Source organism: Pseudophryne corroboree, chromosome 3, assembly GCF_028390025.1.
Source record: "Pseudophryne corroboree isolate aPseCor3 chromosome 3, aPseCor3.hap2, whole genome shotgun sequence".
Lineage (NCBI taxonomy): Eukaryota > Metazoa > Chordata > Amphibia > Anura > Myobatrachidae > Pseudophryne > Pseudophryne corroboree.
The window spans coordinates 548,195,162-548,267,250 of record NC_086446.1 but is presented as its reverse complement, the minus strand read 5'-3'; the positions used below and the strand labels follow the sequence as shown (position 1 = coordinate 548,267,250).

Here is a 72,089-nt window from a genome sequence, read left to right as displayed (position 1 = left end):
GAAATTGAGATAGATGTGCCTTACACCTCTGCTAAAGCACAATTGTAACCAATATTTCAAATTACTACCTTATGTATCCAGCATTCTGAAACTGTTTGGTAGTTATGAATCCAGCATTTTTGAAATTGTTTGGTAACTGCTGAGAAATTGAAAGGCATATGTGCCTCACACCTCTGTTAAAGCACAACGTTATAAATCCAGCATTTTGAAACTGTTTGGTAATTACTGAGAAATTGAGATATATGTGCCTTACACCTCTGTCAAAGAACGATTGTAACCAATATTTCAAATCATTACCTTATGAATCCAGCATTCTGAAACTGTTTGGTAGCTGCTCAGAAATTGAGGTATATGTGCCTCATACCTCTGATAAACAGCGGCGATAATTATTATTTTTCCTGCTTAAATCACTAGAGTGTATGTAGGAAGAGAATATGGCTAAGAGAGTTGGAGGGATACACAATACAAACTAAATTGTCCTACTATTGGCAATAGCTAACATTGTTCACCTCTTCCTCATCTCTCGTAAAAATTCAAGAAATGTAATCATTCAGGAGTGTAGCGCACTAGAGACCTACGTGCAGGTTTAAATCTCTGCACTACCTGTTACAAGGCACCAGAGAGTACTTTCCATAGTCCCTCTGCTTGATACCTACTCTTTCTTCCTTCTGGCCAAGTTGGGTGCACCTACCCTCTCTCATTCCTCGTCCTATACCGGTTGGCAAGACGGGAGAACAGCAGAAGGGGGGTCATACCCGTATCATGGTCACTTTATACATCCTTCTAGCGTTTAAAGATTCAGTATTTTGACAACTGGGCCTCACACTGTTGTATAGGTGACCCAATCAAAAATAACCAATCAGTGACCTATGATTCAAACTGATTGCCCTGAGAAACCTGTATATGGGCTATACAATTGATAAGATGATGGTCACACCACTTAATTTTTAAATATATCCTTATTTAGCCACACACCAGTGTTAAGGGAATTATTACGCAGACAGACTTTAACATATTTAATTGTTCTGACTGAGGTCATTTAGATAAGACACTATATACATATTTTCCAACATATTTTCGCATATGATCACATATTTACTAGTGAATGCACACGGGCTTTGTAGATTTCAATTTTTAAGGCATATCTAATATAATTTGTAATTTTAAGATTGTTTCATTAATATAAAAAAATAATTTCGTTACCTCAGATAAGAGTGCTCCCTACCAGGGTTATCTTGTCTTCTCTGCAGTCTTTTTTGTGATACGTGTTTTTATACCCTTGGGAGCACCACTGACCGTCAAAATCTTTTGTTACCAATAATACCATTCGGTGTAGGTATACATTTGACCAATCAAGGGAGAGAATATCCCAAGAGTGTCAGTTAATTCTGAGGTATCTGTATATTGTTTAGTTAGTTCCAGTGCGGCCTTCCCCAAACCCCTTTTTTTACCACTCCATCATATACAATTCTAAATCATCATGATATCTGACACTTGATACCACCACAATTATGTACTGCATGAAATAAGTGTTGAATCCATCTCTGTGGCATGTCCGTGTAAATGCGTGTGTTACCATATATTGCTGTGCTCGCTGCGCGTATTTGCAAGTATAGCGACTTATATGTGTGTAGTTTGTATGCTCTCTTTATGTAATATTTTTTTTTACTTCGACAGTCCACCCTTTGGCAGTAAACAATAACTGCCATCAATTATTAACATAAGAAAAAATATTTCATACCATAATCGGTGACCTAGACACAAGTATGTATGCATTTCACAAATCAGACACTTGACTATATTTGGGGAAGACAGGGAGGAGGGCGAGACATCCTCTATATGCACTCGGCGGTCATGGGACCACTGGTTGGGTGTGGGACAACATTCAACCTATAGAGTATGCTGGGACAGTGCTTTGGCCTATAATGTCTGATTTGCGACAAACATTTCACACATACATGTACCTACGTCTTTGTACACTGATGTTTGGATTCAATTGAGGTTCTGCTGGGTAGGTGAAGAAGACACAAACAAATCGTGACAGTGACATATAAAATTTTCATGATCTACATATTCCTATCATTTTCTGGACATTGTTTCCATTTCTGGACCATATGCTAGGTCTGTTTAATCATTGAGCAAGGGTTATAAGTAGTGTCCTTCCTAAATAACATAAACCTTCGGAGTTCGGGGAGAGCCACTCATAAACCTTTCTTCCACATATATTAATGAGCTCTTTATCTGCAATGTGTGAATAGCCATTGTCTGATTGTTCCTGATTACCTCTGAACTCCATAACTACTAGAACTTTTTCTCTGACTTTAACAAACTGATCGGCTAATCCTGGGATCCTATAAGGAAATCACTCCTTCCTACAGAACCAGTTCCAGTCCCACACTCGACTCCTCATAAAAAAACCTTGCAAAAATAGAATATCCTGAAAGAAAATGTTTGTCAGTGGGAAAGAGAGAAAAGAGAAATAGAACAAAACAACTCTTGTTCATAACAAATCAATTACAATGACTGGTCTTTCTGCAATCCTTTAGTACGCTCAGGTAGTGTTCAACAGTGCCGCCTCTCAGTCTTCACGGAGTCTCTGGTGATAGTTTTGCGATGTCTTTGCCTTGCTCTTTGAACACACAGTTCACTTGGAACACACAGTTCACTTTGCTCTCCACCTTGCTCTTTGAACACACAGTTCACTTGGAACACATAGTTCACTTCGAACACACAGTTCACAAACTCAATGAATGTGAGCAATAAACTACTTTGTCACGAGTTCTCTCCGGGTCAGCGTCCTTCTTGCAGTGGGACGAGTGGACCCAAATCTCTCTTTCGGCGACCTTTAGTGCTGTCAACAAAACTTGGTATGGTCCTTCCCACCTGTCTATTAGGCAACCTGAGCGTAAGAACAATCACACAGTCTCTTGGTTCACAATCAAGACAATTAGTATTTGGCATACCAGCAATCAACAGTTTCAAGTTCTTTTGTCAAGTTCTCAAATGCTGGCTCATCTCAGTAAAGTACTGTGCTGTCACCTCATTGGTGTATTTCTGATCATTGTGCGGATCAATCATGACATGAGGTTGTCTTCCAAAAAGACACAAATACCAAAACAAAATTTCGAAGAGGTTGATTCGTTAAGTGAAGATCTGGGAGTGGTTCCGAAGCTACATAATACTAGTGGCAGTATCTATGATCACAATAGTACAATTTCAGGCTTTGCTCCTACTTCTAGGGGTACCATTATCTACACACAAATTTCTGCGCAATTTTTCTTTGTGGTAAACACAGCAGCATCCGTGGCGGCAGGAAATGCCTCTACCCAGTTTGAGAAAACATCAGTGCACACCAATACATAACAATAATTCCTAAAGGGTGTTAACTGTACAAAGTCGATTTGTATTTCCTGAAAAGATCCGTCTGCAGGAGGGATATGGTGTCACAACTGAGGGCCTGAGCTGACGGGAGGCAGCCTCAGTTGTAGGGACTGTCACAACTGAGGGACTGAGCTGACGGGAGGCAGCCTCAGTTGTAGGGGCTGAGGTGTAATGGAACCTGGCAGGTTGTATCAGACCCCTAGACATATAGAAGAATTGCCCGAAGGCGTGACCACGACAACCAGGAATAAAAGTCAATGATGTTTATTTATGACAACTCCGCAACACAGCAGCAGTAAAAGAAAACGTAAAAGTCAGCAAAGAATAAATACAGTTCCTGGGTACTACAGGATGGCAGGAGCCACAGGGCACTGGTAGTGTGAGATAGTTCTTATAATCTTCTAGATGGAAAGTCCTTACCAGGCCCGACTGTAGCAATGGAGATAACCCAGGATTGTACCAGCTGGTGTTCCAGGAAAAGCTGGGTTGCTGAAGATAAAACGGCTGCTGTGGATACTGGCTGGAACCAGACTGTTGTTAGCACGGAGTGGATACTGGCTGGAACCAGTTAAATAATAAATGAACTTGGGAGCGATGAAATATGAGCTGAAATGTAGAACTTGAGAGCGGAGAAATAATAATACCGGTGGAGAGTGGTAAAGTGTAGAAAGGACACCGGCCCTTTAAGAGAAGCTGTACTCTGCTGGAAGGTGGGCTGGAAGCAGGTAATGTTGTAGCTGGAAACAGATGAATCCACAATGGATTGGAGAGTCAGGCTACACCGCAGGTGGAATGCTGGTGCAGGTCTCTATGGTGGAAGTCTTGAGACAGGAGCTGGAACCTGGTAGACAATCACAGGAGAGAGACAAACAGGAACTAGGTTTGACAACCAAAGCACTGACGCCTTCCTTGCTCAGGCACAGTGTATTTATACCTGCAGCAAGGAAGGGATTGGCTAGGCAATTATGCAGATTAACAATACTGACAACAGATTGGAGGAAATGATCAGCTGACAGAATCCAAGATGGCTGCGCCCATGCAGACACTTGGAGGGAAGTTTGGTTTGTAATCCATGTGGTAATGAAAACAGTAATGGCGGCGCCGGCCACTGGAGACAGGAGACGCCAGGCTGACAAGTGCACATCCAACCACGCGGACACAGCGGAGGCCGCGGCTGACGTAATCGCCACTCTGACACTCTGCATGCAGAAGCTCAGGGACGGCGGCGGAGGCCGCGGGAGACGCCATGCCAGATGTAATAAGGCGTTACTGTGACAGCGTCTCAGAGAGACAGGAGAGGATGCAGGAATGTGAACATTAGGATAACAGATGGGATCCGGTTCTGGAGCGCTGAGCCAGCCTTAGGAGGCATCTGATGGGTAAGAAATGGCGTCCAGATACCCGGATCGTGACAGCACCCCCCCCTTTAGGAGTGGCCCCAGGACACTTCTTTGGCTTTTGAGGAAACTTGGAATGGAATCTCCGGACCAAGGCAGGAGCATGGACATCAGAAGCATTGGTCCATGAACGTTCCTCAGGGCCGTAACCCTTCCAGTCAATAAGATACTGTAGTTGACCGTAACGGTGACGTGAGTCCAGGATCTTGGCCACTTCATACTCAACGCCTCGTTGAGTTTGGACTTTCGGAGTTGGAGGAAGTGAGGAATGAAACCGATTCAAGATCAGCGGTTTCAACAGGGAAACATGGAATGTCCTGGGTATTTTTAAGAAGGGAGGCAACTGAAGTCTGTAAGCAACAGGATTGATGACTTGTTCAATCTTGAAAGGACCGATATAGCGAGGTGCAAACTTCATACTGGGAACTCTTAACCTCAAATTCTTCGTGGATAACCATACCCGATCACCCACCTTGAGAGCAGGAACTGCTCGACGCTTCTTATCCGCAAACTTCTTGTACCTGAACGATGCCTTGAGCAGAGCTGATCGTACGCTCTTCCAGATATTGGCAAACTGATGCAAGGTGATATCCACTGCGGGAACAGAAGTTGCTGGAAGCGGTTGGAACTCAGGGACTTTAGGGTGGAATCCAAAGTTAGTGAAGAATGGTGTTGAAGCAGATGAAGAATGATACTGGTTGTTATGACAGAACTCGGCCCAGGGAAGTAATTGAACCCAGTCATCTTGAGAGGAGGACACATAGATGCGGAGGAAGGCCTCCAAGTCCTGATTCACCCTCTCGGTTTGACCATTGGTCTGAGGATGGTAAGCCGTGGAAAACTTTAGCTTGACTTGAAGGACTTGACATAAACTTCGCCAGAATTTGGCTGTGAATTGAACTCCTCGATCTGAGATAATTTCTTCAGGAAGACCGTGGAGTCGGAAGATCTCTTGTATGAATACTTGAGCCAACTTGGAAGCTGACGGAAGACCGGTGAGAGGAATGAAGTGTGCCATCTTGGTGAACCGGTCAACTACCACCCAGATGGTATTGAACTTGTTGCACATGGGTAAATCTGTAATAAAATCCATCGACAAATGGGTCCAAGGTCGACGGGGAACAGATAGTGGAACCAGTTGCCCCGCAGGCGACTGGCGGGATACCTTATGTTGAGCACACTTTGGGCAAGATGCAATAAACTCCAAGACGTCCTTTTTCAGAGTTGGCCACCAATAGGACCTAGAGATAAACTCCAGGGTTTTTTGGATACCTGTATGTCCGGCAAAACGGGAAGCATGGGCCCAATGCATGAGCTTCTTCCTTAGCATCGGTTTCACAAAACTTTTCCCTGATGGGGGCGTAGAGTCCATCCCTACCGTGGAGAATGCCAACGGATTTATAATAGGATGCTTGTCTGAAGACTCTGACTCATTTTCTTGCTCCCATGAGCGGGAAAGGGCATCGGCCTTGTGATTCTGAGAGCCCGGACAGAACTGGAGTTTAAAGTCGAACATGGAAAAGAAAAGTGCCCATCTGGCCTGACGAGGGTTGAGACATTGTGCGCCTTTCAGATATAAAAGGTTCTTGTGGTCTGTAAGTATGGTGATTGAATGAGAAGCTCCCTCCAACAGATACCTCCACTCTTCTAGAGCGAGCTTGATGGCTAGCAACTCCTGGTCGCCAATGGCATAGTTGTGCTCAGCTGGGGAGAACTTCCGGGAGAAGAAACTGCAAGGGTGTAAATGGCCATCTTTAGCCCTCTGAGATAACACCGCTCCTACTCCAACGGAGGAGGCATCCACCTCTAAGATGAAAGGAGAGTCGATGTCAGGCTGTTTCAGAACAGGCGCAGAGATGAACCTTTGTTTTAAAAGATGAAATGCTTGCATGGCTTCTTCAGACCACTTGGACGGGTTAGCACCCTTCTTAGTGAAAGCAGTAATAGGCGCCACAATGGTGGAAAAGTCTCGTATAAACTTTCGGTAATAGTTGGCGAATCCTAAGAACCTCTGGACCCCTTTGAGGGTTAAGGGTATCGGCCAATTTTGGATTGCTTGTAGTTTCTCAGGATCCATCTCTAGTCCGGAACCGGACACAATGTACCCTAGAAACGGAATGGACTTGACTTCAAAGACGCATTTCTCTAATTTGCAATAGAGATGATTGACACGGAGACGGGACAGAACCTCTTTAACCCAAAAACGATGTTCCTCTAAATCGTTGGCAAAAATGAGGATATCGTCTAGATAGACCACGACATGACGGTATAGAATGTCTCTGAAGATCTCATTGACAAAATGCTGGAAGACAGCTGGAGCATTGCTCAATCCGAAGGGCATGACGAGGTACTCATAATGTCCGTCACGGGTGTTAAAGGCGGTCTTCCACTCGTCACCCTCACGGATCCGGATGAGATTGTATGCACCTCTCAAGTCCAGCTTTGTAAAGATGGTAGCTCCGCTAACTCTGTCAAAGAGCTCAGTAATCAAGGGTAAAGGATAGCGGTTCTTGATGGTAATGTTGTTCAAACCTCTGTAGTCGATGCACGGCCGCAGACCACCATCTTTCTTCTTTACAAAAAAGAAGCCTGCACCGGCTGGAGAAGAAGAAGGTCGAATGAACCCCTTTGCTAGGTTCTCTTTAATGTATTCCTCCATAGAATGCGTCTCAGGCAGAGACAACGGATAAGTTCGGCCTCGAGGTGGAACCTTCCCTGGAACGAGATCAATCGGGCAGTCCCATTCTCTATGAGGAGGAAGGATATCAGCAGAAGCTTTACTGAACACATCCGTGAAATCTTGATATGGAGGAGGTGGAACATCAGACGACCTGGGGGAGGAAGAACAGACAGGCAATACTTTGAACAAACATGTCTCAGCACAGGAGGAACCCCATGCCAGGATTTGCGTAGTCGTCCAATCAATTGTAGGATTGTGAAGACGGAGCCATGGAAGGCCCAGGACCACAGGATGTGTGGCTCTTGGAATCACTAAAAAAGAAATAAGTTCGGAATGAAGAACTCCCACTCTCAGACGAACTGGTAGAGTCCTTAAAGAAATAACTGCCTCAAAGATCTTGCTGCCATCCACGGCAGTTAAGGAGATGGACGCAGGAAGTCTCTCGGTGGGTAGGGACCACCGTTTAACATAGGCTTTGGTAATAAAGTTCCCAGCTGCTCCGGAATCAAGGAGGGCAATGACGTTCCGATAACGTTGAGCAACTTGAAGCGAGACTGGGAGATTACAATCTTGAGGAGATGGAGAGGAGATCATTACTCCTAGCCGGCCCTCTCCTTGGCGAGCTAGGGTCTGGAGTCCTGGACGTTTGGGACAGGCATTAATGGTGTGAGACGGAGCTGCACAATAAAGACAGAGAGACTTGGAGAGACGTCTTCGGCGCTCAGCAGGAGTTAAACGGGAACGGCCAATTTGCATGGGCTCATCTTTAGTTGGTGACAGTTGGCGAGGAGGAGGAGCAGAAGATTTTGGAGCAGATGATCTTCCACGCTCAGTTGCTCTCTCTCTGAAACGTAAATCAACTTTCGTGCAGAGTGAGATTAGCTCATCTAACTTAGAGGGTAAGTCTCTGGTAGCTAACTCATCTTTAATACGCTCAGATAAGCCATGCCAGAATGCAGCATACAGGGCCTCGTCGTTCCATGCCAGTTCGGATGCCAGGATCTGGAACTGTATCAGATATTGTCCTACAGTACGTGACCCCTGGCGTAAACGGAGAATCTCGGATGAAGCTGAGGTTACCCGGCCTGGCTCGTCGAAGATGCGCCTGAATGTTGACACGAAGGCAGTGTAGGAAGACAGCAGGGTGTCGGACCTCTCCCATAACGGTGATGCCCAATCAAGGGCTGAGCCACTGAGAAGAGAAATAATGTAGGCAATTTTTGTACGGTCACTGGGAAAATTGCCAGGTTGTAGCTCAAACTGAATCTCACACTGGTTGAGAAATCCCCTGCAGAATCTTGGAGATCCGTCAAATTTTGCTGGCGTTGGAAGATGAAAACGTGGAGCAGAAATGGGTAAGGTGGGTGGGGTTATAGCTGGAGTCACTGTGTTTGACGCACCAGACGCGCCTGATCCACGGAGAGTTGTCTGAATCCCATCCAGCCGAGTAGAGAGATCCTGGAGACAGCGGATGATGTGGCCCTGTGCAGCCTCCTGATGTTCTAGTCGGGCTGCCAGTTCTTGCATCGGCCTGGCCGCTTGATCCTGGTCTCCGGCTGGATTCATTTGGTCAGTGCTTACTGTCACAACTGAGGGCCTGAGCTGACGGGAGGCAGCCTCAGTTGTAGGGACTGTCACAACTGAGGGACTGAGCTGACGGGAGGCAGCCTCAGTTGTAGGGGCTGAGGTGTAATGGAACCTGGCAGGTTGTATCAGACCCCTAGACATATAGAAGAATTGCCCGAAGGCGTGACCACGACAACCAGGAATAAAAGTCAATGATGTTTATTTATGACAACTCCGCAACACAGCAGCAGTAAAAGAAAACGTAAAAGTCAGCAAAGAATAAATACAGTTCCTGGGTACTACAGGATGGCAGGAGCCACAGGGCACTGGTAGTGTGAGATAGTTCTTATAATCTTCTAGATGGAAAGTCCTTACCAGGCCCGACTGTAGCAATGGAGATAACCCAGGATTGTACCAGCTGGTGTTCCAGGAAAAGCTGGGTTGCTGAAGATAAAACGGCTGCTGTGGATACTGGCTGGAACCAGACTGTTGTTAGCACGGAGTGGATACTGGCTGGAACCAGTTAAATAATAAATGAACTTGGGAGCGATGAAATATGAGCTGAAATGTAGAACTTGAGAGCGGAGAAATAATAATACCGGTGGAGAGTGGTAAAGTGTAGAAAGGACACCGGCCCTTTAAGAGAAGCTGTACTCTGCTGGAAGGTGGGCTGGAAGCAGGTAATGTTGTAGCTGGAAACAGATGAATCCACAATGGATTGGAGAGTCAGGCTACACCGCAGGTGGAATGCTGGTGCAGGTCTCTATGGTGGAAGTCTTGAGACAGGAGCTGGAACCTGGAAGACAATCACAGGAGAGAGACAAACAGGAACTAGGTTTGACAACCAAAGCACTGACGCCTTCCTTGCTCAGGCACAGTGTATTTATACCTGCAGCAAGGAAGGGATTGGCTAGGCAATTATGCAGATTAACAATACTGACAACAGATTGGAGGAAATGATCAGCTGACAGAATCCAAGATGGCTGCGCCCATGCAGACACTTGGAGGGAAGTTTGGTTTGTAATCCATGTGGTAATGAAAACAGTAATGGCGGCGCCGGCCACTGGAGACAGGAGACGCCAGGCTGACAAGTGCACATCCAACCACGCGGACACAGCGGAGGCCGCGGCTGACGTAATCGCCACTCTGACACTCTGCATGCAGAAGCTCAGGGACGGCGGCGGAGGCCGCGGGAGACGCCATGCCAGATGTAATAAGGCGTTACTGTGACAGCGTCTCAGAGAGACAGGAGAGGATGCAGGAATGTGAACATTAGGATAACAGATGGGATCCGGTTCTGGAGCGCTGAGCCAGCCTTAGGAGGCATCTGATGGGTAAGAAATGGCGTCCAGATACCCGGATCGTGACATATGGGATGGCTCTGTTGGTATTGCTTTACCAATATTCTTCCTCAAGCAAGCAAGACAGGTCATTGCTTTCTTTACCTGCATGAGAATAGAATCCTGGCGCACACCAGTAGGCTCTCATCAGCCTGCCCCTACCCTCTTTGCCTAGATGAGTCAGACCGTGTGCCACCTCAGCTAGACTTGGAAGGTATGCTCTGGTGGCTACTGGCTTACCGTGTCCACCTGCCCACAGTCCTGAGGACTCCTGGCCATACCCCTTTGTCCTCCAGACTGCCTCTTCCTGCAGGGAACACAATTTTTTTTAATTTTAATTTTCTATCGTGTGTTTGCAATGTAGAGTACCATGAGCATAACTCGAAAAAAAAAAAAAAAAAAAGAAACATCTCTAGAGGAGAGAAAGAAGAAGAAAATGAAAAAGAAAATGTCAGGTTTGCCATTCACCAACAGGCATATCAGTGCCTATGCAAAATTTCCCTTCACCAGTATTCCCATTCTCCACCCTTTGTGCATGACAAGGCACACTGCAGTAATACTGGTGTCATCGTGCTGTTGAGATATACTGGGTTCGGGCAGAACTCTGAAGGACCTAGGCCTGTGGAGTTTGAACTGTACTTGGGTCCATGTATTGTACCACCCTGTGTGAACGCAAAAGATGAAGAGGAAAACTGTAGAGAAACAGAATAGAGGTTGGTGACAGATGAGTTTGTAGAGGTGAAGAAGATTTTATAAAAATTTGACAACTGGATTGGGCACTACGGGAAAGTGATTCTCTACTTGGTCTATACCCCTTAAAAAAAATTCTGTGCGTCTTATCTCTACTGGGACTATCCCAGCCATCAATCCAGTGTCCTGTCCATCCTAAGTTCATAGGGAACCCGGTATCTGTGAGATAATTTCCTCTACCTGTGATGGACATGCATCTAGAACAGTAGAATGCGACATTAGTCTTCAAGTTTTGTCAAAGGGTAATGTTGCATTTATTTTGTTCTTCCCATTAGCCGAATATGTGTTTTCTATATGGCTTATGATTCCTTACTATATGTCCCTTGGTCCCGTCTATGTGTTTAATAATGTGGCTTATGTTTTCTGTCTAGCGGATCTATATTGACTATGTGTCCTACTACTCCTACAATCTCTGGCAAAATGCCCTTCCTTCCTACAAGTGTAACATATTATTGACCATTAGGGATCTGGGGTTTGGACTGATGGGTCTTTCCTGTATGTGCCAGTATACTTACCGTCCTCAACCTCTCCACCTGTTGTTCTCTGCGCCTAGCACTATTCTTGTGATGTTCGATAGCACACTATCTAAGATTAGCTACTGTGACCTTTCCAATTTTGCAAAGAAGTCTGCACCCTGACACTCAATGCCTTATTGAGCCCGTCCATTTGCACAGAGACAGCCATCTCCCATTTGTCGAATTAGTGTTTACCAGTGGTCTTATCCAGATGGAGAGTTTTCTATTACTGCAAGAGACAAAAAAAAAAAAGTTTGACAAGCTTCTAGGTCATGCAAAGTATTTCATTCAATCCTTCTCATCCCATATTAAGGGTCTGTACATGGTCCAACAAACATTTCCAAGCTCATCTTTACTAGGGGCATTACTAGGAATGAATACTTCTTATATGGTAACTGAAAGAAATACCCTGGGGTTACCTTGTCTCTGTCCGCTTTCCTACTGGCAAATACTAATGTGCGGACAGGTTTTTCTCCATTTCTGACGTTACTTTCTTGATTTTTTTTATTTTTATTTTTTATTTTTACTATATATGTACACGAATGATACCATACTTACCTGTTCCACTGGTCTCAGCCACTTCCCCCACAGGCTACTGCTCTTCTTTTACCGGTTGGATACTCCTCTGGGTGCATGAGAAATGGCTGAAAATGATCAGGTCACCTTCTCCTCCTAAATAAAACTTCAACATTCATTAGTACATATATAGGTTACAGTCATATTTTTCATATTTTTATTATTTTCTATAGTTTGCATGCTGGCCGTAACTGCTTCCTCATCTACATAAGGCGGTGTACTTGCATTCGCTTTTTTTTTCTTCCTACTTATTTATTGTTGCTACAAGTTCAAACAGTTCTTATATTTCCATTCTTGTCTTATATGACTTTGGTTAGACATACCACCTGCAATACCTAAGGATCAAACTCACCAACCCCTCTTGCTGCCACAGGTTTAAACACTTTGTATGTCTGACCCTTTGTTTTCGGGATTTTATCAGACATATTCTTATCCTTAAGTTCTGCAATACCTCTGGTTCAAAGCTGCCCACCCTAGGGAATGGTACCCTATCTTTGTCAGTCATACGTACCCATTCAGACAAAAAGTATTCCGTGTGTGATCCATATTTACCACACATAACAAACCTCGCTGACCCCTTGGGCCGCGGCTCTTCAACCTGAACCCTGGCTACAAAATGTCCACCGCTTGTGCAATTGGATCCCATCGCGGACTTTTTCCTTTTTACGCAATCCCCAAGGCACAATACGAATAGACGGTGAAAGTTCTTAGAGCGCTTTCACCCACTCCTTCTCCACTGAGTACCACGACTCACTCCAATAGTGACCACCGCGAACCCAGTGAGGCCCCTATCTGGTTTCTATTCACCGGAAGTGTTTAGGAGTGACTAACCTATTCCAGTGAATATACACCGCTGGAGATTTTCTTGAGAGAGACCAGCGAAAACTCCCTATACACTTATACACAAATCACGCTTGCGTATGCTCTACACAGCGCTAATGATACCACGATTTTACGCAAACGTTCGTAAAGTTGTATCAAGTTGCGCTGTATATATCGCACCCACAAACGTGCGGTCCAATTGCACAGCGTATAGGTACTTGTTACCTATCTGCCATACAACCACGGGTCAATGTACAAACTGTGACCCTCAGCCCGGAGCGTAATACAAAAACCTTTTTACTTCAATACTTCGCAATACTTATGCACTATCATGCTCCTTTGCAAATCACCTCACGATTTGCGTATTAAACATTATGCTAACGTGAGTCAGCCGCCTCATGCCACCAAGCCTCCACTTACTTGATGTACCACACGACGGGATCCCGAATTCCCTGGGTTCAAATATCCTACGTTCGCTCACTCAAGTACACTTTGTTTTTTCTGTACAGAAAATTTGGATTCATTCAGGTTGGCAGCTTTACCCCAGAGGCAATTTAAAATTGCCTCTGGGGTAAAAATGTTTTTATACTAATTTTTTTTATTTATATTAATCTGCTTTAGAAACCGGGCAGTTTTGTGCTATTGTAGCGTGGCTACTGTCCCACCTTTAAACTAAACGAACTATTGTGTAGTTTTATTATGCGCACACAACCCTACGCAAGCTTGCGTAATTATGCAACCGTGCGTACCTCTATGCCACGTGTGCGGCCTTGCGCCACGTGCATGTTTTTGTACGCTGTCCTCACGTTCCGTACCATGTGTACCAATGTGCGTACGCAATAAAACAAATCACACAACTTCTGTAAATGTGAGCAATACTAACTATAATCGCTCACTTAACACAACACACAGTTTCTTTCTGTATAAACCTTTACAACCAGGCCAGACTGCGTTTGTGCTTTACACTTACTTCCTTAAACATTTATTTTAGTTTTAAGTATATATATATAGCAACAAAATGTAACCGGTTTCACACAGATCTATAATGACTCTAGCAATAATCAATAATTTAAATAATATGAGTCAGATTGGATAGCTATCATGCAGAACATACACTGATATAAACACACACATAATTATAATAATATTATATATAATATATATTTATATATATATATACCACTTGACTCTCATAGAACCCCAACACAGTACACACCTACTAAATGAATGGATTTCCTTCAAAGTCTTTAATTTGCATATCAACAGAGGTTCATATGCCTGTTCAAGAGGGTAGTGAGTCAGGTTAATTAACATTTCAATGGCTATCCTAAACTAGCAAGCAGATTTAACTAAATCCTGGAGGAAAAAGAAAAAAAACTTTGCTTATATCTGTGTGTAATTCTTACATCAAGTATTCATCTATTAACTCTCACTAGGCCCAGCTGAAACTATTTGTAATTGACTATGGCATGGGTTAAATAAATGCATTGGTAACTCATAAATGGTGTTTGATATGACCAAGGAAAGCTGATTATTCTGAGCAGTGAAAATCAGCCATTTAGAAAATGACCTTCCCAAAATGGCCGCTGCTCCTCCCCCCTCCACATCCATGAGGGTTACACAAAATGGTGGACAGGCCATGTGGTTAGTCCAAAATGGAGGACAGACCATGCGGCTTCCTTTGTCCCAAATAAATCACACACAATACAAGCACCAGAAGTTATTTTAGGCCTGAGTTAAAAAAAAACTATATCAAGGCTATGCAGCAACTTTTAAACCTACTTAACAGATAAACAATCAAATCTGAATCAAACACAATATGACTTATTTGAACCTTGTTTTGGAACAATAAAAATCCATTTTAGCATCTTAAATATTATGAGAAACGCATTGTCCCTTGAAATTTCATATCATTGGCTTACTGATAACACAACAATACATTAACATGGATGTTATTTTCATCAGCTTCGCGATGCGTCCATCGGAGCCGGTCAATTACAGCCGCGTTTGTAATGTACAGTGCATCATTAAGACCCTGATATCCCGGACGAGACCCCATCTGTGAATGCCAAATTGTTTTCTCACAAATATTTAAAATGCCCGCTCTAATATATATTGCAGACGCCAGGCGCATCTTATTACCATATCCCATGAATGTGCGCTATACATCGCAAAACACTGCATCCCATAAGAGAAAACAATACACCCACACATTATCTGAGTTCCATCATTATTCTTTCCCTCTGAAGAAACAACCAGTGCCTTTTGGTTGAGAAACGCGTCAGATTTCAGGCTTCGGGACTCCTGTAGCTGCCACGGATATCATCTGTTACCGCACTGCATCGCACCGCGATCTTGGATTCTAAGCCACCTGCAAGTGGCCTCCTTTGCCAAACGGGGGCCATGGCTGACATCCACCCGCCACGAGTGAGCAGCGTAACCAGCCAGCGCACGGGGACACCCAGTGCCGCCAGTCTCATACTCACTTGGAAACGGTAAGCATTTATCATTACCGCAATACCAACATATGGAGAGCGGCTGACGGAGCTACTGCAGTGCTGAGCATTTTTTCTGCCCCACTGAGCGGATTAACTGTTGCCAATAAACTTGGAAACTAACTGCACAGCTAATGATATAAGAACAAGTTCATACTTATGTGCTTAATGGTCATCTGGAATTCCTTAAGGAACTTTGAGCAACAATAGTTCTAAAGAAGCAGCTATATTTAATAATTGCCGAGTATGGGACTTATTGCAATGCATTGCTAAAAGATAAAGAAATATCCACTTGAGCATATAATCCCATATGTGCCTAGCTTCTTAGGATAATATTATGGAATCAATAAGGAGTGTCCTGTTTTTTTATTTTTTATTTTTATTTTCATGTAATTTGTGGTTCACATGTGTGCATATTTATCTATCTATCATTGGACCTTTTGAGTCCTGGTTTTATTATTAAATATTTTAATCCATTTAGTATGTTTGCGCTCTCTGTGTGTCCTCTTTTTCTTTCCTTTTTTTTTCAATAGTAAACATGACCGGTCTATCTTGTTTCGTTCAAATAATACACATACATGACACCACTCCATCATATACAATTCTAAATCATCATGATGTCTGGCGCTTGATACCACCACAATTATGTACTGCATGAAATAAGTGTCGAATCCATCTCTGTGGCATGTCCGTGTAAATGCGTGTGTTACCATATATTGCTGTGCTCACTGCGCGTATTTGCAAGTATAGCAACTTACATGTGTGTAGTTTGTATGTTCTCTTTATGTAATATTTTTTTTTATTTCGACAGAACAAAGGAAGTGTTCATTGTGGATATTTTTTAATGGGAAATTTATTTCTCTTATGTGTTTCTCAAATCATCCTGTTACTCAGGATAGTGAGGAAAATACAACAAAGATACCGGGATCCTAATAAGCCCTGGCTTGGCCCAGAAGGTGTTGGTACACAGATCCACAGAAAATGTTGAATACCTTTTCTGTTCCCTTTATGCCCAGACTAAGACAGGGACCTTGATTATCACAGATATCTGGATCAACTGTTTTGATGGCGTGGCTTTTGAAATCTATATACTGAGGTCCAGAGGATTCTCACAAAATCTCAGAGCAAGGAAAAAATTTCCTTAACTTGTATTTATCACCAAATGTGACAAGCTTATATGCATTGGTTAAATAAAAGAGGTATGGACCCGAAATCTTGCAGAGTTTCCAGGGTTTTTACCATTCCTTCAAACAGGAATAGATAAAGGTTTAGCGGTGGCTTCCTTGGAAATACAACTGTCAGCATTTGACATTATGGTTCCGAAAGAAAAATGCCAAATGACAGGAGGTGTGCACTTTTTCACAGAGAATGCTGCACATTCAACCTTCCCCTTTTCCTACTACAGGGTCAGGGAATCTAAATCTAGTCCACAAAAGCCTGTCAAGTTGCTCTGTTTAAACTACTAAGTGAAGTGGATTTTAAATGGTTGACAGCTAAAGTTCTCGTTCGGCTGACTATGGCATCAGCTAGAAGAGAGTCAGTTTTAGGAGCACTTTTGCATGCTAATCTCCTTTTCTGATGTTATCCAGATAAAGTAGTTCTCAGAACTAGGTCTGGGTATCTTCCTAAGGGGTGATCTATATTCCACCTTAATGAAGATATTATGGTCCCGGTTTTTCAGAAATCTAGATTTTCTGCGGGAGATGCGCCGCTTGAAGTAGTCCGGGCATGTACATGTACATGTCGTGTACATGTAAGTATGTACATGGATTGTACCAGTGCCATTAGAAAGACAAACTCTCTTTCATCCTCTATGGTTTTTTCACAAGAGGAGATGGCCTGCTACTGAACAGACGCTAGCAAGATGGCTTCGAATGACGATTTCAGAAGCATTTTCTTAAACTGATCTCCCTGTCCCGGCTAATGTCTCTGCTTACTTTACATGTAAGGAAGGTCTTTCATGGGTAGCACAATGTTGTGCTTGAGCAGAACAGATATGTAAGGTAGCCACATGGCTTCCAATAAACACATTAAATCAGACATTATGCCTGGGATATCTTTGCCTCTCATGATGCTCAATTCGGGCGTAAGGTTCTCCTATTAATCAGGAGCGTCCTCACCACTACAAATTGCTTTGGGAAATCCCAATGTTATCCTGTGGCTAACCTGTGGAACCTGCCGGAGAAATATACATTATGGTAAGAACTTACCATTGATAACGGTATTTCTCCTAAGTCTACAGGTATCCACAGGGATCCCACCCTGACGCACCTGATTTGAGAATCTGTATACTCACTAAACTCTTCCCTCTTGCATGGAAGAGTGTGTATGTGGGTTTTTCTCCTGAATAGGGTTCTACATAATGCTCCTGCCTATATGCTTTGGAAACAACTGATTTGACTGAGTCAGTGAGCGGGATTATATGGACGAGCCCGGTGCATTCTGGGAGGCCTGAAAGCTTGTGATCGTTTGGTGCAAATCCGCTGTCGCTCCATTATATCCCAATGTTATCCTGTGGATACCTGTGGACTTAGGAGAAATACCGTTATCAACGGTAAGTTCTTACCATAACTTATATATTGCATTATTTTGCATCTGCTTATATTTCCTAAAAGCCATCTTTTTTGCTTTCACAATTCTTGCTACTCTTTCACAAACCACACTGGCTCCTATTTTCTAGTGCACAGGTTCTCAAACTTGGTCCTCAGGACCCCACACGGTGCATGTTTTGCAGGTGTCCTCACAGAATCGCAACTGAAATAATTAGCTCCACCTGTGTACCTTTTAAAATGTGTTAGTGAGTAATTAATACACCTGTGCCCCTGCTGGGTTACCTGCAAAACATGCACTGTGTGGGGTCCTGAGGACCGAGTTTGAGAACCTGTGTTCTAGTGTTATTCCTAACACTATTGATAAAAAGTTGTTTTGCCATTAATGTTGCACTTTTTAATGTTTCCCACCTCTCCTGCACTCCTTCCAAGTTCCTCCACCCTGCTAAAGAATCACTTACACATTTTTCCATCTCTAGAAAATCAGCCTTCCTAAAATCTAACACCTTTGTTTTTGTATGGGATGACTCAGTCTCTGTCTTTATGCTGAACCGTACTGCTTGATGATCACTGGATCCCAGGTTTTCACCCACTTTTACTTCAGATTTTATGTCTACATGTGTAAGTATTAAGTATAATATTGAGTCCCTCACCAATTGGTGGAGGGATGCTCCCTGCAAGGAATTCAAAATGTCACTACTTCTAGTGGAACTACCAACAGACACCTCCCAGTTTACATCAGGAAGATTAAAGTCTCCCATGATTATTACCTCTCTTTTTAATGCCATTTTAGTGATGTCCTGCAATAGGTTCTTGTCCAGTTTCTCTTCCTTACCTGGTGGCCTGTATGAGTATATCACCCCAATACAAAGAATCAACTTCTTCCCTGTTTCTATGGTCACCCAAAGGGCCTCAGTTTTTTATTCAATACTTTGTATTAAGGTAGTATTTATGCTTGTTTTACATACATTGCTACCCCTCCTCCGATTCTTCCCATTGTTCCAGTTGTAAAAGCACTACAGAATATGCTGCACTATGTAAGAAACTGTACAACGGCAGTTAGCGATCAACTCGGAATGACCCCCATTGTCTCATGTTACATCCATCCAGTGTCATGACCCCCATTGTCTCATGTTACATCCATCCAGTGTCATACTGGGGCATGTAGGAACCACTGAGCAAATGCAGTGATAGGGACCCATGTTTAGTAATGTGTCCAGTCGATTTAGGTATAAAAGAGGTATAATTATAATTCAAGTTCACTGACTGGAACCTGATCCCTAGAGGACAAGAAGGGACCCTCAGGCAGTGGGCCCACCAGGGGATTCCCCTGTGAGCCAGTCCAAACCTGCATACATCTAAAAAAACATATCCAAAATACGACCTTATTTTAAACAAGACACTGCAAAGCTCCATTCACTAATTATCTCCCACATTGAATATTGCAATAGTCTTCTTACGGTATTACAAAAATAGTCTCTCACCACTACATTCCATTCTGAATGCATCTGCGATGCTGATCTACTTTGCCAACTGTATATTGGCGCTCATTCCGAGTTCATCGCACCAAGCAACTTTTTGCTGCTGGTGCGATCAACTAATCTCCGCCTATGGGGGAGTGAATTTTAGCATAGCAGGGCTGCGATCGCTTGTGCAGCTTTGCTATGCTAAAAAAGTTTCACTCAAAAGTAGAGTGAAAATGGCAGCAAATGGTAGGTTGACACCCCGGAACGCTCTCTTGCTGTCCATCACCGCTGTGACCTCTTTCTTCTCTGTAAGCGTCATTGCCCGGCAACCTCTGTTGCCGGGCAACATCGCGTGTGCGCAATGCGCATGCCGTGCATGCGCATTCCAGACCCATTTGCACCACAGTGAAGAACCGCTGCATGCGAACCGGTTGGAATGACCCCCCTTGTCTGCTGACCCACTCTGTCAGTCCCTCCTTTGGTTATTGATATTCTACCATAAACAATATAAAATATGTTTACTTACATATAAGGTTATTAACAGACTACACCAACATATATCTCTTTGCTTTTCTCAAAACATCTCCCAACCCAACCTCTCCGCTCTGCACAAGATCTGCATCTCTCATCCACACACAGTACTCACTATCTCTCAAAATTGCAGGACTCTTTCTTGGCCGCACTTACCCCATGCATAAACGTTCTCTGAAAACTCACCACTTCAGGCAAGCTTATCAGATACTGGAACCACCCACATAACCTTCAATACTTCCCTATCTAGTTAAACCCCTCTGTACAGTCCACACATATCCTCACATATTTTGTCTTTCTTCACTTTCACACCCTCCTGACCCTTGGCCAACATTGCTGGGTGACCATATCATACAGCCCATTAAGAACCTTGCAATTTGGAAGGGCCATTATGAAATAGGTTGCACCTATCTTTGTGTATCAATGCCTATTTGCCTATAGATGGTAAGTTTGCAAGTAGGGCCTTCCTACATCTATGTCTGTCTGTTATTGACTAGTTTTGTTCTATTACTACTGTTCCAGTTGTAAAGTACAACAGAATATGCTGCTCTATATAAGAAACTGTTAAATAATAATAAATAATATATTTCCTACATCCCCCAGTTTAGGTTGGTGCTCCTGTGACCAGCAGGGTTCACTGCAGCACATCTGGTGGTCCTGCCTCACAATTCTGTTATATTGGATGAGCATACTGATCTCATTAAAGCCATCACACCTTAGACATTCAGCTACCGGATTGTAGAAGTTCCATCTCTGAAACCTCTACAAACAAAAGAAGGGCAGAAGAAACAAGGACACAATCCTATAACGCAGGCATTCCCAACCACAGTCCTCAAGGCACACCAACAGTGCAGGTTTTAGTGATATCCAGGCTTCAGCACAGATGGTTAAATCCATATAACTAAAGTACTAATTAAGTCACCTGTGTTCAAGCCTGGATATCACTAAAACCTGCACTGTTGGTGTGCCTTGAGGACCGCGGTTGGGAATGCCTGCTATATCGTACAAGGAATGTATACCATTTAATTTTTTTATTAATAGCACTTAAACTAGTTCATTTTCCTTATTCCAGTAGTATGCAAATTGTATTGTTAGAGAAGCTGTTTGCGCACATCTCTGGTTTCCCGTTCTAGGCCAAGACTCCCACTATTTCTCAATAAATGCATTGACTTCTCTTTTCCCCGACTCCTATACCCTATTCCTACAGTACATTGGGGGTCATTCCGAGTTGATCGCTAGCTGCATTTGTTCGCAGCTTAGCGATCAGGCTTAAAAACTGCAGTTCTGCGCATGCGTATATGGCACAATGCGCACGCGCGGCGTACGGGCACAACGAACGATGTAGTTTTGCACAGGGTCTAGCGATGCATTTCAGTCGCACTGGTTGCCGCAGTGATTGACATGAAGTGGGCGTTTCTGGGTGGCAACTGACCATTTTCAGGGTGTGTTCGGAAAAACGCAGGTGTGCCAGGGAAAATGCAGCCATGCCAGGGAAAATGCAGGCGTAGCTACTCTGAAACTAAATTTTTTGCAGGCGCTCTGTGATAAAAACGTTCGCACTTCTGCTAAGCTAAAATACACTCCCAGTGGGCGGCGGCATAGCGTTGGCACGGCAGCTAAAAACTGCTAGCAAGCGATCAACTCAGAATGTCCCCCATTGTTGTCTTTTCTTTGTAACTCTGTTGTTACATTGTCCCTCTTGTTTTTTCCATCTCCCCTCCCTCTTCGCCTTCCTCCTCATTCGTGTTGTTTGCATGTTGTTTGTTTTAATGTAAAATCATCTATATTGTTCTTATAGAATAATTATCAATAAAAAATATATTTGAAAAAAATATATGATTTTAATTACCTACTGGTAAATAATTTACTTGTAGGCCATAGAGGATGCTGGGGTCCATATTAGTACCATGGGGTATAGACGGGTCCACTAGGAGCCATTGGCACTTTGAGAGTTTGAGAGTGTGGGCTGGCTCCTCCCTCTATGCCCCTCCTACCAGACCCAGTCTAGAAACTGCCCGAGGAGACAGACATCTTCGAGAGAAGGATTACACAGATAGTGGCGAGATTCACACCAGCTCACACACAAGAACAACCCAAGCTAACTAGCTTGAAACATCAGCAAGAGCTGAACAGGATTACTTACCAAGTAACAAAACAGTACTTACCCAGAACTAAGCAGTACTGAACGAAATAACCACTGCAGGATAACGAAGCGCTGGGTGGGCGCCCAGCATCCTCTATGGACTACGAGAAAAGGATTTACCGGTAGGTAATTAAAATCCTATTTTCTCTTATGTCTTAGAGGATGCTGGGGTCTAGATTAGTACCATGGGGATGTACCAAAGCTCCCAGAATGAGAGAGAGAGCGCAGAGGTTCCTGCAGAACTGCTTGACCAAACGTAAGGTCCTCAGAAGCCAAAGTGTCGAACTTGTAAAACTTTGCGAACGTGTTCGACCCCGACCAAGTAGCTTCTCGGCAGAGTTGTAATGCCGAGACACCCCGGGCAGCCGCCCAGGAAGAACCCACCTTACGAGTAGAGTGGGCCTTAACAGACGTAGGACATGGCAAGCCTGCGTCGAATACGCATGCTGGATAGTGAACCTGATCCAGCGAGAGATTGTCTGCTTAGTAGTAGGACACCCAATTTTCTTGGGATCATACAGGAAAAACAGAGCGTCCGATTTTCTGTGATGAGCAGTCCTCCTCACATAGATTTTTATAGCCCCTACAACATCTCAGGTCTTTGTTGAAATTGAGGAGTCAGTCGCAACTGGCACCACAATAGGTTGGTTGATATGAAATGCCAACACAACCTTCGGAAGAAACTGCTGACGTGTCCGAAGCTCCGCTCTGTCTTCATGGAAGACCAAGTATGGGCTTTTACATGACAAAGCCCCCAACTCCGACACACATCTAGCAGAAGCTAAGGCCAACAAAGTGACAGCCTTCCACGTGAGAAACTTGACCTCAACCTCCTGTAGAGGCTCAACCCAGTCCGACTGGAGGAACTGCAACACCACGTTAAGATCCCAAGGCACCGTAGGTGGTACAAAGGGAGGTTGGATGTGCAGAACTCCCTTCAAAAAAGTCTGAACTTCAGGGAGGGCAGCCAACTGTTTCTGGAAGAAAATGGATAGGGATGAAATTTGGACCTTTATGGGTCCCAACCGCAAGCCCAAATCCACATCTGTTTGCAGGAAGAGGAGAAAACGTCCCAATTGAAACTCCACCGCAGGAAACCTCTTGGACTTGCACCAAGATACATATATTTTCCAAATACGATGGTAATGTTTTGACGTTACTCCTTTCGTAGCCTGTATCAGGGTAGGAATAACCTTGTTCGGAATGCCCTTATGAGCTAGTGTCTGGCGTTCAACCTCCATGCTGTCAAACGTAGCCGTGGTAAGTCTTGATAGGCGAACGGCTCCTGCTGCAGCAGGTCCTCCTGAAGAGGAAGAGGCATCAGCTCTTCTAGCAGTAGATCCAGAAGATCTGCATACCAAGCCCTTCTTGGCCAGTCCGGAGCAATGAGGATTGCCTGAACTCCTGTTCTCTTTATGAGTTTGAGAACTCTTGGAATGAGTGGAAGTGGAGGAAACACATACACCGACTGGAACACCCACGGAGTCGCTAGGGCGTCCACCTCCACTGCTTGTGGGTCCCTCAACCTGGAACAATACCGCCGAAGCTTTTTGTTAAGACAAGAGGCTATCATGTCCATTTGGGGTACGCCCCAAAGATCTGTTACCTCCTTGAACATTTCCGGCTGGAGACCCCACTCCCCTGGATGGTGACGAAGTCCGCTTCCCAGTTGTCTACTCCCGGAATGAAGATTGCTGACAGCGCCAACGTGTGCTTTTCTGCCCAGAGGATGATTCTTGTTACCTCTGACATTGCAGCTCTGCTCTTCGTTCCGCCTCATCAGTTTATGTAAGCCACTGTCGTTACGTTGTTCGACTGTACTTGAATGGCCCGATTTCTCAGAAGATGGGCCGCTTGGAGAAGACCATTGTATACGGCTCTTAGTTCCAGAATGTTTATCGGCAGGCCGGTTTCCAGATTTTACCACCTTCCTTGGAAGGTTTCCCCTTGAGTGACTGCGCCCCAGCCCCGGAGACTTGCATCCGTGGTTAGAAGGATCCAGTCCTGAATCCTGAACCTGCAGTCCACCAGAAGGTGAGGTAATTGCAGCCACCAGAGGAGTGAAAACCTAGCCTTTGGCGACAGATGTATTCTCTGGTGCATGTGTAGATGGGATCCCGGCCACTTGTCCAGGAGATCCAGTTGGAAGGACCAAGCGTGAAACCTCCCATACTGCAGAGCCTCGAAAGAGGCCATCATCTTCCCCAGTAGGTGAATGCACTGATGAACTGACACCTGGGGTGGCTTCAGGACATCCCGGACCATTGTTTGTATCACTAATACTTTTTCCTCTGGAAGAAACACCCTCTGCACCTGCGTGTCGAAGATCATTCCCAGAAAGGACAACCTCCTGGTTGGTTCCAAATGTATTTTGAGATATTCAGGATCCAACCATGTTCCTTGAAAAGCTGGGTCGTGAGAGCTATTGACTGAAACAGATTCTCCTTGGATGCTGCCTTTATCAGCAGATCGTGCAAATACAGAATTATGTTCACCCCCTGCCTGCGGAGGAGAACCATCATTTCCGCCATCACCTTGGTGAAAACCCTTGGTGCTGTTTAGAGGCAGAATAGTTGGGCCTGGAACTGAAAATGACAGTCCAACAGAGCGAACAGAGATAAGCTTGATGCGGCAGCCAAATCGGAACGTGGAGGTACGCATCCTTGATATCCAGGTATACCAGGAATTCCCGCTCTTCCAGACCTGATATCACTGCCCTTAGAGACTCCATTTTGAACTTGAACTCCCTCAGAAAGGGGTTTAGTGATTTTAAGTTCAGAATGGACCTGACCAAACCATCCGGTTTCGGTACCACGAAAAGGTTCGAATAGTAACCTGTGTTCCACGTATGAGGAGGGACTGGTACAATGACCTGTGCCTCCACCAACCTCTGGATGGCTCCCTGTAGGGTAGCCCTGTCTGCCGGCAAAGCCGGCAAGCCTGATGTGAAGAACTGATAAGGAGGGAAATCTTGAAATTCCATCCGGTACCCCTGGGACACAATATTTAGTACCCAGGGATCCAGGCCGGACGTGACTGAAATGTCTGAGTCTCGACCCCACCGGCCCTACCTCCAGGCTGTGCTGTCCACCGTCATGCAGAGGACTTTGGTGCACCTGAAGCAGGCTTCTTTTCTTGGGAACCTGCTGCAGCAGGTTTCTTGGACTTTGGTCGGCCCCCTCTAAAAAAGGTGTTGGCCGGTTTGGTCTGTCTTAGTTTAGAAACCCAAAACGACTGCGATGCAGGTGAAGAAAAAGGTTTCTTCGTAGCAGGAGCTGCTGAGGGAAGAAAAGGGGACTTACGCGCTGTAGCCGTGGAGATCCATGCATATAATGCTTCCCCAAAGAGAGCCTGACCTGTGTAGGGTAGGGTCTCCACACCTCTACTGGATTCCATGTCGTCAGACCACTGGCGCAGCCACAGTCCTCGACGAGCTGAGACGGACATGGAAGAAATTCCTGCAGCCATTGAACCCAGGTCTTTCATGGATTCCACCATAAAACCTGCAGAATCCTGAATGTTACGGAGAAACAATTCAATGTCACTCTTATCTAATGTATCCAAATCCTCAACTAACGTGCCTGACCACTTTACTATAGCTTTGAAAATCCATGCACAGGCAATAATAGGATGGAGTATCGCCCCTGAATCCATGTATATGGATTTTAGCGTAGTATCAATCTTGCGATCAGCCGGCTCCTTCAAGGCGGTTGATCCTGGAACAGGTAAAACCACCTTTTTTGAGAGTCTGGATACAGACAAGTCCACTATGGATGGGTTTTCCCATTTCTTTCTTTCCTCCTCAGGGAAGGGGAAAGCAACCAGAACCCTCATAGGGATCTGGAATTTTTTCTCTGGATTTTCCCATGCTTTTTCAAATATAACATTTAATTACTTGGATGCAGGGAAGGTTAGCAAGGCTTTCTTATTGTCAGTGAAGTAAGCCTCCTCAACCTGTTCATGTGTTGTGTTAGTAACATTCAACACATCTCTAATAGCCTCTATAATCAACTGCACCCTTTTTGCAAGAGATGCGGCCCCCCTGAGCAAGTCCCCATCACCGTCTGCCGTGTCAGAGTCGGTATCCGTGTCGTCTTGCATGATCTGGGCAAGAGCACGTTTGTGGGCCTGAGGTAACAGAACCATTCTGTAAAACCTGAGTTGCAGATTCATTCTGAGCAACCCTAGCAGAAATCTGAGAAATCATAGTTTTGATAGAGGATAACCACTCCGGCTCCCTTGCTGGTATCTGCGCTACAACAGTGCAAGCCTGATTACATGGAATAAGGTCATCCTGAGAGGACATGTCCTCATCTGCATATGACACAGAGTCCCTGGACATAGTTGACTGAAGACCGCAAACACTCCACACACAAACAGGGTAGGGTAGACAGAGTTTTCCCCTGAGAATGGCAAGAGAGGCACAGAGATCAGAGCCAACCCACGCACAGCACTGTTATATATAAAGGACACCCCTTATCAGCGCCTACTGTGTACTGTAATAGTTGCACAGATCTAAATTACCGCCTCCCCCCTTCTACAACCCCCTGGTACCGCACAGGATAGCTGGAGTTGCTTGGAGGGACAGCTCTATCAGCGTCTGTGTACAGGAACTGCAGGCAGGAAAATGGCGCTGAACGCTGCTGGGTCCGCTCTGAGGAGAAGCTCCGCCCTTTGAAGATGGCGCGTCTTCCCTCACAAATTCTTTATACTGGCCTGAGGACTCTGTCGCACAGCGGGGGATTCCGTCCCCTGTTGAGCGTCTTTGTACGGAGGATTGTGATGCTAGCCTGGAGATTCAGTCTCCGGTTAGCGTCTGTGACCAGTGTAAGATATTAAGACGCTTGCTCAGGATGCCCCTCAAAGCACCAACACTGTGTGCCGTTGAGCCTTCCTGGAGCGCAGCCGCTCAGAGCTGCGCTCCTACCCTTGTGCCACTATACCTCGCCTCTTCTGATCTTGTGGCTCTGTAATAGGGTGTTGGCATGCTGCCGGGGTGAGCGATCCCCTGTGGCAGGGAACGTTCGATCCCCTCAGGAACTCAGTGTCCTGTCAGTGGAGATAGTGGCTCAGACCCTACAGGGCGGACACTACTCCCCCCCCCCCCCCCCTTAGTCCCTCGAAGCAGGGAGGCTGTTGCCAGCAGACTCCCTGTAAAATAATAAACTCTAAAATAAACTTTTACTAAAGAAGCTCTGTAGACATACTTGCCTACCTGACCCTCTCCATGAGGGAGAAAATGCTCTGTTCCTGGACTTTCCTGGTAATGTATGATTGCCATCACCTGTGGTGAAACACCTTTCTGATCTATTATCTAGCTCACCACAGGTGATGGCAATCATACATTACCAGGAAAGTCCAGGAACAGAGCATTTTCTCCCTCATGGAGAGGGTCAGGTAGGCAAGTATGTCTGTAAAGCTCCCCTAGCTGTGACCGGCTCCTCCGGGCACAATTTCTAAAGTGGGTCTGGTAGGAGGGGTATAGTGGAAGGAGCCAGCCCACACTCTCAAACTCTTAAAGTGGCAATGGCTCCTAGTGAACCCGTCTATACCCCATGGTACTAATATGGACCCCAGCATCCTCTAGGACGTAAGAGAAAAAAGTGTAAATCCAAGATCATTTAAAAATAGTGCTCTCACAGCATTTTTTCATTATATCATGCCATGGTTGCTGGATTACATTCGGGCCCACCTAAACAATAGATAAGATTTAAGGGTGCACATGTATAAAATGCATGTCACTCAAAATACATATATTGAAATACAAGTTTGCAGACACATCTTGACTCTTAGACAGGCCCTTCATGGTCAAGTACAGAAGTACAAAGGGCCTTATTCAGCATTGATTGTTACTGATTACTGGTACAGTGTACACACACACAGGGCCATTCTGCACATGTGTGGCTTGGGGGATGTGATCACACTGCAGTGATGCGAACACCTCATCCCGATTGATAGGCAGTGGCTTTCGCAGGGCAATCTGGGGCAGTGAAGCAGTGTTGAGGGGGAGTGGTGATGAAAATAAGGGCGGGTCAAAGCCTTTTCAGGGCGGCCACGTGATGTCACACGCAAGCGCTGTGATGGGAAAGATGCAGAGGTGCAGCCTGGCTGAGTATGCAGGGGGCTATCGATATTTCCGATGGTGCCCCGATGTGTTGAGTTCAAATTTATAAATGCGAATGCAAGGCTGGGCAACCCTTCACAAGCTGGGTGGCCTTGCCTTGTGCAGACGGCCCCCAACATGTGAGTGCTAGCAATTGCAGTATTGACTTTTTAGCAAAACTGCAACTGAAGCTGAATAAGGTCCAAAGTCTGTTTCTGTTACAGTGCCGGCATTGAGTTCAGCTGTATTATGTTTCTGTGGATTTCACAATCATGTGACCTTTGGCTTAACTTGGCAGAACAAGTTTTTTGCATATATTTAGAAAGACCAGCATTGCAGTGCAGACGTTCCCCACCCTGATGTGTTCAAACTGAAATCAAAAATTGCAGTGTAAAAATAAAGCAGCCAGTATAACCCACTGAAATCTAACTCTCTCTGCACATGTTATATTTGCCCCACCTGCAGTGCACATGGTTTTGCCCATTAGAGAAAGATTTTGCTGCTGCAATCAGATATTAATTAGACCCCTTGTTGTCTCTTCTCTTTTTGCATCTCCCCTCACTCATCCCCTTCCTCCTCATTCTTTTTGTTTGCATATCTTTTGTTGTGTTTTAATGTAAATCATCTACATTGTTTTTATACAATAATGTTCAATAAAAAGTATATTTGAAAACAAAATATATGTGTAAATCTAAGATGATTTAAAAATAGTGCTCTCACACCATTTTTTCATTATATCATACCATGGTTGCTGAATTACATGCGGGCACACCTAAATAATAGATTTAAGGGTGCACATGTATAAAATGCATATCATTCAAAATACATATATTGAAATACAAGTGTGCAGACACATCTTTGCTCTAAGACAGAGCCTTCGTGGTTAAGTACAGCCAGAGCCGGCCATAGGCAAACTAGGCAATTGCCTAGGGCATTTGATATGCCTAGGGGCATCAGCAGCTTCTGCTGATTAAAATGATATGCAGCATGCCTATATTCTGTGTGTAGCATTTCGTATGCAGATACAGCCACAGTCTCACACAGTATATAGGCATGCTGCATACCATTTTAATCAGCAGAAGCTGCTTGTGCATCCTAGCCACATAGCAATGCAAATAAGATGCATTTTCATAAAAAAGGTGTGCCCGACGTTAGTATTGAGGCAAGATTTATGAGGACACATCTGTTTCTAAGCAGAGGCAGAGGTCACAGTGTTAGTGGCAGTGTGAGTGCTATGTTCATGTGAGTGGGTTGGTTGTGCAGTAGTGTTTGGAATATGTGTAAGGAGTATTATGTGTGTCATGTAAAAATGCATTAATAATGTGCAACATATGTGTAAGGGGCACTATGTGTGTCATTATGTGTATAAGGGCAATAATAATGTGTGGCATATGTGTAACAGGGTACTACTGTATGTGTTTCATTATGTGTATAAGGGCATTAATAATGTGCGTCATATGTGTAAGGGACATTATGTGTAATAGGGCATTAATAAAGGTTGTTATAATGTGTAAGGCGCATTATGTTTATAAAAACATTAATAAAGTGTCTCATATGTGTAAGGGTCATTACTGTGTGGAATTTGATGTATAAATGCATTACTAATGTGTGGCATTATGTGTATAAGGTGCTCTACTATGTGGCGTTGCATATAGAAAGGGCACTACTGTGTCATCTAATGTGAATAAAGAGCAATAGATTGTGGTGTAATGTGAATAAGGAACATTTCAGTGTGATGTAATGTGAATAAGGGGCTCTACTGTGAGGAGTAACGTTTATAAGGTAAAGTGGTACTGCTGTGGGATGTAATATGAATTATAAACACTATCACATGATCAAATGTGAATAAAGTTGCAGTACTGTGTGGCGTAATTGGAATTGGGGTTACTATCGTGTGGCCATGCCCCTTCCAGCAAGAATACGCCCCTTGCTGTGCGCCAAATGTGCGAACTGTTCCTATTTAAAATATAGGGGGTACAAACACCAAAATAAGGACTGCTATAGGTGAGGGGTGATGGTGCTGGGAAAGAGGTGCAAGATCAGAGGCGGAACCAGCGGTGGTGCTAGGGGGCACCAGCCAAAATTTTGCCTAGGGCATCATATTGGTTAGGGCCGGCTCTGGCAAGGTCCGAGGCGGAACCAGTGGTGGTGCTAGGGGGCACAGTGGCGCACCCAGGGCGGGTTTCCGAGTACCCAGAAACCCCCCTCCACTAAAAAAAAACAAAAAAAAAAACATTTTTTTTTTTTTTTTAGCTGCATGAGTATTATTAATGACTGTCTAGCGTCCTCTGCAGCCTGCTGTCTTCCTGGTGGCACTTGCAAGTGCAATAAAAGTTTACTTTATTTTAATTATAGTACATATATATCCATGTGCCTACATATATACACATGTATATACATACATACATACTTACATACATATAAACACACACACACACACACACACACACACACACACGATATATATATATACATGTGTATATATATATATATATATATATGTGTACTGTATGTGTGTGTATATATATATATATATATGTATGCATGTTTAATATGCTATGTATATGTGTATATGGGTTCACTACGATCTCCCGGCGGCCGGCCTCCCGGCGACCAGCATACCGGCGCCAGGAGGCCGGCCGCCGGCTTACCAACAGTGTGGCGAGCGCAAATGAGCCCCTTGCGGGCTCGCTGCGCTCGCCACGCTACGCGCGCCACACTATTCTATTCTCCCTCCAGGGGGGTCGTGGACCCCCACGAGAGAGAATAAGTGTCGGTATGCCGGCGGTCAGGCTCCCCGCGCCGGTATGCTGGTCGCCGGGAGCCCGACCGCCGGCATACTGAAGACCACCCGTGTATATGTATGTGTGTGTATATATATATATATATATATATATGTGTAGATATATATATATATATATATATGTAGATATATATATATATATATACACACACACACACACACACACATACACATACATACACACACACACACAGACACACTAGTTTTACGGACCGAGCATATACTGGGTCACCTCAGTCCCCACCCCCGTGATTGGCTCCGCCCAGTTCTGGAAACCCCCCCATGCAAATCCTGCGTTTGCCACTGGGGCACCAGCCAAAATCTTGCCTAGGGCATCATATTGGTTAGGGCCAGCTCTGAGTACAGCAGAACAAAGTCTGCTGCTGTTACAGTGTCAGCATTGAGTCCAGCTGTATTGTGTTTCTGTGGGTTTTATAATCACATACTCATTAGCTTGACTTGGCACAACAAGTTGTTTGCATATATTTAGAAAGACCAGCATTGTAGTGAGGACGTTCCTCACTGTGAGAGCACAGCCATTTCAGAAAGAGTCTACAGAGAGATAACTATGTCTAACTTCACTGGAAAGGAAGATTATCAGAAATTATTTAACCCAAAGGCATATCTACACAGTTATTTTCGTTTTGGGGAAGGGACTATGGGAGATGAATTACTGCAGTTTGTATTGAAACACTTAGCAGATGTATTTACTTCAGGTAAGATGACATTTATTTTTCTCTTGTAGTTGTGTACCTGCGAACTGAGCAGTTGGATTTTCTGTGTGGCGAGCTGCTGCACAAAGATAGGTGACCACACTAAATCTGATAAAAAGGAAAGGTACAGTATGTGCTGCGCTCAGCCTGATATGTGTTTTGTAACAATTTAGCAGTTGAAGCTTTTTGTAACAAGTGAATGGTAGACAGATGCAAACTTAAGGATACAATAAATGTTTTACTTTGTTACAAAGGAATAAAAAGCACACATACTAAGATACAATGTATAATCGTATGCAGTAATGAGAAAAATGTAGGAGAAGGGGAGAAAAAACAGGAATAGTAAATGTTTCTAGGGACAGAGGAAGAGAGGGGGAATTGAAAGATTATTCTAGGAGCAGGGGCGCATCTAACTATTGGCCAGGATGGCAGTCACCAGGGGCCCCAGCTGAAGAGAGGTGCAACCTGCGGCCAGTAGGTAGATTCAATTTTAATGGCAGCCGCTGTCCACCCCCTAACACCCCCACCTCACCACCACTGATCATTCCTCACCCGCACTGACCTCCAGGAACGATCATAGCAGGTAGCAGAGGCAGCCACTGTAGCGCGGTGTCGGACTCCGGCACCAATTACAATAATAAACTACAACTCCCAGTAACCCTTGCTGCTGGGAGTTCACTGCAGCAAGAACTGTTGGGAGGTGTAGTTTATGTAGTTTCTTGATTGTAGCGCAATGCCGGACACCGGCTCCAGTTACAGTGGCTGCCGCTGCTGCCTGCTATGGTTGTTCCTGGGCGTCAGTGCAGGTGAGGAACTAACAGTTGGGCGGGAGGGAGGGGTTTGGGGGTAGACAGCTACTGCCTGTTGGTTCTAAAAGTGAAATAACATGGTACATATGTATAATACATTATATTGATCAAATTAAGCACCTTGTGGAGGAGGGCACACAAGCAAGGAGACATCACTGTAGGATTACAGGCATAGTAGGTGGAGTGCTGGAGTGTATGTATGTATGTATGTATGTATGTATGTATGTATCCCGGCGGCAGTATGACAGAAGGAAGGGGGGAGTTGAGCGCAACAAGCCTCTTGCAGGGCTCTCCAGGCTGAGGGCTCAGTGACGAGTATGGGTGTCGTAGACACCCACGCGTGGCAATAGTCCCTGCTAGTCGGCATGCCGACTGTCGGGATTGTAAGTGGACGGGATGTAGTGGGAGGTATTGTGATGTAACTTCATATATATGTTAAGCATAGAGAGAGGGCGTCTCATAACGTAAAACCGACACTTTATTAAAACACACAATATAAGGTACAGCACTGAATGTCCATACCACTATGTAACCAGTGTGGGCTGGTTACCACATGACAGATGTGAAATTACCTCACGGTAATGGGGAATATTAAATATAGGTATATACATATAGTATGTATGTGTATATATGCATATATATATATTATATTAGTATATATTATTTATTACCAGTTATTTATGTAGCACACACATATTCCACAGCGCTTTACAGAGAATGGCCCTCATTCCGAGTTGTTCGCTCGTTATTTTCCTTCGCATCGGTGTGATTTTCCGCTAACTGCGCATGCGCCATGTTCGCACTGCGGCTGCGCCAAGTAAATTTGCTAAGAAGTTTGGTATTTTACTCACGGCATTACAAGGTTTTTTCTTCGTTCTGGTGATCGGAGTGTGATTGACAGGAAGTGGGTGTTTCTGGGCGGAAACTGGCCGTTTTATGGGTGTGTGTGAAAAAACGCTGCCGTTTCTGGGAAAAACGCGGGAGTGGCTGGAGAAATGGGGGAGTGCCTAGGCGAACGCTGGGTGTGTTTGTGACGTCAAACCACGAACGAAACTGACTGAAGTGATTGCAGTGGAAGAGTAAGTCTCGAGCTACTCAGAAACTGCTAAGAAGTTTCTATTCGCAATTTTGCGAATCTTTCATTCGCAATTCTGCTAAGCTAAGATTCACTCCCAGAGGGTGGCGGCTTAGCGTGTGCACTGCTGCAAAAAGCGGCTAGTGAGCGAACAACTCGGAATGAGGGCCCATATTTGGCCATTCACACCAGTCCGGGCCCCAGTAGAGCTTTCAATCTGTATTCCCTACCACATGCACACACATTCACACTAGGGATAATTTTGTTGGGAGCCAATTAACCTACCAGTATATTTTTGGATTGTGGGAGGAAACCCACAAAAGTACGGGGAGAATATACACACTCCACACAGTTAGGGCCATGGTGGAAATTGAACCCATGACCTCAGTGCTGTGAGGCAGTAATGCTAACCATTACATTACATTCTCAAGACATCCCACCAGTAGAACAGACATGTCTTTGGGGGTCATTCCGAGTTGATCGCTAGCTGCCATTGTTCGCTGTGTAGCAATCAGTGAAAAAAATGGCTAATCTGTGCATGCGTATGCACCACAATGTGCACACGCGTCGTACGGGTACAAACTCCTTTGTGGTTTTGCACTGGTTCTAGCGACGATTCCAAACGCACAGCCAATCGCAAGGAGATTGACATAAAGTGGGCGTTTCTGGGTGGCAACAGACCGTTTTCAGGGAGTGTTTGGTAAAACACAGGCGTGGCTGGGCGGGTGTGTAATGTCAAAAGCCGTCCCTCCGTCATTAGAATCAACGCACACAAAGAGTAACTACAGGGCTGGTCTTGTTTTGCACAAAAAGATTTTGCAGGCGCTCTGCTGCACAAGCGTTTGCACTTCTGCAAAGCGAATATACACTCCCCCATGGGCGGCGAAAATGCGTTTGCACGGCTGCTAAAAACTGCTAGCGAGCGATCAACTCAGAATGACCCCCTTTGTCTCTTCTACTGGTGGGATGTCTGGAGAAAGGTTACATTATGTTTTTGTCTATACTGGTGATCCGAGTAAATAAAGCCTGCTGAAAAGTCGCTGGTGAATGCACCTCCTCTTTTTTCTTATTGGAATGGATACATTTTGTATAGCCCGATGTGGTACTCTGGGTTAGCATTTTATTTGAGATATAAAATATATATATATATATATATATATATATATATATATATACACTACTGTGTGGCATAATGTGTACAGGGGTACTACTGTGTAGCATAATGCAAATATTGGACATTGCTGTGCTGTGTAATATTAGTGAGGGATGCCACTGTGTGGTGTAATTTTGTATTTAGGTACTATTGAGTGGCCATGCCCCTTTTTGGCACATGCGCCATATATATTTTAAATATGGATGGGGCATGTGGGGCGCCGGTCCTTTACTTTGCCAGGGGCGCTAGGACCCCTAGATATACCCCTGTCTAGGAGTAATGAGTAAAATTCACAATATAAGAATGATAGGTACACAAATTGAAGCAATTAATTGTGTCACTGTTGACATGAAAGATAATTCCTGTGGACCCAAATTGCGTCTTTGTTTTTTTATTAGTTATTTATTTATTATCCTTTATTTATATGGTGCCACAAAGGTTCTGCAGCGCCTAATTACAGAGCACATAAACGAATAATCAAAAACAGGAAAACAGCAGCTTACAGTTCAGGGATGTGCAGTCAGAGGAGGCAGTGCCTCACCTGTGATTAATTAGTAAAATAATACATAGAATATGTGTCATAAGTATCTTCCTGATGTAATGCAATTTTTTGTGTGTGTGTGAAATGACTTTGATACTGACACTGATAGCAGTGCCTCCCCAGTGGCAAATGCAGGATTTGCATGGGGGGGTTTCCAGAACTGGGTGGAGCCAATCACGGGGGTGGGGACTGAGGTGACCCAGTATATGCTGGGACCGTAAAACTAGTGTGTGTGTGTGTGTGTGTGTGTGTGTGTGTGTATATATATCTACACATATATATATATATATATATATATATCTACACACATATATATATATATATATATATACATACACACACATACATATACACGGGTGGTCTTCAGTATGCCGGCAGTCGGGCTCCCGGCGACCAGCATACCGGCGCCGGGAGCCTGGCCGCCGGCATACCGACACTTATTCTCCCTCGTGGGGGTCCACGAACCCCCTGGAGGGAGAATAGAATAGTGTGGCGCGCGTAGTGTGGCGAGCGCAGCGAGCCCGCAAGGGGCTCATTTGCGCTCGCCACACTGTTGGTAAGCCGGCGGCCGGCCTCCCGGCGCCGGTATGCTGGTTGCCGGGAGGCCGGCCGCCGGGAGATCGTAGTGAACCCATATACACATATACATAGCATATTAAACATGCATACATATATATATATATATACACACACACATACAGTACACATATATATACACATGTATATATATATCTATATATATCTATCATATGTGTGTGTGTGTGTTTATATGTATGTATGTATGTATGTATATACATGTGTGTATATATGTAGACATGGATATATATGTACTATAATTAAAATAAAGTAAACTTTTATTGCACTTGCAAGTGCCACCAGGAAGACAGCAGGCTGCAGAGGACGCTAGGCAGTCATTAATAATACTCATGCAGCTAAAAAAAAAATATATATATATTTTTTTTTAGTGGAGGGGGTTTCTGGGTACTCGGAAACCCCCCCTGGGTGCGCCACTGCCTCCCATACATAATAGGAACGGGGACAGAGCAGAAGGCAGAGCCTAGCACTTTGCTGTAAAAATGGGATTTTAATACCTACCGGTAAATCCTTTTCTCTTAGTCTGTAGAGGATGCTGGGGTCACCATTAGAAACATGGGGTATAGACGGGATCCGCAGGAGACATGGGCACTTTAAGACTTTCAAAGGGTGTGAACTGTCTCCTCCCTCTATGCCCCTCCTCCAGACTCCAGTTATAGGAACTGTGTCCAGGGAGACGGACATTTCGAGGAAAGGATTTATTGTTAAACTAAGGTGAGATTCATACCAGCTCACATCTCAAGCATGCCGCACAACGTGGCATTTCACAGAACACAAGCCAACGGCATGAACAATTTCAGCAACAGGCTGACTATAAACGTAACACAACATGTGTGTAACCGCAAATAATAACTGCGGATACAGTACGCACTGGGACGGGTGCCCAGCATCATCTACGGACTAAGAGAAAAGGATTTACCGGTAGGTATTAAAATTCCATTTTCTCATACGTCCTAGAGGATGCTGGGGTCACCATTAGAACCATGGGGTTATACCAAAGCTCTTAAACGGGAAGGAGAGTGCGGATGACTCTGCAGCACCGATTGTCCAAACTTGAGGTCATCATCGGCCAGGGTATCAAACTTGTAAAACTTTGCAAAAGTGTTTTAACCCAACCAAGTAGCTGCTCGGCAAAGTTGCAATGCCGAGACCCCCCGGGCAGCCGCCCAGGACGAGCCCACCTTTCTAGTAGAATGGGCCTTCACCGATTTTGGTAACGGCAATCCAGCCGTGGAATGAGCATGCTGAATCGTATAACAGATCCAGCGTGCAATGGTCTCCTTGGCAGCAGGACACCCAATCTTGTTGGGAGCATACAGGACAAACAGAGCCTCCATTTTCCTAACCTGAGCTGTTCTGGTTATGGTGGCCAATCCCGGGATCGGGATCCCGGGATTTAGGGCCAAAAATGGCCGGGATTCAATCCCGGGATTGGAAGCTCCAATCCTGGGGATTGAGGGATCAGTGTTGAGCGTCAACAGGATGCTCAGACGCTGCCTAGCTTCCTTGTTCCGGCTCCCCCAGCGCAGCGTGAGAGGTCACGCTGCGCCGTCAGCCGCTGCAGGGAGCCACCAGCAGCGATTAGAGGATGTTCCCCACCCGCCCGCCCCTGGTTATATGGTGAGTTATATGTGCGGGGCGGGCGGGGCGGGGCGAGGGGGCAGCCACATAGCAAAAAGCCAATACCCGGGATTGAAAAAACGGCCCGGGATTGGCTTCCCTAGTTCTGGCGACATAAATTTTCAAAGCTCTGACCACATCCAGAGACTTTGACTCAATTAAGGCGTCAGTAGCCACTGGCACCACAATAGGTTGGTTCGTGTGGAAAGATGAAACCACCTGCGGCAGAAATTGCTGACGTGTCCTCAACTCTGCTCTATCTTCATGGAAGAACAAATAAGGGCTCTTGTGAGACAAGGCCGCTAACTCAGACACCCGCCTTGCGGATGCCAAGGCCAAAAGAATGACCACTTTCCAAGTGAGAAATTTCAACCCCACCTTCTGTAAAGGTTCAAACGAATGTGATTGAAGGAACTGCAACACCATGTTAAGATCCCATGGTGCCACTGGGGGCACAAATGGAGGTTGGATGTGCAACACACCATTCACGAAAGTCTGAACTTCTGGAAGGGAGGCCAATTGTTTTTGAAAAGAAAACCGATAAGGCTGAAATCTGTACCTTAATTGAGCCCAACTTTATACTCGTATCCACACCTGTTTGTAGAAAATTGAGAAAACGTCCTAGCTGAAATTCTTACGTAGGAGCCTTCTTGGATTCACACCAAGAAACATATTTTCTCCAAATACGGTGGTAATGTTTAGACGTCACTCCTTTCTTGGCCTGAATAAGTGTGGGAATGACTTCACTGGGAATACCCTTTCGGGCTAGTATTTGGCATTCAACCGCCATGGCGTCAAACGTAGCCGCGGTAAGTCTTGATACACATACAGCACCTGCTGTAACAGGTCCTCGCGTAGAGGAAGAGGCCAGGGATCTCCTATGAGTATTTCCTGAAGATCTGGATACCAAGCCCTCCTTGGCCAGTCTGGGACAATGAGGATCGCTTGAATCTTTGTTCTTCTTATGATCTTTAGAACTTTTGGAATGAGAGGAAGTGGAGGGAACACATAAACTGATATTGCTTGAGGGCCCCTCAACCTGGAACAATATCTCTGAAGCTTCTTGTTGAGATGAGATGCCATCATGTCTATTTGAGTAATTCCCCAATGATTTGTCACTTCTGCGAAGACCTCTTGATGGAGGCCCCACTCCCCTGGATGGAGATCGTGTCTGCTGAGGAAGTCTGCTTCCCAGCTGTCCACTCCTGGAATGAAGATCGCTGACAGAGCGCTTGTATGCTTTTCTGCGCAGCAGAGAACCTTTGTGGCTTCTGCCATTGCCGCTCTGCTTTTTGTTTAGCCCTGGCAGTTTATGTACGCTACTGCTGTTACATTGTCCGACTGGATCAGTACGGGCAGATTACGAAGAAGATGTTCCGCTTGCAGAAGGCCATTGTAAATGGCCCTTAACTCCAGAATGTTTATGTGGAGACAAGTTTCCTGGCTTGACCATCTTCCTTGGAAGTTTTCCCCCTGTGTGACTGCTCCCCATCCTCGGAGACTTGCATTTGTGGTTACTAGGATCCAGTCCTGGATCCCGAACCCGGAGGTGAGAGCTGTGCAGCCACAACAGGAGTGAGATTCTGGTCTTGGAAGACAGGATTATCTTTCGGTGCATGTGCAGGTGGGATCCGGACCACTTGTCCAACAGGTCCCACTGAAACACTCTGGCATGGAATCTGACAAACTGAATGGCCTAGTAGGCCACAACCATCTTCCCCAGCAACCGAGTGCATTGATGGATTGACACTCTTTCTGGTTTCAGAATTTGTTTGACCAGACTCTGAAGTTCCAGAGCCTTTTCCACTGGAAGAAAAACTCTGTGTAGTTCTGTATCCAGTATCATTCCCAAAAACGACAACCGCGTCTTTGGAATCAACTGTGATTTTGGCAAGTTTAGGAGCCAACCATGTTGTTGAAGAACTGTCAGGGAGAGTGCAATGTTGTGCACCAACTGGTCCCTGGATCTTGCCTTTATCAGGAGATCGCCCAAATACGGGAAAATCATGACTCCTTGCTTGCGAAGGAGAACCATCATTTCCGCCATCACTTTGGCGAAAATCCTCGGAGCCGTGGACAGACCAAACGGCAACGTCTGAAATTGGTAATGACAATCCTGAATTGCAAACCTCAGGTAAGCCTGATGCAGAAGATAAATGGGAACATGTAAGTAGGCATCCTTTATGTCCACTGACACCATAAAATTCCCTTCCTCCAGACTGGAGATCACTGCTCAGAGAGACTCCATCTTGAGTTTGAATTTTTTAGGTAGAAATTGAGGGATTTCAGGTTTAGGATCGGTCTGACTGAGCCATCCGGCTTCAGGACCACGAACAGGCTTGAATAAAAGCCTTCTCCCTGTTGTGATGGGGGAACCATGACAATGACCTGATTTTGACACAACTTTTGTATTGCGTTGCATACTACCTCCCTGTCCGGAAGAGAAGCTGGTAAGGCCGATTTAAAAAATCGGCGAGGGTAAACGTCTTGAAACTCCAGTTTGTACCCTTGGAATACTATTTGTAAAACCCATGGGTCCAGGTCCGAATGAAACCAGAACTGACTGAAGAGTTTGAGACGTGCCCCCACCGGTGCGGACTCCCGCAGAGGAGCCCCAACGTCATGCGGTGGACTTGGCAGAAGCCGGGGAAGACTTCTGCTCCTGGGAACCCGACAAGGCTGGTGATCTTTTACCTCTTCCCCTTCCTCTAGTAGCAAGGAAGGAAGAACCTCGCCCTTTTCTGTATTTATTGGGCCGAAATGACTGCACCTGATAGTGGTGTGTTTTATTTTGTTGTGGAGGAAGATAAGGCAAAAAAGATGACTTACCCATGGTAGCTGTAGATACCAAATCAGCGAGGCCGTCACCAAACAAGGCACCACCTTTATATGGTAGAGATTCAATATTTTTCTTCTAATCAGCATCAGCATTCCATTGGTGAATCCACAATGCTCGCCTAGCTGAGACTGCCATGGCATTGGCTTTTGATCCCAAAAGGACAATATCTCTCGCAGTTTCTTTTAGGTATGCTGCAGCGTCCTTGATATAACCCAGCGTCAAGAGGATGCTATCCCTATCTAGGGTATCTATATCAGATGATAAGTTATCTGCCCACTTTTCGATAGCACTACTCACCCACGCAGATGCAATGACAGGTCTGAGTAGCGTACCTGTGGTCGCATGAATGGACGTCAACGTAGTTTCTTGCTTACGATCCGCAGGGTCCTTAAGAGCTGCCATGCTGGGTGACGGGAGAGCCACCTTTTTAGACAAACGTGATAGGGCCTTGTCTACAATGGGGGGTGACTCCCACTTTTCCCTATCCTCAGAGGGAAACGGATAAACCACCGGAATCCTTTTGGGAATCTGAAACTTTCTGTCAGGGCTTTCCCAGACTTTTTCAAATAGTGTTCAGTTCTTGAGAGGGAGGAAACGTTATCTCAGGTTTCTTTTCCGTATACATACAGACCCTTTTATCAGGAACAGCAGGGTCCTCAGTGATATGTAATACATCTTTAACCACCACAATCATGTACTGAATGCTCTTTGCCAATTTTGGATCTAATCTGGAATCACTATATTCGACACTGGAATCAGTGTCCGTGTCGGTACCAGTATCTGCCAACTGGGCAAAAGTAAGTTTTTGTGACCCCGAGGGGTCCTGGACTTGTAATAACACATCATCCACAGATTTCTTCCATGCCTGGGCAGTGGCGTAAGTTCATCCCCGTCGCCTGGAGGCAAGTAAGAGTTTGGTGCCCCCAACCCTCGAAAAAAGTGCCAGGACAGAGGTATCAGGGACAGTACTGAGATGAAAGGGAAAGACCAGTGGGGCCAGGACAGACTAAGACAGAGGGAACAGGCACAGGACAGAGGTGACAGGGCCAGGACGAAACAGAGGGCCAGGAAAGATGGGTGACAGGACCACGACAGAGGGGACAGGCAGAGTACAGGGATGACAGGGCCATGACAGAATAGAGGGGACAGGAGAGAAGGGTGTCAGGGACAGGACAGAGGTGACAGGGCCAATACAGCGAGGACAGGGACAGTCCAGTGGGGAAGAACAAAACTGACAGGACCAAGATAGAGGTGACAGGGACAAGAGAGAGGTGATAGGACCAGGACAGAGGGGAAGGGGACAGGACAGGACAGGACAGGAAAGTGGTGACATGGGCAGAACCAGGACAGAAGTACCAGGACAGAACTGAAGGGATAGGAGAGACGGTTAGCAGGGTCAGGACGGGATGGCAGGGACTGAACAGAGGGCACAGAACTGAAGGGTCAGCAGAGAGAGATGATAAGACCAGCAGCACAGAGGTGACAGGGATAGGACAGGGGTGCCAGTGACAGAGGTGGCAGGGATGGGACAGTACAGGGGTAGGAAAGAGGGGTGACAGGTCCAGCACAGATGTGACAGGGACTGGACAGAGGGGACAGGGTCAGAACAGAAGTGTCAGCTGAGAGAGATGACAAGGCCAGCAGCACAGAGGTGACAGTAACAGGAAGAGGGGAGACAGGGCCAGCACAGAGGTGGCAGGGATGGGACAGTACAGGGGTAGGAAACAAGGGTGACAGGTCCAGCACTGATGTGACAGGGACTGGACAGAGGGGACATGGTCAGAACAGAAGTGTCAGCTGAGAGAGATGACAAGGCCAGCAGCACAGAGGTGACAGTAACAGGAAAGAAGGGAGACAGGGCCAGCACAGAGGTGGCAGGGATGGGACAGTACAGGGGTAGGAAACAAGGGTGACAGGTCCAGCACAGATGTGACAGGGACTGGACAGAGGGGACATGGTCAGAACAGAAGTGTCAGCTGAGAGAGATGACAAGGCCAGCAGCACAGAGGTGACAGTAACAGGAAAGAGGGGAGACAGGGCCAGCACAGAGGTGGCAGGGATGGGACAGTACAGGGGTAGGAAACAAGGGTGACAGGGCCAGCACAGGTGTGACAGGATCAGGACATGGATGACAGGGACTGGACAGAGGGGACAGGGTCAGAACAGAAGTGTCAGCTGAGAGAGATGACAGGGCCGGTAAGAGGTGACAAGGACAGGACAGGGGTGACAGGAGAGAGGGGAGGCAGGGCCAGCACAGAGGTGCAGGTACAGGACAAGGGTGACAGGAGAGAGGGTAGGCAGGGCAAGTACATAGGTGCAGGGAAAGGACAGAGGTGAGAGGGACAGGAGAGAGGGGAGACAGGGCCAACACAGAGGTGGCAGGGATGGGAACAGGACAGGAGAGAGGGGAGGCAGAGTCAGGTTTAGGCTTAGGCTTCGTTAAACGACCCTGTGAGCGGTGACAGCAGCAGGTGTTCTGTCATCTCCCTCACATGTTCCCCCTCTCCCAAATGGCTTGCACTTACATCGGGTACAGTTTTCAGGAGTCCACGCTCCTGACTGGAACAGCCTCGCTTTTCCCCACAGTGCACTGTCTCCTGGCAGGCTGCTGCTACAGTATGTGTACTGGCGGGCAGCGGCTTAGTCGCGGAAGGATGTCACGTGACACCCGCGACCCAGGCCAGAGCACAGCAACAGAGAACACAGAGACGAGGATTGAGCGCCGCTGATGCTGTTAGGCACTCGCTCGGCTCCTCTAGCAGCGCCTGCTGCACTACACTACAGAAATGAATCATGTGTGGACGGAACGGGGGACAACAGAGCAAGTGCCGTGCCCCCTTCAGGGCAAGGAGCCCGGCTGCAACGGACTCTGCTATCTCCGGGAGTTCTGCCCCTGTGCCTGGGTCTGAGACTCTGACTTAGCTAATCTCTTACTAATAAGAGCCACATTAGCATTCAAAGCATTCAAAACATTTACCCAATCAGGAGTCGGTGGTGCCGTCAGGGTCACCCCCACAGCCGTTTGTGTTCCTAATACAGCCTCCTCCTGGGAAGAGCATTCAGACATGTCGACTCACGTGTACCAAAACACCCACAGACACACCGGGCATATAGGGGACAGACCTACAGTAAAGTCTGTCAGAGAGACACAGAGGGGATTTGCCAGCTCACAACCCAGCGCCAAATGAACGGGTCTGAAAACACTAAAAAATGCCCCAGACCTGTAGCGCTTTAAATATCAAATATATTGCACCAAATTATACTGTGCCCCCCCCCCCCCCATTTTGCACCCTGATACTTGTCAGCAGTGTGAGGAAGGACCCCCCCCCCCCCCGTGCCCTGCACCCTGCAGTGCTGTGTGTGTGGGAGCATGGCGCACAGCGTTCCGTTCGCTGCGCGGTACCTCAGAATGACATCACTGAAGTCTTCTTTTCTTCTGCTACTCACCTGTCTTCTGATTTCTGGCTCTGTAAGGGGGTGACGGCATGCTGTGGGAGTGAGCATCTAGGCGTACCCAGCAATCAGCACCCTCAGGAGCTAATGGTGTCCTGTCAGCCAGAAGCAGAGCCATTGAACTCACTAGAAGTTGGTCATACTTCTCTCCCCTAAGTCCCACGAAGCAGGGAGACTGTTGCCAGCAGACACCCTGAAAATAAAAAACCTAACATAAGTCTTTTTCAGAGAAACTCAGTAGAGCTCCCCTGTAGTGTGTCCAGTCTCTCTGGGCACAATTCTAAAACAGGAGTCTGGAGGAGGGGCATAGAGGTAGCAGCCAGTTCACATCCTTTGAAAGTCTTAAAGTGCCCATGTCTCCTGCGGATCCTGTCTATACCCCATGGTTCTAATGGTGACCCCAGCATCCTCTAGGACGTATGAGAAAGCCCATTGAAAAACATGGAGAAAGCGGCACTGAAAAAAGTGCCTTGCTGACAGGGACACCACCCCCATGTCCGCTGTCCAATCACCCAGACGTGGCGCGAGGCGGAAGTTGGGACGGGAGCAGCGGTGGCTCTGCAGTGGCTGCTGCTCTCCCCTGTCATCCCCGCCGGCTCCGTCCCCCCCCATCCGCTCAGAAGAACCAGGCGTCTCATCTCTGTGCGGCTCTCCCCTGTCATTGTCCGGCGGCTCCATCCTCCCCTCTCGCTCACAGGAACCAGGGGTCTCAACTCTGTGCGGCTCTCCCCTGTCATTGTCCGGCAGCTCCTTCCCCTCCCCCTGCTGACGGGCACCTCTCCTCTGTGCGGCTCTGCCCTGTCCTCCTCCAGCAGCTCCGTCCACACACAGCACCAGCAGGCAGGTGTGTCTCTTCCTCTCACCTTCTCTCCTTCTCCCCCTCCCCCTCTCTCCCTCCCTCTCTCCCTCTCCTTTCCCCCCCTCCTATGGATTGAAGTTTTTATGTGTAAATTACTTATTTTACAGGTATTGGATTCTACATGGACAAGTGGACGTGATCGGCGTGGGATGTAGGTAAGTAATCTCTCTCATTTTTACAGGTACTCCTATTGGATTCTACTGGACAAGTGGACATGACCGGCGTGGGATGTAGGTAAGTAATCTCTCTAATTTTTACAGGTCCCCCTATTGGATTCTACATGGACAAGTGGATGTGACCGGCGTGGGATGTAGGTAAGTATGTGTGAGTGTGTAAGTGTGTTATAATAAAATTTTACATTCACGGTGTGTGTGTTGTGTTTTTCTTTGGGTATTTTTTTGTTGTAGAACTACAGGTACCAGCGGACCTGTTATTTCCCCGCATGCTGGTACTTTAGGTTCTCCAAGTACCAGCAAGTGGGGGAGGCTTGCTGGCCCTTGTAGTTCCACAACAAAAAACAATATTATTTTTTACACACTTATGGCTATCAGCCTGGTACCCACCGCCCAGGGGTTCTGGGGACAGCCTTGTGCTTCACCCCTGGCCCTTGGGTGCCTGAAGGGGGGGGGACCCTTTGATTTAAGGGGTCCCCACTCCTCCAGGGAACTCCGGCTAGGGGTGACTAGTTGGGGGGGTAATGCCACGGCCGCAGGGAGCTACATAAATGTGTCCCCCGGCTGTGGCATTATGTCCCTGGCTAGTGGAGCCCGGTGCTGGTTTTAAAAATACAGGGTACCCCTACATCTTTTGTCCCCTGTATTTTTGGAACCAGGACCGGACTAAGAGTCTTAATACGGGGAACCCCTGTCCATTTCCCCCCCCAGTATTTAAGCAACCAGGACTGGCTCAAAGAGCCCGAGGCTGGTTATACTTAGGAGGAAGGACCTCACACATTTTTTTTTATTTTTTTTTAACCCATTCAGACCCTTCTCCATCAAGTTACTGGAAGCCCTGGACAACAAAATTGCATTCATGTCCTCCTCCCACTCCCTTACCAGCCCCAAACACTAATTTTTATTTTTTTATGATAGGCAGGAAGCGGGCATTGGCGGCATCGGACTGAGATGCAAATTAGTGGCGGAGGGCTTGGTCAGTTGATGGTGGCCGAGTTTGTAAGCAATTGACGTGGCAGCGGGCATCGGCTCAGAGGCAGTAGCGGGGGTTGGCTCGGCGGTGGTAGGGGTCATCGTCAGGATTCGGCAGACATTATGGTAGTTCCTCACCAGCCACTAACCTCACCGCATGCCAAAGCAGTTGATGACAATATAGGACAAGTACAGGGTAAATACGGGGGGCTATGGGGGCAAGTGATCCGGGCGCAGGATTGGAAAGGGTGCTGGGATCCGGCTACGTCTGATACAGCAAAAGAAGGAAGGGGAGGAACATGGGATTTGTAGTAATATCTGTTACTGGTTAGACTTGGAGCTGTAACAGAGAGACCACAAATCCCATGAGGCATTTCACCCTGCAGAGAGATGGCCGCCACTGGAGCTGCAGTAGTCGGCTATCCAGAGCTGCGAAGCTACCCGCCCTAGCTGTGACTGGCTGCTGAGCTTTCTCCAGCCCCATGCTGCCCTGCATTCAGCGCTGAGTCGCTGACACCAGCAGTGATTGATTCAAGCAGCCCAGTACCCTTCACCTCCATCTGATTAAAGAGTGAGAGGACTGGAGGTAAAACACACACACACGCACGCGCACGCGCGCGCGCGCTCTGGTGTAAACCCCTGCAGCTCATGTAAACTAGTGTAAGTTTATAGATATTGCCTTAATATATAATGCTGAGACTGTTTATTTATACCACTGTGACAGCTACAGATTTATATATATAGATATATATATATATATATATATATATAGAGAGAGAGAGAGAGATTTTATATATATATATATATATATATATATAAAATCTTTCTCTCTCTCTCTCTCTCTCTCTCTCTATATATATATATATATATATTCTATGTTATCTTTATTGTGATGCTATCTCCGAACCAACATTAAGGAGAAGGAGGAGACGATTGTGAATCACCTACAATTGTTTTCAACGCTAAAAGTCATACTGCTAAAAGTGTGGAATAACACATCTCCTCTGTATTAATTCTGACATTGAGTTTGTTTTAATAGATTTTTTATGATGGAACATGTTATCAATATGTTTTAAATATTGTAACCATTTAAGGGTTAAAAACTAGTTGTTGATATTTATTTATTATTTATTACCAGTTATTTATATAGCGCACACAAATTCCGCAGCGCTTTACAGAGAATATTCGGTCATTCACATCAGTCCCTGCCCCAGTGGAGCTTACAATCTATATTCCCTATCACATGTACACGCACACACATTCATGCTAGGGTTAATTTTGTTGGGAGCCAATTAACCTACCAGTATATTTTTGGATTGTGGGAGGAAACCGGAGTACCCGGAGGAAACCCACGCAAGTACGGGGAGAATATACAAACTCCCCACAGTTAGGGCCATGGTGGGAATCGAACCCATGACTTCAGTGCTGTGAGGCAGTAATGCTAACCATTACACCATGATATGACCCTTTGGCGCCGATTCTCCTATTGTCATACATTTTTATCTTCAGTTCCTCCTAACAGGGAACTTAGTTGAATTAGGCTGCCTTCATTAAATTGCCCATGTATCAATTAAAGTGATGGTCTTAATTGAGTTAATTCACTAGCGCAGAGGGAGAGTATTTGTTCTATCTATCTATCTATCTATCTATCTATCTATCTATATATATATATATATATATATACATACTGTGTGTGTTTTACTGGGGTCTGCTTGTCTGAGGGATATTATGGAGCATATTATCTCTCCCTCTCCTTTCTTCCATATCTCTCTCCCCTTCTCCTCTGTTAATGAGTGGTATTACTGTACTTTGTAATGAGAACAAGGTTGGTATAGTTTTGAATTTTGTTGTTGTTTTTTGTTATTTATTTATTCTATTTTTTATCTATTTATTTACTTGTATTATTATAATTGTTTTTTTATTTTATTTATTATTATTTATTTATTTTGGGAGGGGGTGGGGTGTGCGCTAAATTATTGTCTTCCCCGGGTGCCGTAAATCCTAGCTTCGGCCCTGACTTTGTGTAGCAGTAATTTTCTCCTCCAACGCGTTTCAACCGATACAGGTATTCTTCTGGGAGTTGTGAGTGGTGGGTGTTTCCGTGCTTCTTACTTCTAGTGTCCAGTGTTGTTTGATTAGTAGAGGGTTCAGTAATTGTGGTTCCTGATTGGGTACGCGGCATATTAATTGCTGGGGGCCACTTTTTTACTTTTGCTGGTGTGCTACATGTCAATTGAAATGAGCTGCTCCTTTCTTTTCGTTGTTAGTGAACTGGGCAACAGTGTATAGAATTTTTAGGTAAAAAATGAATGTATTCCATTTTGGAATAAGGCTGTAACATAACAAAATGTGGAAGAAAGTGAAGCACTGTGAATACTTTCTGGAGATACTGTATTTTGCCCTGTCCTTGGCCAAGCTTTGCATTTGGTCTAGACCGAGTTGGATGGGGAGTGTAGATGTGACCAAAGTACACTAAAATCATGTTGTCATGAATAAAATCATTGTATGGCCATCTGATAGGTGGACATGGATGGGGGAGACTAGTGGGTGGTCAATCTTTTGGTGCGGGTAGCAAGCAGATGATAATGATGGTCACTGAACCTGTCTAAGATGCACTCAGGATTACAGTCTGCTCAACATTAATTTTTTTGTTAAAAAAATATATGAATCCTACATAAAGTTACCCCTCCATCGATCTAAGCACCTCCTGTATCACATCAGCATAGTACTGATGCGAAACATAATTTGCTCCTTGGCAGCCTTGTTGTGCATGTGCGATGATGACCAGAAATAGCGGGATTGCATATAGCACCATCCAGGTTGCTATCAGGTGACCGGCATTTGGGATCCTGGAGGTCACCATACCGACCCGGGGATCCCGGCCACCAGAATGCCGGCAGGGGGTGAGTGCAGCAGAGCGCCTTGTGGGCTTGCTGTGCTCGCCACAGATTCTGTTCCCACTGTATGGGTATCGTTGTCACCCACAAGTGGAAATAGTCCCTGTTAGTCGGCATGCTGACTGTCGGGCTGGCCAGAGTTTGGGATTCCGGCATCGGTATAGTGACCGGCGGGATCCCGACTGCCGGTCACATGACTACATCACCATCACACTTTGCAGCTACAGATTTATGGTTTAAATTTTGGTAGGAAGTAAATTATTGTAGTAGGATTATCTTGAAAGGAGAGACGTACAACTGTATGTGTCTTCCAAGAACACCAAGGGACTGTGATAGTACCTATTTTAAGGCATGGTTTAGGTTTCTTTACATTGAAGCCTTCCAAACCTGTCTTAGTGGTGAGCAAAGGTCAGGTTGGTGAGCAAAGGTCCTTAGTGTAGGGAGCAGCTAAATATCAAGAATTTGGTAAGCCACTGTCAGCAAAGGAGAGCAGCCATTATAATGGAGGGACTGGAGGAGGTGAGGGGATCAGGGGTTGATTATAGAGGGGAGATGAGGAAGAAGGGCATGTTCTTTAAGCCCTGAGACTGGGTGGGAAGAAAGAGAAGGTGAGAATGTCAGATAAAGTGGGAGAGGTAGGAGTGGAGATGGGCTCAATGTTGTGTATAGAATACATTTTGGAGGTCTAGTGGGAGGAAATATGAGACAGTATAACTGCTTAGAGAGAAAAATGCAAAACTGTAGATGGAGCAAGAGTATATTTGGAGATAGCAGGGTGAAATGTAATACCAACTGAAGAGGCACTGACCTATGCTGATAGCTACAACTTTGGTTGAGGAAAGAGGTGATGGCATGGTCATTAATGCAGAAAGATGTGGTAGTGCAAGAGAGGTCGGTGATGGAGAGAAGAATGTCCAAGGTATAGCTGATGCAACATTTTGCTTAGTGAGAGTAGCCAAATGAAAGTGGGAAGAGCTAGAGGGATGATCAATGTTGAAAGATAAGTATTGATGGTCGTGGGGGGGGGGGGTTGTTGTTAATGAAAGTGAAGTGACAGTACAAACAAACTGGTTGCTGTGGTGGGAGGGGGAAGAAGTCCATTGCTTACTTTTGATAAATGACTCTGTTCACAAGCAGTTTGTCAAGCAATTTGGAAGGTTTTTCTCAACACACAGCTATTCAGTTTAGTAGATATGAAGTAAAATATTTGCATCCATATATATATATATATATATATGAACGTTTTCTTTTACTTACATTTTTCATGTGCAGGTAAAGTAAAAGGTGAAACTCTAATAGATATCGGGACCGGTCCAACCATCTACCAGCTCCTGTCAGCATGTGAAGCCTTTAAGGACATCATTGTCTCTGACTTTACTGATAAAAACCGAGAGGAGTTTAATCTATGGCTCATGAATCAACCTGGAGCATTTGATTGGAGTGCAATTGGGAAATATGTGTGTCACCTGGAAGGAGACAGGTACAGCGCAATGCACAACATGCCACACTGTGGCTCAGACTACATCCCAGAGCAGCATTTCTTTTATATAAATAAGGCTCATTATTCTTATCTAGAATGGAATTTAGGAATTTCCATAACAATTGGTGGAATTTAGGAATTTCCATAACAATCGTAACCTTTACAGCTTAGAACTAGGACTCACTGAACTGAAGAGCTTGCATGCAGCACTGCAATGTTTTTCTAAGTCAGTTTGGCTATTGTATTAGATTAAATATACTGTTTTACAAGTGTTGTAAATACATATTTAAAGAACTGTTAAAGATAATATCTTTATAACTTTTTTGCATCAATAGTCAAAAAGGTAACATCATAAGGTCATTAAATTCAGACTAAAGGCCTAATTCAGACCTGATCGCTGGGCTGCTAATTTTGCTGTCCTGCGATCAGATAGCCGCCGCCCCCAGGGGGAGTGTAAATTTGCTGTGGAAGTGTGCGGTCGCATGTGTAGCTGAACTGTAAAAATCCACTTTGTGTAGTCTGTGTGCAACCCAGGACTTACTCCTCCAGTGCGAAGAGAACGGGCTAATCGGGGCCGGAGCTCTCGTCAGATACCCTCCCTGAAAACGCTTGGGCATGCCTGCGTTTTCCAGAACACTCCCATTAAACGCTCAGTTGCCACCCACAAATGGCCTCTTCCTATCAATCACCTTGCAAACGCTCGTGTGATCTGATTTTTTTGCACCATCCCGTCGCTGACAGGCAATGCCCGTTGTTGCTGTCCGACACTCATGCACATTGCGGTGCATACACATGTGCAGTTATGACCTGATCGGCCACTGTGCAAAAACGCACAGCAGCGATCAAATCTGAATTACCCCCTAAATGCAGCGCACACATAATTCATATCATGTACAATAAGAAATGCTGTCATTAACTTACATTGACACTTTACCTTGGTCAGTGCTAGGTAATTAACATGCGTGCCTGCTCTGAACTGAACTTGTTCTGCCCTGCTCCATCTGCCTGTTCATAATTACCTTGTACAGACCCAATGGCCCTCATTCCGAGTTGATCGGTCGCAAGGCGAATTTAGCAGAGTTACACACGCTAAGCCGCCGCCTACTGGGAGTGAATCTTAGCTTCTTAAAATTGCGACCGATGTATTCGCAATATTGTGATTACTAACTACTTAGCAGTTTCAGAGTAGCTCCAGACTTACTCTGCCTGTGCGATCAGTTCAGTGCTTCTCGTTCCTGGTTGACGTCACAAACACACCCAGCGTTCGCCCAGGCACTCCCACCGTTTCTCCGGCCACTCCTGCGTTTTTTCCGGAAACGGTAGCGTTTTCAGCCACACGCCCCTGAAACGCCGTGTTTCCGCCCAGTAACACCCATTTCCTGTCAATCACATTACGTTCGCCGGAGCGATGAAAAAGCCGTGAGTAAAATTACTTTCTACATAGCAAAGTTACTTGGCGCAGTCGCAGTGCGAACATTGCGCATGCGTACTAAGCGGATTTTCATTGCGATGCGATGAAAAATACCGAGCGAACAACTCGGAATGAGGGCCCATGTTCATTCTGTCTTCTTTCTCCATATTTCCGTCTGCCTGCTTGATATTACTATGTACAACCTGATCTGCCCTCACCATGCATTCCTCCATTGCCTGTTTACTACTGTGTACTACTGTTTGTTGAATACTGCATATGACCATTGATGTCGCTCTGGTCTCCCATTACATTATCTCTGCATCTTGCTCTCAATGAACTGGGTATTTGTTACTAATCTGATTGCTGGAAGTCTGTGATCAGAATTGAAAGAGTCACATGTATTGTTGTCAGGGCCGGTTCTAGCCCTTGTGGCGCCCTGAGCAAAAACAGGGGCGTGGCTTCATACAGGGGCGTTGTCCATTACGCCCCCTGTAGAGTTGTGACCCCATATGTGCCCCCTGTAGTGTTTTGCCCCATATGTGTCCCCTGTAGCGTTTTGCCCCCATTTGTGTCCCCTGTAGAGTTGTGACCCCATATGTGCCCCCTGTAGTGTTTTGCCCCATATGTGTCCCCTGTAGCGTTTTGCCCCCATTTGTGCCCCCTGTAGAGTAGCGCCGCTTAAAAAAAATAAAAAAAAATAAAAATTAATACTTACTATCTCCGCTCCTGATTCCCGACTGCTTCTGTCCTCCGCCGCACCGCTCCTCGGATCTATGGGAGAGACGTCATGACGTCTCTCCCATAGCACAGCATAGACACTAGAGGTCAATTATGACCTCTAGCGTCTATGTGCCAGTCTCACATTGCTGTGCGGTGCATGATGATGTCATCGCGCACCACACAGCAAAGGTCCTCTACACGAAGGGAAACTAGACGGGTAGCATCTACCCGTCTAGTTTCCTTCACAGCACCGGGGGGCACTGACCAACACTAGCGGATCTTGCCATGGCGCGGCGCCCTCCGGGCAAAAGTCCCGTGTGCCCGTGGCAAGATCTGCTACTGATTGTTGTGGTTGCTCATTATACTGTATGTTACATTCTGAAATGTATCCTTGTCATAGTTCTTCTCTGTAAATAGGTAACACAGCCTTGTTGCCTGTGACAGCATGATCACATATCATATGCCCTGATATCTTATTAATCTCCCTCTCTCTCTACAGTAGTTAGAAGCAGTGTCTTCTAACCAAGTAAGTGTATTTAAAACAATGGCCCATGTAAACTTTCATTTGGGGTGACCCCGCAAAGTGTCTCCAGTGGCTGTGGCATTATCCTCTGCTAGTTGAGCCCAGTGGTGGTTCTTTAAATATGGACAACCCCTGCACATTTTTTTTCTCTGGATTATAGGACCAGGGACGGCTATTTGTCCCGACGCTGGTTATGCTTTTGTGGGGGAGGAGGAGGCGGGGGGGGACCCAAGCAATGTTGTTTTTTTCTTCTGATTTATAACACTTTCTTTACATTTACACACAGAGAAGCACCGCACAGATCACACTGATCTGTGCAGGCTTCTGCAAAAAACAGGCAGGTGGATTGAATTTGGGTACAACATGACTGAACTTGCACACAATTGGACACTATTGCATAAATAGACCATCAGAAAACACAATTCTGTCAAACATGATTATTTCTCATACGTCCTAGAGGATGCTGGGGACACTTTAAGAACCATGGGGTATAGACGGGATCCGCAGGAGACATGGGCACTTTAAGACTTTCAAAGGGGTGTGACCTGGCTCCTCCCTCTATGCCCCTCCTCCAGACTCCAGTTTAGAATCTGTGCCCAGGCAGACTGGATGCACTCTGAGGAGCTCTACTGAGTTTCTCTGAAAAAGACTTTGTTAGGTTTTTATGTTCAGGGAGAACTGCTGGCAACAGTCTCCCTGCTTCATAGGACTTAGGGGAGAGAAGTCAGACCTACTTCTGTGAGTTTAAAGGCTCTGCTTCTTTGGCTACAGGACACCATTAGCTCCTGAGGGTCTGATCGCTAGGTACGCCTAGATGCTCGTTCCCAGAGCCCGCCGTCACCCCCCTTGCAGAGCCAGAAGTCAGAAGACAGGTGAGTAGAAGAAGATCAGAAGACTTCAGTGACAGCTTTGAGGTACCGCACAGCGATCGCACGCTGCGCGCCATGCTCCCACACACAGCGGCACTACAGGGTGCAAGGCCGTGGGGGGCATTTTCTCTTCACAAGGCTGCAGAAACGCTGGTCCTTCTCACACTGCTGTACAAGTAACAGGGTGCAAAACGGGGGGGAGGGGGCACAGTTGTTTTGGTGCATTATATGTAACTTATAAAAGCGCTGCAGGTCTGGGACATTCTCTGAGGTGTTTTCAGTCCGGGATTAGGCGCTGGGGTGTGGGCTGGCAATACTCCCTCTGTGTCTCTCTGAGAGGCTTTACTGTGGGTCTTTCCCCTATAGGCCAAGTGTGTCTGCGTGTGGTGGGTGCACGTGTGTCGGCATGTCTGAGGCGGAGTGCTCTTCCCAGGAGGAGACTATGTTAGGGACACAAACGGCTGTGGGAGTGACCCTGTCGGCACCGCCGACACCGGATTGGGTGAATGTTTTGAGTGCCTGAATGCTAATGTGGCTCTGATAAATAAAAGATTGGATAAATCTGAGTCCCAGAACCAGGCTTGGAAGAAATCCGTAGAGGATGTGTTGTTTCAAGTCCAGACCCCCTCGGGGTCACAAAAACGTTCATTTGCCCAGCTGGCAGATACGGATTCCGACACGGACACTAAAGTGATGCCAGATTAGGTCCAAAACTGGCAAAGAGCATTCAGTACATGATTGTGGCTATAAAAGATGTATTACATATCACTGAGGACCCTACTGTTCCTGATACTAGGGTCTGTACGTATAAAGGGAAGAAACCGGAGGTAACATTTCCTCCCTCTCATGAACTGAACACGCTTTGTGAAAAGGTTTGAGAAAATCCTGAAAAAAAGTTTCAGATTCCCAAAAGGATTGTAGTGGCGTATCAGTTTCCCTCTGGGGATAGGGAAAAATGGGAGTCACCCCCCATTGTGGACAAAGCTCTGTCACGGCTGTCCAAAAAGGTGGTTCTTCCGTCTCCTGACACGGCAGCCCTAAAAGATCCTTCGGATCGTAGACAGGAAAATACATTGAAATCCATTTATGTCACCACGGGTACGCTACTCAGACCAGCCATTGCATCTGCGTGGGTGAGTAGTGCTATCGCAAAATGGGCAGATATCTTGTCATCTGAAATGGATACCCTCGATAGGGATAGCATTCTTTTGACACTAGGGCATATCAGGGACGCAGCAGTCTACCTAAAGGAAGCTGCGAGAGATATTGGCCTCTTGGGATCACGGGCCAATGCCATGGCAGTCTCAGCTAGGAGAGCATTGTGGATTCATCAATGGAATGCTGATGCTGACTCTAAGAAAGCTACCGTATAAAGGTGGTGTATTGTTTGGTGACGGCCTCGCTGATTTGATATCTATGGCTACCGCGGGTAAGTCATCATTTTTACCTTATGTGCCTGCACCACAAAAGAAAGCACGCCACTATCAGATGCAGTCCTTTCGGCCCAATAAATACAGAAAGGGCCGAGGGTCTTCCTTCCTTGCTACTAGAGGAAAGGGAAAAGGTAAACGATCACCGGCTGTGGCCAGTTCCCAGGAGCAGAAGTCCTCCCCGGCTTCTGCCAAGTCCACCGCATGATGCTGGGGCTCATCTGCGGGAGTCCGCACCGGTGGGGGCACGTCTCAGGCTCTTCAGTCAGTTCTGGGCTCGTTCGGCCCTGGACTCATGGGTCTTGGAAATAGTGTCCCAGGGGTACAAACTGGAGTTTCATGATGTTCCCCCTCACCGATTTTTCAAATCGGCCTTACCAGCTTCTCTTCCAGACAGGGAGGTGGTATGCACCGCAATACAAAAATTGGGTCACAATCAGGTCATTGTCGGGGTTCCCCCATCACAACAGGGAGAAGGCTTTTATTCGAGCCTGTTCGTGGTCCCGAAGCCAGACGGCTCAGTCAGACCAATCCTGAACCTTAAATCCCTCAATTTCTACCTAAAAAAATTCAAATTCAAGATGGAATCTCTCCGGGCAGTGATCTCCAGTCTGGAGGAAGGGGGTTTTATGGTGTCGGTAGACATAAAGGATGCCTACTTACGGGTGGTATTCATGTGACCGCGGGGTCAGCTGACCGACAGTCACATGACCTCCTCCACCAGCCCGACGGGTCACTATCCCGATGGTCGGCATGCCGACCAACAGGGACTATTTCCACTCGCCCCTCCTCGCCGGGATCCCGGCGTCCGTATGCTGCCGGGATCCCGGCGTCGGTAAGCTGACCGGCGGTCTCCTGACCGCCGGTCAGCAGTACTACACCCCTACTTACATGTTCCCATTTATCCCCCACATCAGGCTTACCTGAGGTTTGCAGTTTAGGATTGTCATTACCAATTTCAGATGTTGCCATTTGGTCTGTCCACGGCTCCGAGGGTTTTCACCAAAGTATTGGCCGAAATGATGGTTCTCCTACGCAAGCAAGGAGTCACAATTATCCCGTACTTGGACGATCTCCAAATAAAGGTGAGATCCAGGGAACAATTACTGCAGAACAATATGCAATCCCTGACAATTCTGCAGCAACATGGTTGGCTCCTAAAGTTGACAAAATCACAGTTGGTTCCGACGAGACGGCTGCCATTTTTGGGATTGATTCTGGACACAGAATTACAGAGAGTTTTTCTTCAAGTGGAAAAGGCTCTGGAAATTCAGAACCTGGTCAAACAAATCTTGAAACCGCCAAGAGAATCGATCCATCAATGCACTCGGTTGCTGGGGAAGATGGTGGCGGACTACGAGGCCATTCAGTTTGGCAGATTCCATGCCAGATTCCATGCCAGAGTGTTTCAGTGGGACCTGTTGGACAAGTGGTCCGGGTCCCATCTGCACATGCACTGAAGGATAACCCTGTCTTCCAAGACCAGAGTCTCACTCCTGTGGTGGCTGCACAGCTCTCACCTCCTAGAGGGATGCAGGTTCGGGATCCAGGACTGGATCTTAGTGACCACGAATGCGAGTCTCTGAGGATGGGGAGCAGTCACACAGGGGGAAAGTTTCCAGAGAAGATGGTCAAGCCAGGAAATGTGTCTACACATAAACGATCTGGAGTTAAGGGCCATTCACAACGGCCTTCTGCAAGCAGAACATTTTATTCGCAATCAGTCCATTTTGATTCAGTCAGACAACATAACAGCTGTAGCGTGCATAAACCGCCAGGGCGGAACGAAGAGCAGAGCGGCTATGGCAGAGGCCACAAAGGTGCTCCGTTGGCCGGAAAGGCATACAAGCGCTCTGTCAGCAATCTTCATTCCAAGAGTGGTGTCAGGAATCGGCGCTCTGCTACGTCTCACTTACCACGCGCTGGTGTGCGGGCCTCCGGAGGTCATGGCCCCAGTTGCGGCTGCATGGGTGTAGTAACTGCGAGCGTTCTCTTCCACATTGCTGAGTACTCCTGAAGTCTGGTCCTGTGTGGGTTTTGCTGCGTGCTGATGTCCAGCCTGTGTGGATGTTACCATGGCACAATCACCAGCAGCAGAGACTCTCCTCAGGTGTTCATATTACCATCTTACTTGTGCACTGGCTATCAGTATTTCATCTGTGCCTCTCAGCAGTATTACTACCAATGGCTTAGAGACTGTTTCCTGCTTGAGTCTAGTAAAGCTATCTGGACTTGTGTGCTTTATAGAGACTGAGTGTTTCTTATACATATTGGAGTTCTGCCTTTCAAGTTACTTTATCTTATGTTATACCGAGACTGTGTGCTATCAAGTACTACTGGACTTTAGTTATATCATCTGCCTTCAGTATTGTTGTTTTCATATTTCCTTTGCAAGAGACCTCAGCTATTTAAATTCAGTTATCAACCATTGTCATTCCATTACCGGTTTTCTGTTCACTCTCTGTTATTCCATCTGCTCAGTAATAATAAAACATCAGCGCCTATGCGCAGGACTTTTTATATTGCCTCCACGTTTAATCCATCATACCAACACTGACCCACTAGCGCCCCCGCCGGGGACAGACAAACCCAGAGACCTGACAGTTTGTCCGAGGCCCATGGACCCGGACGGTGGTCAGAGTGTGGGGTCAGGGACACTCCAGGACCTAGTGTCACGACTGGATGGTCAAGAGGCTGCGCAGCAGCAGATTATGCAATTCTTGCAAGGAATGTCTTTATGTTTAGATACTCTGCAACAATCACTTCCAATTCCAGTTTCCCCAGTGTCCTCTTCAGTTACAGTTCCTGTTCCTCAGTTTCCAGCCCTCCAGTTGCTTCTGTTCCAATGTCTCACATCCATCTTCCTACTCCGAGTAAATTTGATGGTAATTCTAAGATGTGTCGTGGATTTCTAAATCAATGTGAAGTTCAGTTTGAATTGCAGCCACAGAACTTTCCAACACCTAGAACAAAGGTTGCTTATATTGTTTCTATTCTAGCTGGCTCTGCTCTGAACTGGGTCTCTCCACTGTGGGAGCGAGCAGATGCAATATTGAACAACTATACTGAATTTGTTGCCGCATTCCGACGCATCTTTGCCGAACATGGGCGTACGACCTCTGCTTCTTCTGACCTCCTTCAGATCCGCCAGGGAACACGTACTGTGGGTCAGTACATTATCCAATTCCAGACATTGGCATCAGAGGTGAAGTGGAACAACCAGGCATTGGTTGTCGCCTTCTGGCATGGTCTGTCTGACCGCATAAAGGATGAGTTGACTACTCGAGATTTACCAGAGCAACTGGAAGCTCTAATTTCCCTATGTGTCAAGTTGGATCTACGTCTACGCGAGCGAGCCTGTGAACGCTCTCGAGGTGATCTTCGCAAGCACCGAGCTATGCCTCCTGGACAGTCTTTACCTATTATTACTGATGAACCCATGCAGGTAAACAAACCTCGTTTAACACCTGAGGAGCGGACCAGAAGATTAAGGGAAAGACTGTGTCTCTATTGTGCTGCTGCTGGTCATCTGATTGGTTCCTGCCCTGCTCGGTCGGGAGACGCCAGAGGAGGAGTCAAGTTAGAGACCTTGAATAAAGCTCCTTCATTTCAAGATCTTATATTACCTGTCACCTTGGAAAGGTCAGAGGGACTCCAGTCTTTGTCTGCTTTAGTGGATTGTGGTGCTACTGGGAATTTTATCACGCTAGCTGCAGTGGATAGACTACATCTCCCAGTGTCTAAGCTGTGTCGTCCAGTTTATCTCACGGCCGTGGATGGAAGCCATATTCCTGAAGGTTCCATCTTTCAGCAAACCAAGCCGGTAGTTCTGGGAGTAGGCTTCCTGCATTCTGAGCTCATTGAGTTCCTGGTTATACCTAAAGCGGGCTACGAGATTGTACTGGGTATGGCTTGGCTCCAACTGCACAATCCGCAATTTGACTGGTCTACATTACAGTTAACAGCATGGAGTTCCTCCTTTCATCAGTCTTGTCTAGCTCAAGTGTTTCCAATAAAGTCTTCAAGTGTAAAGTCTCAGTCTGAACTTCCGGAGGCCTATCAGGAATTCACTGACGTCTTCAGTGAGAAAGCAGTGGATGTCTTGCCTCCCCATCGAGAGTGGGATTGTCCCATCGATCTGGTTCCAGGGAGCAAGCCGCCTAGAGGGCGTACATACCCTCTTTCAGTCCCAGAGACTCAAGCAATGCGTGAATACATAAAGGAAAATTTACAGAAAGGATTCATCCATCCATCCTCTTCCCCAGCTGGTGCTGGATTCTTCTTCCTCAAGAAGAAAGATGGAGGACTTCGCCCCTGTATCGATTATCGGGGTTTAAATGACATCATGATCAAAAATAGCTACCCGTTACCTCTTATCACAGAGTTGTTCGACAGAGTTAGAGGGGCTTCCATCTTCACGAAACTGGATCTTCGCGGGGCTTACAATCTTATCAGGATTCAAAGTGGTGATGAGTGGAAAACCGCCTTCAATACTCGTGACAGCCACTATGAATATCTAGTGATGCCCTTCGGTTTAAGTAATGCCCCGGCCGTGTTTCAAAACTTTGTCAATTAAGTGTTTAGAGATCTCCTGTATAAATGTGTGGTAGTTTACCTCAATGACATCTTGATATTCTCCCGTGATTTAGTCTCTCATCGCCAACAGGTGAAGGAGGTTCTGCAACGTCTTCGACGGAAGCATCTGTATGGCAAGCTGTCCAAATGCACATTAAGCTTCTTCAATATCTTTCTTAGGATACATCATTTCCGGAAGAGACCTTCAAATGGATCCAGCTAAACTGGAAGCTATAGAAAGCTGGTCTCTTCCAACAACACAAGTCAGTTCAACGCTTCATTGGCTTCGCTAACTACTACAGAAAGTTTATTAAAGGCTTTTCCACGCTAATAGCTCCAATTACCTGCCTTACCCGGAAAGGGGGAAATCCTTCCCAATGGTCTGACGACGCACTGTCCGCCTTTCATAAAATAAAACAAGCTTTTATTTCAGCTCCTGTGTTACAACAGCCGGATGTCAGTAAAGCCTTCATCTTGGAAGTGGATGCTTCAACGGTTGGCGTGGGCGCAGTCCTGTCCCAGGTTGGCAGTGATGGTAAGACTCACCCCTGTGGGTTTTTTTCTCGTAGGTTCTCGACCGCAGAAATGAACTATACCATCGGCGACCAGGAGTTGTTAGCAATCAAGTTGGCTCTTGAAGAATGGAGGTATCTGCTGGAGGGTACGAGATTTCCCATTACCATCTACACGGATCACAAGAACCTTCTCTACTTGAAAGCCGAGCAGTGTCTGAATCCTCGGCAAGCAAGGTGGGCTCTATTCTTTTCTCGCTTTGATTTTAAGTTGATGTTTAGACCGGGTTCACAAAATGTCAAAGCGGATGCTTTGTCTCGCTCCATGAGCTCAAACGAGGAATCCGCAGAACAGGCTGCTCGACCAATATTAAATCGGTGGTTTTCGCAGCTACAGGGATGTCGCAAGTCCCGCCTCCAGGCAAGATGTTTGTCTCTCCAGAGCTTCGTCCAAACCTTCTGTCTTGGGCTCATACGTCCAAGTTTACTGGTCACCCTGGGGTTCTAAAGACTTTTAAGTTTCTGTCTCAAACGTATTGGTGGCCTCGTATGAAGGTAGATATTCAAGAGTTCATAGCTTCATGTCCCAAATGTACTCAGCATAAAATTTCTCGTCAGGCTCCCGCAGGCCAATTGATACCCAATTCCATTCCTAGGCTCCCCTGGTCCCATTTGTCGATGGATTTTATTTCTGATCTCCCTCCATCCAAAGGGTATGACACCATCTGGGTAATAGTCGATAGGGTTTCAAAAATGGCACACTTCATTCCACTCATGGGATTACCCTCTGCTCCAAAGTTGGCACAGTTGTTTCTTCGTGAAATATTCAGGTTACATGGACTTCCAACAGAAATCATATCTGACCGAGGAGTACAATTTGTGGCCAAGTTTTGGAGGGCTCTGTGTTCAGCGCTACAGGTAAAACTGAAGTTCTCTACGGCCTATCATCCTCAAACAAAGGGGCAGACAGAGAGGGTAAATCAAGAACTTGAGACCTATTTGAGACTGTATATCTCTTCTTCACAGGATGACTGGGTAGAGTTGTTGCCCTGGGCAGAGTTTGCTCATAATTTCCGTTATCATACTTCAACTGATACAACTCCTTTTTTCGCAGTTTATGGTCAGCATCCTAGAGTACCGGATTTCCAAGAATTACCTGCCATAGATGTGCCTGCGGCTGCTTCTGCTCTTCAGCGGTTTGCCCAAATTTGGAAAGAGATCCATTCATCTCTTAAAAAAGTTTCTCAACGGTATAAAATGTTCGCTGATCGGAAGAGGCGAGCAGTTCCTAGTTTGAAACCGGGCGATAAAGTCTGGTTATCTACCTGTAATCTCCGGCTCAGAGTTCCCTCAATGAAGTTTGCTCCACGGTTTATTGGACCTTTTCCAATAGAAAAGGTTATTAATCCGGTGGCTTATAAATTGAAACTGCCTGCTTTTTTGAAAGTACCCAACTCATTCCATATTTCTCTCCTCAGACCACTAATTCTCAATCGTTTCCAGAGAACGCTTCCAGCAGCTCCAAAGGTACAAACTCATCGGGGCGTGGAATACGAGGTGGAAAAGATCTTAGACTCTCGACATCGTTATGGTAATCTGCAATATCTCATTGACTGGTCTGGATATGGTCCTGAAGAGAGAAGTTGGGTCAACGCCACGGATGTACATGCTCCATGTCTGATTCAAGCCTTCCACAGACTCTTCCCTGCCAAGCCTCATGGGTGTTCGGTGCCCACCCATAAAGGAGGGGGTACTGTCAGGAATCGGCGCTCTGCTACGTCCCACTTACCTGCGCGCTGGTGTGCGGGCCTCCGGAGGTCATGGCCCCAGTTGCGGCTGCATGGGTGTAGTAACCGCGAGCGTTCTCTTCTGCATTGCTGAGTACTCCTGAAGTCTGGTCCTGTGTGGGTTTTGCTGCGTGCTGATGTCCAGCCTGTGTGGACGTTACCATGGCATCTGCACGCAGCTGATTCTGGTGTTCAATCCAGCACTGTATCTCCGCCTGCAGTTTGTGTCCAATCACTGCTGAGCAGGAGGTATAACTTCCAGCTTGTGGCTCACTCACATTGCCTCGGACAACAAGTCACATACCGTGTGCTTTAGTTCTCCTGGTTCCTGTATTCCTGTTTCCAGCGATCCCCGTGGTTACTTCCATTTGTTCCAGTCTTCATTCTCACAGCTCTCCTGTTAACTCCGGACTCCAATTCCATTCAGCCACAATCACCAGCAGCAGAGACTCTCCTCAGGTGTTCGTATTACCATCTTACTTGTGCACTGGCTATCAGTATTCCATCTGTGCCTCTCAGCAGTATTACTACCAATGGCTTAGAGACTGTTTCCTGCTTGAGTCTAGTAAAGCTATCTGGACTTGTGTGCTTTATAGAGACTGAGTGTTTCTTATACCTTTTCAAGTTACTTTATCTTATGTTATACCGAGACTGTGTGCTATCAAGTACTACTGGACTTTAGTTATATCATCTGCCTTCAGTATTGTTGTTTTCATATTTCCTTTGCAAGAGACCTCAGCTATTTAAATTCAGTTATCAACCATTGTCATTCCATTACCGGTTTTCTGTTCACTCTGTGTTATTCCATCTGCTCAGTAATAATACATCATCAGCGCCTATGCGCAGGACTTTTTATATTGCCTCCACGTTTAATCCATCATACCAACACTGACCCACTAGCGCCCCCGCCGGGGACAGACAAACCCAGAGACCTGACAAGTGGACAACTGGGAAGCAGACTTCCTCAGCAGACACGATCTCCATCCAGGAGAGTGGGGTCTTCATCAAGAGGTCTTTGCAGAAGTGACAAGTCTTTGGGGAATTCCTCAAATAGACATGATGGCGTCTCACCTCAACAAGAAACTTCAGAGATATTGTTCCAGGTCAAGAGACCCTTAAGCAATAGCAGTGGACGCCCTAGTGACACCGTGGGTGTTTCAGTCGGTGTACATGTTTCCTCCGCTTCCACCCATTCCAAAAGTGATAAAGATCATAAGAAAAACAAAGGTTCAAGCGATCCTCATTGTTCCAGACTGGCCAAGGAGAGCTTGGTATCCAGACCTTCAGGAATTACTCATAAGAGATCCCTGGCCTCTTCCTCTGAGGGAAATCGGTGAAGGCCCATTCTACCAGAAAGGTGGGCTCATCCTGGGTGGCTGCCCGGGGGGTCTCGGTATTACAACTTTGCAGAGCGGCTACTTGGTCGGGTTCAAACACCTTTGCGAAGTTCTACAAGTTTGATACCCTGGCTGATGAGGACCTCATGTTTGGTCAATCGATGCTGCAGAGTCATTCACACTCTCCCGCCCGTTCTAGAGCTTTGGTATAAACCCCATGGTTCTTGAAGTGTCCCCAGCAACCTCTAGGACGTATGAGAGAATAGGATTTAAATACCTACCAGTAAATCCTTTTCTCTTAGTCTGTAGAGGATGCTGGGCGCCCGTCCCAGTGGGTACTGTATCTGCAGTTATTAGTTATGGTTACACACATGTTGTGTTACGTTTATAGTCAGCCTGTTACTGATGTTGTTCATACCATTGACTTGCGTTGTGTTGAATACCATGTTGTACGGCGTGCTTGAGGTGTGAGCTGGTATGTATCTCACCTTAGTTTAACAATAAATCCTTTTCCTCGAAATGTTCGTCTCCCTGGCCACAGTTCCTATAACTGGAGTCTGGAGGAGGGGCATAGAGGGAGGAGCCAGTTCACACCCCTTTGAAAGTCTTAAAGTGCCCATGTCTCCTGCGGATCCTGTCTATACCCCATGGTTCTTGAAGTGTCTCCAGCATCCTCTACGGACTAACAGAAAAGGATTTACCGGTAGGTATTAAAATCCTATTTATACACACAAACCAGTCCTTTCCTATAGGCAAGAAGGGACAAAAGAAAGATACTCATTTTTGGGAGCACACTTATAAGATTCAAATTTATTAAAATATAACTTTTAATTCAATAAGTTAAAACATATAAGACTTATATTAGTGAGAAGGTGTGAAGGTTTAGGGAAGTAAGGAATTTGCTTCTTAATTGGATAGAAAAAACTAGGAGACTGGTCTCACAAATAGTATACTGATGGTCAGTGTAAAGAGGCAGACAACCAGAGTGGTAATTTGCAATGCCTTATATCGCTGTAGTCCAGGTGTGGATTGGAATGGAAAACGAGTCGGGAAATTTATGTAAGCAGCCGTAATGATGACGGGGTCTATTGTGGGTGTGGGTTCTGTTGAAGGGGAGAGGTTCCTCCTCATAGGGTCTGATTTTAAGTCTTGCATCTTTTGCTGCAGTTGCTTCTTTGACTTTATGCTAATGCTGCTGCAAAGCCCTGCATCAATGCAAGGGCATAGGTACCAGAGGTGCAGAGATTGCAGCTGCTATGGGTACCAGAGGTGAGAGGGGCCCACCTACTCTGCAAAAGTTACATGTCTTATATACATTTTTCGCCATTGGGTGATTTATTGTCACCCCAACAAACTTTTGCCATGGGGTCTACAATATATCTTGGTATATCCTAGACCTGCTCATTGTAATGTGGTATAAAATGAACTGGAGGGTATTATAATGTTACATAATGTGAATTGTGGCATGTGATGTGCCTAATATGAAGTGTAGGCTCTATAGTGTGGCATGATATGAACTGGGGGCCCTATAGTGTGGCATACTGTGAACTGGGGGGCACTGTAACGTGGAATAATATGAACTAGGGACACTGTATGTTCTAATGTGAATCGGGGGTACTTTTATTACATAATGGAAACTAGGGCACTACTATGGTTCACAAAATGCAGTAGTACTATTATGGGGCATAAAATGAACAAAGTCTGTGGAGAGGAGTCTCTCTAGAAGCACATGGACAGGGGTCCCTTCAATATGTTGCTATGGGGCCCAAAAAGTTCTGGCTATGCCCCTGCATGATCCATGCATCCAAATATGCAAGGACTGAGGTGCTCACTTTTAGTGTCTGCGGACTCTGCAATAATGCTTTGTGCATCTTTAGACGCCACCATCGGTCGCTCCATTGAAACTTTCACCAGCCCTATGCTATGTGCAGATCATCCATCTGAGTATGGCTTCCAATGTGAGCAATTCAGTGTCTCTATATGCAACCACTTTAAGTAACACGCCCACACTACGTTACATCTGTGTCTGATTAGCCAACCCCCTATAACTACACAGGAATGCCCAACACATTTCTAATACACTTCTTGGTGCATATGTATGACTCTGTACTGCAACTCTGTATGAACACCATTGCGGTGCACACATACGCTGTGCAACTGAGACGCAAGCGCAGATGAAAAACATTGCATAAGAAAAAATAAAACACATTAGCCCACACAGGCAAATACGCATACTTTGGCCCCCACAGAAAACAGTAAAATAAATTGGTACCCGCAGGAAAACAAAATTAAATGTATAATATAGCTTTTGGTATTATCATTTGTTTTAAATTACCACTGCTGTTTGAAAGCCCCAGTGACACTGAGAGGTTTTATCATTCTTGGCTGTAACCGCTATATATTTATTCATTTATTAACATTTATGTAGTGCTAGCATATTCCATTGCACTTTCTTTCAAAGTTGGGCGGGGGATGATTGGGAACTAAAAAATTGGCCCTGGAAATATTTACAGAAGTTGCCTCATATGGCTAACACCGGAGGTATACTGTGTAACCATGGCGGCACCACCACTCCTCACATGTCAACAAACAAATCAGGCCCCTCCTGCACATCGGCCTACCGGGTATCCTCTCTTGTGACCGATTCCACCCTGGGACCTGTTGTCTATAGCAACCAATCAGATTCTAGTTATTATGTTGTAGAAGGTGATATATAAATGAGTAGAATCTGATTGGTTGCTATGGGCAACATCTCCACTTTTGTAAAACCAAACTTTAGTAAATATTCCCCTATGAGAGCAAAATCCTGCTAAACTAAAACTGTCTTCTATTCTAGAACTACTTGGCCTGAAAAGGAAGCACGATTGAGAAAGACCATCAAACAAGTCCTGAAGTGCGATGTTTTCAATAGCAATCCCTTGGAACCTGTTGTTCTCCCACAAGCTGACTGTGTCCTGAGCTGTCTGTGCCTGGAAGGAGCCTGCTCAGACTATGAGGCCTATGTTACTGCTCTAAAAAATATAACAAAATTATTAAAACTAGGAGGTTACTTAGTGCTCGCCGGTGATTTGGGCAACACTTACTACATGGTAGGCAATGTGAAGTTCTCTGGTCTTTCTCTAAATGAAGAATTTCTGAAGGAATCTTTAATTGGAGCTGGGTTTGTTATTGAAAAATTTTCGATTTCTAACAAAACCGCAGAAATCCCGGAAGAAGCAGATTGTTTGGCTAATTATGTTATAACTGCTAGGAAAGAAAGAGATATAGAAGCAGTGTAATTATAAATAGCACTGTTTATAAGGTATAGGGCTTTTAGAAGCCTTGTGTGACAGAGCTTATAAAAATTGCTAAACCCCTTGGACAATTACTATTAATGCCTATAATTATTTTCAATAGGTTTTAAAAAATATATTCTACCTGCCAATTGGAGAGGACCCTTAGTTGCCCTGCTGGTGATACAAACTTTGCCCTATCAACAATGGCCATCTCCAGCACTTAGTAATGGCCAATACGTACTCTTATTCCTGAATTAGTCGCTAGCAAAGAGAGGGGGAGAGCAGTTTCTAATTGCCTGGGCCAGGGCTTGCTGGAGGGTCCTGGAGAGTAGACCCGTAACCGCTGACCCCCAAATATAATTACCTTCATCCAGGAAGCGGGTCCCTCCACAACAGCCAGCACCGTCTTCCCAGTGATAGTTTTGGGAAGATGGCGCTGCACATTGAGAGCTAAGAATCTGGAGAGTCTCTTCTCTCTAGTGCCCATGCACCATCTTCCCAAATATCACTGGGAAGATGGCACCGGATAAGGAGGGGGGACCCACTTCCTGGAGAAAGCAAGGTAGGAAGTGGTTGCCCTCCCTGCAGGCACCCTGGATTCGAATTACTCACCCTGTGAAGCACGGGCAGCGCCGCAAATTAATATTTTTTAATGTCATTTATTTTTATGAAGTATGGCCATGCCCCCTTTTATGCCACGCCCTCATGCCAGTACTGGGGCCCGGCGTAGCTCCCTACAGCCCTGGTGAGTAGATGGGAGGAGCTGGGAAATTAGACATTTCCTTATGAATTTGGTTTAACTATAGTAATGCAACTTAAGATTTTGTTTTGAGAGCCAAGATATTCACAGACTTCAATGAAGTTTCACATTCATAAGTATTATTAAAATGAAAGATAGCCACAGAGCCATTTTTACCCAAGCAAAATGACTGGATTGAAAAAAAAAAAAAAAGGGTAGCACTGATATGGAATTAGGAATAATGTTATGTCTATATTCTTATGTCTACCAGCATACATTATACAGGGAGTTCAATAAGTCCCTCCATAGTGAGCACTGTCTCTGGCTGTAGATCTCCTCTGCAGCCGTAGGAGGCCAGGGAGGAACAACCTTTAATGTAAGTAAGTATGTAACAAATTTAATTTAATTTCATATAAATTAAGTGTTTATAAACAATTATGTTGTCATATTACTTAGCACACATTTTCTATGGGGGGACTTACTTAGCACACTGTCAATGCGGAGGGACTTTTTGAATTCCTTGTACTGTCATTGACTACAATCCCAGAATGGAAGCATTCACCAGTGCAGTTTATGCTTTCTAGGTTCTGAGGGTTTAGTGGGCCTTTAGCTATGCCTCTGTGGGCCTTTTTAACTAGTTGATATTTACTAAGCACCAATTTATATGGTATAGGAAAGTAGTGATGTTTTTATTCATGTACAAAGTAAGTGCCATGATATGTAGAGAGTTGACATTTAATAACCTGTTGAGTAACTCAAGTAATAAAATTAAGTTATATGTTAAAATAATATGACAAATATATACTGTTTTAGTTTTATATGAAATTGTTTCCTTTTGATGAAGCAAATTTTAATGACCTACCAGCTTGAGGAAGTAAATGGATGTTCTGTGAAAAGCGTAGCTTTATATAGTATTTCATGTTTACTCTCATTTGATCTCTTTTAACTGCTTTTAGTTAAGATAATTATTTTTATAGTTTAAAAAAATAAAATTAAAGTTTATTTTTAATCTTTTAAAAACTAATTATGCAGTAGTAGTACATTATTTTCCAATATCACCTTCTTGGACCTATTTTTTGTATTAATAACCTATGGATAGCGGGAATTTTAAAGCACATCATCCGTACCAAAAGGGTGAGAATAACCATTCACCTGTATTTTCCAGTACTATCTTTACCATTAAAATGTACAATGTCTGGCAATCTATGTGATCCCATTTAATTATGTGACATTAAAAGAGGATTGTCTAGAGGAGAGAGGTTGGGTTGGGTGGTATTTTTAGGTAAGTGAAGAGATGTTTGTTGGTGTTGTTTTGATTATTAGCTTTATGTGTAAATAAAAGTATTTTGTACTGAATTTGGTAGAATACAGGTAACTAATGGAGGGAAAGATTGAGAAGAGCAGCAGACGAATGTTTAGCATGGAAGATCAGCCTCGAAGCTGCATTCAAAATGGATTATAGTGTTGAGAGACTGTTTTGAGGAAGTTCAGTAAGGAAGCTATTGCAATAATCAATACAGGAGGTAATGTGTGTATGAATTAGAGTTTTTGCAATGTCTTGTGTAAGATATGGTCGTTCTCAGGATATGTTTTTTAGATGTACGTAACAAAGGGCAGTTCAAAGTCAAGGATGATACGTAGACAGTAAGCTTGTGGGGTAGGTTGGATTGTTGAGTTATTAACAGTGATATAGTTATCAGGTCGGTAACTACTATTAGCTGGTAGAAATATGATTAATTCTGTTCTGGAAATATTAAGATGAGGTAGCAAGATGACATCCAAGATGAAATGGCAGAAAGACATTCTGTAATGCGGACCAAGCCAGATGGTGACAAATCTGGGGTGGATAGGTAAAATTGAGTATCATCCACATTCAGGTAATACTGAAATCTGAAAGAGCTGATAAGTTTGCCAAGCGATGTGGTATACATTGAGAAAAGCAGAGTACCCAAGACTGAGCCTTGTTGTACTCCAACTGACAGAGGTAGTGAAGAGGAGGTGGATTCAGAAAAACGAACACCAAGGGCTAAATGTAATAGGGTGTGATTTAAGAAAACGTGCAATTTTTAACGCAAATTTGCACATTTTCCAAAAATTGCAAATGTAATAACTTTCAAATTTGATCAAAATCGCAATTTTTTAACATATACAAAAAATCACAAGTGAAAAATCGCATACAGATGTTTTCCCATTGAAAACAATGAAAATTGCAAATGTAATAGGATGCGATTTTTACACTTGCACACAAAACCTTACCAAAAATTGCCAGTATAATAGACCAGGTTTAGACTGGCGATTTTTGTAGAAGCATGCACAGATCAGTGAGATCCATGCATGCTTCTGTGTGTAAATGTTAAGAAAATGTTCAAAGTAAAAATAAAAAATTACGTGAGGGTTCCACCCCCCCCCCCCCAAAAAAAAAAAAAACCTTAACCAGCCCCTGGCTCTTTGAGCTGGTCCTGGTTGCAAAAATATGGGAAAAAAATAAGTAGAGGTTCCCCCGTATTTAAGCAACCAGCATAAGGCTCTTGGACCTGTCCTAGTTCTAAAAGTACAGGAGACAAAAGAAGTAGGGATCCCCCATATTTTCTAAACCAGCACGGGCTCTACTAGCCAGGGAGGTGATGCCGCAGCCGGGGACACTTTTATACAGGTCCCTGAGGCCACAGCATCACACACACCAAATAGTCACCCCTGGCTGGTGTTCCTTGGGGAAGTGGGAACACCTTAAATAAAGGGGATTCCCCCCTACAGGCACCCAAGGGCCAGGGATGAAGCCGAGGCTGTCCACAGCACCCATGGGCTTTGGGTGCTGGGCTGATAGCCATGAAAGTGTTAAAAAAGAATATTGTCTTTTGTTGTGGAACTACAAATCCCAGCAAGCCCCCTCACATGCTGATACTTGGAAAACTACAAGTCCCAGAAAGCCCCACGCATGTTGGTACCTGGAGAACCACAAGTACCAGCACGCAGGGAATTAAGTTCCCGCTGGTACCTGTAGTTCCACAACAAAAGAAATACCACAAAAAGGACAAAACACACACACTGTGAAAGTAAAAGTTTATCTACACACACTACATACTCCCACATACTTCGCTAGTGTCCCACACAGCCCCTCCGTCCCCTTGGTAGAGGGTCCTCATTCGCGTAGTGGAAGTGTATGTATAAACATACAACTCTACATGTCCGATGGTTTGGGTGTTAGAGTTTTTTATTTTTTAACTCCTGGGATGCCTACATGGACAGAAGAGGAACGATCTCCACCGGATATTAGGTGAGTATATCGTTTTAATTTTACAGGTACCCCGTGGATTCTGCATGGACAAGGCTGAAAGAGCCCGGGGCTGGTTATGCTTTTGGGGGGGGGACCTGCACGTTGTTTTTATTTTTTACTTTTAACACTTTCTTAGCATTTACACACAGAAGCATGCATGGATCTCACTGATCTGTGCATGCTTCTGACTAAGTAATAAAAACATGACCTAAAAATCACGTTTCCGTTACTAAAAATCACCAATAATCACATGTGAATTCCATTTTAATCTTAGAAATCGCACAATATTACATTTGCAATTTTTTTTTACGACACCTAAAAAATTGCACCCTATTACATCTAGTCCTAAGACTGATGAGAACCATGATGGGGCTGTGTCCTGAAGACCTGGGGACTGTAGTGTTTGTATGGGAAGATAGTGGTCAACATTGTCAATGGCAGCAGAGAGATCTAAAAAGATAAAAATGAGTAATTTAGACTTTGCAGTGATCAGATCATTCACAGCCTTATGGTGCCCACACACGGAGCTATATGTGCTAGGTGCGATTTGAGCTATACTATTTGTGCTATGCGATTTGAACTTCATGCGATTTGACTACACTATAATATGTAATGTATGCAATAAAGTTCAGAAATACTTGCCTGCACATACTATTTTTCCTTGCGATATAAACTACACGTGAACGTGCATCGTATCGCAAGGGAAACTAAACACGGTGCGATGTGAACTAGAAGCAATGCTATTTGAACTAAAAAGATCAAATAGCATGCGATAATCGCACCATGTGGGCACCATTAGTCAGGGCTGCTCTGTGGAGTGCTGGGAATGAAAGCCTTACTGAAGTAGGTCCTATAAGTTGTGTGAGTGAAGAATGTTTGTGAGGCGATTACACCTGGTACACTTGTGGATGGTATGAAAATTGCAAAGTCGGGTTTGGACCCTACTCCTTGCGTTAGGTCACTGCAATCACCCATTTTGTGTCATCTCTTCTAGGCATAACCTATTCCACCCAGGGTCCTTTATCACCTAAAATGACGGCTTTAACCCTGCATTATGGCTACTTTCTAGATTTCCCCTTTTTTCTTTCTGTGTCGTTTTTTGACTTGCTGTAATATTAAATACTTTTTAACATGTGCTGTGTTTTTTTGATATCTGCAAAGCGCCTGGAGTCCTATGGGAAAAAGAGGGCTATATAAATAAAAGTATTATTAGTAGTAGTAGTATTGCTGTTGTTGTTATTATTGTTATTATTTTTGTTATTATTATTATTTTATTATTATTATTAATAATAATAATAATAATAAGCAGTCCGTACAGTTTTGGGTAGCTTAGTAAAAGTAG

General features: G+C 45.3%; 1 protein-coding gene across 1 annotated transcript; it reads left to right on the top strand.

Moving 5' to 3' along the window:
- The first annotated feature begins 31,599 nt into the window (after positions 1-31,599).
- LOC135056290 (nicotinamide N-methyltransferase-like) lies at positions 31,600-71,879 on the top strand. Its single transcript, XM_063961245.1, has 3 exons — positions 31,600-31,833; positions 50,088-50,295; positions 66,296-71,879. The coding sequence occupies exons 1-3, from the start codon at positions 31,686-31,688 to the stop codon at positions 66,735-66,737; spliced, it is 798 nt and encodes a 265-aa protein (XP_063817315.1). The 5' UTR covers positions 31,600-31,685; the 3' UTR covers positions 66,738-71,879.
- The last annotated feature ends 210 nt before the right edge of the window (positions 71,880-72,089 follow it).

Bases quoted from the DNA above. Each gene is read 5' to 3' on its own strand.
- LOC135056290 (XM_063961245.1), top strand. From the start codon at position 31,686: ATGTCTAACTTCACTGGAAAGGAAGATTATCAGAAATTATTTAACCCA. The intron at 31,834-50,087 runs GTAAGATGACAT...TTTCATGTGCAG, and splicing joins AGCAGATGTATTTACTTCAG to GTAAAGTAAAAGGTGAAACT. The intron at 50,296-66,295 runs GTACAGCGCAAT...CTTCTATTCTAG, and splicing joins TGTCACCTGGAAGGAGACAG to AACTACTTGGCCTGAAAAGG.